Genomic DNA, 72,089 nt, shown 5'->3' with positions numbered 1-72,089 from the left:
TTGAGTGTACCACTTGAAAAGGGAATGTACACCTCGAGTGTACGACTGGAAAAGGTTATGTCCATCAGAAACTTAGTAATTTAATGGAAATAGTTTAGTAAGTGATATAAGAAGAAATGATATAATGAGCTCATCTATGCATATTAGTGTTTTACACTAACTTATTGAATTGAGTGATTGTGAATAGGAATTATTTGCTAAATTGGCAAGTTGATGGATGATCTATTTATTGTATGATTTATTGCTAAATATGAGTGGTAAGTGTAGTTTTGGTTATATGAACTTACTAAGCATGTAATGCTTACTAGGTTTATTTTTCCTTGTTTAACAGTGCTCGAAGCTCGTGAAAGTTGGATTTGGGTCGGAGCAATCATCACACTATCAACACCTTGATCTTGGTATAAATGATGAATTTATTTTGATATAATGGCATGTATAGGCTGGTTTGATCAAATGATGAATTGATAAGTTGGTTTACAATCTAGCCATTGGCATGGCTAGTAATGTGTATTTTGATGATGATATAGTATGGTATTATATGATAAAAATTATGTGCTTAATAAGTTAATTAACATCTTTCATGACAATATAAATTGTCAAAATATGTAAAGGTAAGTCTAAATGTATGTTTGGAGATAGAAATATATCAAATTGAATGATGGAAATTGGTTGGATTTGGTTGGTAAATGTATGTGAATTTTTGTGTAGGAAAATGGTTAAGATTGGGGTGAAAAATGGGGCTAGGAAATGACCTTATTTTGTCCATACGAGTAAGACACACGGGCGTATGTCTAGGCCGTGTGTCACACACAAGGCCTAAGTACGTGGGCATGTGATCCGATCGTGTGTCTCCTGCACCTTAAGTTAGCAAAACAGAATGCTCAGACTTGGCCACATGGGCTGAGGCACGGCCGTGTGTCTTGGCCGTGTGAGGGACACGATCTTGGAACATGGGCGTGTGTCTTGGCCGTGTAAAATCTGCAGTAATTTTTGGAAAATTAATTTGCCACACGGCCTAAGCACACTGGCGTGTGTCTTGGCCATGTGCCCCTAGTTTGTTAATGACATCATAAACAGAGAGTTACATGGGCAATGGACACGGGTATGTCCTGAGTCACACAGGCGTGTGCGACCACACGGCTTGACCACACGGGCATGTGTGGTACTGTTCATAAGTGAAATTTTGTGAATTTTGTGAAAAATTTTATAAGGTTTCAAATTAGTTCCTATTCGATTTTAATGCTTGTATTGAGCCTAGAGGGTCCAATTAAAGGACATTATACTAAATCTCAGAAAAAGAATAGTAAATTATATGTTTGATCTGTAAATGTTCTGTATTTATAAGTAATACTCTGTAACCCTGTTCCGATAACGGATACGGATTAGAGGTGTTACAGAATCTCCAACATCGAATTACTTCAAGCGAACCCTATAACTAATAACTCTCTGTCGTAGGCTACTCTTGTTAGAAATGCATGGAACCTCGCACCCATTGATTGCTAAGTTGTCTTAAATGTCACAATACCAATCTAAAAGATTACATCAATGTCTCTACAGGAAGGTAAGATGTGACTTTGCCGCCAGTGAGATTCCAACACGTGGCGCATCCTCTATTCAATGTATATAAATTCTCTCACCCCACTAACAACACAGACAAAAAGATGACACAAATGTCATAACCGTCTAATCTTTCCTTCATCCATCCTTCCAACCAGTCTCACCACCATTTCAGCCACTAGAATACGATGACTTTCCACCCTACCAAGTTGAATTTCCACCTTGACTTCTTCTTTCTTTCCCTCGTTGATTCTTGCCATCAACGCAACAAATTAACAAGTTTATTAGATAATTTTGGGAACTTACCTCTAATGGAAAGCTTCCATTGATTGCCCCACCACTTATGTAAAACTTAGTAAAGAAATGAACAGCTTCCAATTTAAGTAAGTGTCTTCTCATCAAAGCATCAGTCTCTATCATCAACTTTAAGTATCTCAATTATGTTTGTTCATATTCTGCCCATTGTTCTATTATGATAATATTTTGTATTTCAATCTCTATCCACAAGTCATCCACAACTAGACTTTTATTGTTGAAAAAATTTTTCGGAGCCAAAGTCGTTTAAGTTCCTCTCTAAAATTGATTTATTAAAAAAATTAACTAATGCTAATTAATTTTAAAAAATTTAAATTTATAACATCAAATTTACTATCTTACATCAACATTTAAGATATTAAAAAAGGTGGAAGAGAATATAAATTTGTCTTATTTCTAGATAGTAAATTACTTCAAGGATTTTGAAAAAAAAACAAAACCAAATTAGAGGGTTAGTGCCTCGACTAATTCTTTGTCTCGACTAAATTATTTCAAAAAGCTTCAAAAGAAACAAAAAAAATGGATCACTCAAAGCATTCTATTTCTAAAAGGAATAATAAAAGAACTTTCAAAAATAAATCGAATTCCATTTTTTGGGTTGAGAGAACCATATGAATTGGGCGAAACTAAAAAGGATTCGATAATCAGTAATAAGATGATTCACAAATAATCCCTTCAAATTTAATCTATGGCATGGACAAATTATTCATTAACAAAAAATAAATAAATAAAAGATCGACTAAGAGAACAAACACAATAAAAATCAAATACAAAAATTCTAATTATAAAAGACAAGAAAAACAAATTTCTAACTCAAGAAATAAATAGTAGTTCTAACAAAATAAGTTATTAGGATAAAATATTAAAATCAACAAAAAATGTTGGCAAATAGTAAAAAGAAGAAATATTCGATTAATTCGAAATTCTATTTTTTTTATAAAATTTTTCACTAAAAAGAGATACATGGATATTTTTCTATATATCATTAATATTCCAAGAACCAATACCCAACTTTTCTTGATTTTAGTATTAGGTAGTGTTTAGCAAGCTACTTAGTAATTGAATTTAGATGTAATTAACGTAATTGCACAAAGGTGACATATTTGGATAACCATTATAACTAGTGAGTCCCATCGAATTGGATGTAATTGGAGCACTCAATTACACTTTTCAATTCTCTATGAGAATTGAATTAATTACTTAGTTAATTACACCCAAATCTAAATTTAAAAAATATTTTATACAAATTTTAAAAATTAGATTATAAGCATGAACATGTATGAATGATTGGGATGGTTATGACAACAAATTTCTTATATTATAAATCATTAAAATTATTTTATAAAAATAATTTGTGTATTTTATAAAGTGATAAAAATATATTATTTAAATCTTATAAAATTTTTAGAGTTATGACCAAAAATTTTATTATAAAAATAATTTACATGTTATAAAAGTGTTATAATATATTTATTTATAAAAAAATTATGGCTAAAAAGTGTGAACATAACTTATTTATGTATTATGTTGTATATTTATAAAAATAATATACTTATTCATAAAAAATGTTATAATTTTTTATTATAGTTTATTTATAAAAATAACTTTTTAAAGTTACTGCGAAAAAATATATTATTTATAAGAAGTGTTATGAAAGTTTTGAACAATTTATAAAACCATAAAGGTTATATATTATAAATTTTATATTATTTTTAATTAATTTATGTAGTATAAAAAGAGATATAACTTAGCATACTTCTTCAAATTAGAGCTATCTATGAGTTGGGCCAAGGCTCAGTCCTAAAAAATTTTCATGCCTAGTCTCTTTTTTGGGCCTACTTGATCCTCCCAAAAGCCTATTTTACTATTCAAAAAATAATAAAATAATAAAATATTAATTGATATTTTATAATTAAATTTAAATTTTAAAAATATTTTTATTATTTAAATTGAATTTGGGCAGAGTCGAGATACAAAAATCATTGTTCAAGCCCGACCTTTGGATAGGTTCACTCCAAATTAAGTTTATATAAATTTTTATAATTAAAGCTATCGACTATTGGATTGTGAACCCAAATAATACAAGGTCGAAGTTATGCAAATAGAAAATGTTTTCTTGTACATATGATGGGGTATAATACCATTTGAGAGAAATATGTCAGATACAAGCACCATAAACAGCTCGTGAACTCTTTAATTTGAAATATTAAAAGCTTTGAAATGTAGTTAAGAAAATATTTGTTGTTCTAAAAAATATTTCCCATACTAACAACATCACGTTAGTATGGTATAAAAAAAAGTTGAATAGTATTACTTAAATCATAAGTGGAATCGATATGATCCATATTATAATTTTAAGTATGTAGATTTAGATCTAGATGATGATGAACTCTGTTAAGAATCGACATAGGATGGTAAGGAGCATATATTAAATATTAAAGAGGAAATATCCTAACAAATTTGCACTAGATCACACTTGGATAAAGTTGCATATGATGCTTATTTTTCCTTTTCTTTTTATTAGTAATCGTATTATCAACAACTTTTTAGACATAATAAATATGATGATTTAATTTTAATTTTTTTACTTGTTTAGAAATTATTTTATTATACTAATAATTTTATAGTAATTAATATATATTTTAAATATAAATTACGTAACTATGTAATTTCAATTTATACTACCAAACATGATATAGAAAATTACGATTTAATTACATTTTGCCAGTCAAACACGTTACAATTATAAAAGAGTGTATTAAACTTTCATTTAATTATACTATGCTATCCAAACATACCCTAATACATTAATATAATTATTATATTGAATTAAAAATTAATCTAACTTCGTGAAGAGTTAAAATTATAATCTTATTTATTGAAGAGTAACCAACAAGCATATTCTACTTATATTTAAAGGTATCATGTTTAGAACATTCATTTATATTTGCAGTTGTTCTGTTTCGTAATAATGTGCAAAATTATTAGGTGCATTTGTAACTATGCAATTAGGCTACTGATTATATAAGAGGCTGGTTGTACTTTAAACATTCACGTGCAATATTAATGCTGAAGCATTGACCATTGACCATTGACCATTGACCATTTAAGACTACATATGTTTTCGAGATTATGGACTCTTTACAATAAAGGATCACATTTGGGGTTCCTAGGTGTATGGGTGTGGTCAGACACCAGTTTCAGGGGGCGAAATACAAGACTAATACTATCAAATAAGTTGATCAGCAACCTGAAAATGCCAATATTAGGTTTTTCCAGTTACAAAAATTACAACATTATCGACGGGAACGACAATTAAAGCCAGCTAAAAATATAAAAAGCATACATAAACATGTTAAGATTTACATAAATGTATATAACACTATAAACACAATGATGGAAAAAATAAATAAATAAACCAACACAACACGCATACTGGGGCATGCATGTGGTGTTGCATGGATACCTGGTTTCCTCTACTCACCATCAATCTAGTACAGCACTGAAGATAATAGAAGCTCAACACTCTTTGTTAAACTAAAAGTAAGTCGAAGCAAGAAGCATCATGATTTATTAGCTGATAAAGCTATTCAAAGGGCAGACCAATTATCATAAACTGTGCAGTCAAGTCATTATTACTGCATAGGAATGCACCAAAAGCAAACCATCCAAGTTGGGAAAAGGTTAGCAACAGCTACAGAAACATGGACCTCTTGTAGTTTTGCAGGCAACCAAAAAAAATAATCAAATATAATCTGGAAGTAGGATGAGGAAAACTTACTTTTTTTTTTAAAAAAAGGACGCATCAAAAGATTCGAAAATTTGAAGGATCTTCAAGAGGTGGGGTGAATTGAGCGAACAATGTTTTACAAATGAGAAAGCTCCCTGACCCCTCGAGAACAGTTAATTTGGGTTCAAGGTTATTAAGAATGTTTAAAACATTAAACTTGTTCTCAAGTTTGCCATTACTAACTGAAGTCTTCCGGTTCCAACTCCAGCAGGTTTATTAAGAATGTTTGAAACATCTCCCTTTCTAATTAAAATGAAAAATATCCTAATGCCTTAAATTTATTACTTAATTTTATTACAAATACTTTCATACAAATTTTTTTCTCCATATATATTTATCACTGTAATTTTTGTGTTTTCCTTCTGTGTGTGGCCTAAACATGCATGTGAGCAAGGTTGCATACATTTGGGTGTGACTGGTACGGTCTTGAAACATGTCCCATATACGGAATAGTTTAGAGGGACCTAGGCTGAAACGTGGTTAAAAATCATAAATTATATCTCAATGTGTAATTCGATATTTTTATTGAAAAGTTAATAAATTTACCTCAATGCATTAAATGAAGGAATAAACTGTTAAAATTATATTGATAAATACGTATTTTATGTCTAATAAATAACATTTAATAAATAAAACAAAACATATATCAACATGATACAAAATACAAAGCAAACCTCACAATTTATATCTCACTAATAATGTGTATACTTAAACCAAATTAATTTTTTTATATCATAATATACATTTAATTTTGAGATATATTCTTAACATAAAATCTCAAAATTTAGTAAAATGCGTATTTGATTCCATTTCAAATACTAAAACCAATATTACAAGCAAATGTGTGGCCGAATTTGTTGTTTATTTGGAATATACCAAGTGTGTGGTTGTTTCTTTTACATTATAATTAAGGTTGATGCTACAAGTCCAAGATCTTCCTACATTTCTGTAGATAGTATTTTTTATTTTTTATTTATTTGTGTTGTTCAACAAAATCAAGCTAAAAAATGTTCACAGCATTAGTTTGTGCTCACCCTTTATTAAATTATATGCTTCAAACGCCGCGGGTTATTTGCATATTAATATCATCTTTAAAACAAAACTTTTTTATGTGCTTAATGAGTTATATTAAAAGTTGCTTAACGGGAAAACATCATTTGATTCAGAACACTCAATTTTAGTTTATAAATAACTTCAACAAAAAGAATCACTTTGATTCATAGCACTCTATAGTCAAATAAACAACAAAGGATATAAATACAATACTTGTTTTGTAAAAAGTTGTATAAAATATAAAACCAATAGTCTATAAAAAACTATTGAAGAAGTGATTGACAAATGAATGATGGAAACGAAACGAGTAAATGAGGAATCCAAGCATTAATGTTTAACTACTTCGATCCGACGGCAAAAGAAAATTGTTTATTCAAGTCCAATTTAAAGGATCGTTAAGACAACGATTGGCTGGCAAGCGGCTATTTGCGAAATGGGAAGCACCAAGCTAAATGTTTGATACAGAGGCGAGAGGACAGGGACGAGCAGTTGTGGAAACACCAACTCGAGGGAACCTTTGATTAGCTCTCATTCGAGGCTATTGCTACTTTGGAAGCACTTCATCTAGTTAAGGAGAAAGGAGCATGGCTTCCCCATATGACTGTTGAGTTCGATTGTTGTTAGCTGGTTAAATTTACTTGCTCTTTGTATACTCATTTTATTGTTGATCAGGTCTATGAACTTTGTGCTAGCCTTGGTTTCATTAATTTCCAGTATGTTGATAGGTCGGATGGGGCTGCGCATATATTAGCCCAATTAGCCCTTGATGAAAACATATATTTCTATTTCGGTTTGGACTATCCAATTGTCATTTACTAACTTGTATTGGATAATACTTTGGTTGCCTAAGATATTTTACTCTTGTGGGCTTTTTCTTTTTTCCTTTTTAAATAAAAAAATTTATAATAATATATATTTTACATGGTTTCAATTCCAATGGAGCTGTTAAAATCACATAAAAAATAACTTAACCCATGAATAATATTAAACCGGACCAAAACTATACGACATGTTTAACTTTAAACCAATTGGAATAAAGTTTTAATTATATTTATTTATCATTGGCCAAAAAACTATGTTTACTTATCTTCATTGCTTGGTTAAGAAGTTAATCACTATAGTATTATAATTAAGGGATTTTTAAAATTGTACTTAGAGTTAAAAAAACTACTACAATTTTCTTAATTTTTATTTTGTAGTACACCTTAAATTATCCTTTCAACCTTGTGAAGTATAAACAATCCACTAATAGTATATTAAATAATTTTACTATATAATTAATTACACTGGGATTAATTAGTTGGTTAAAAAAGTTGGGAATTTGATATTATAATTAATTAAATAAGCAATGATTATATATGTTTAATTAGTTTAAACAAACATTTTGTAAAAAATTGATTAGAATATAGTGGATGAGAAAATATGGGTTCATAGTTGATGACGGTTTGCTCAGAAGTTGAGAATTATAAAGATGGATGATAGGTGGAGGTGTTCCTGAAGTGGGGAGAGGATCTCTCTCCTTCTCTTAGTTTTATCTTGTCTTGAGAATGAGGAGCCCCCCATTCAAGTCATGAGGGGTGACTTATACAACCATCAATTCTTATAGGACAAGTGTGAGGCTTGTAAAGATCATATGAATATCGTGCATAGTCTATATGTCTTTAGCCATGAAGCACTTGACAAGATCTTTATGCGTTGTGGTTGACCTAGCGAGGTCTTCCAAGTGCGGTGGAGACAAAATAATAGCCCCTATTGAAGGGAAGCTTACTTGAGACAAAAAAAGTGTTGAGGAAGTTTTTGTGTTGTTGGTGAGATCTTTTTCACAAGGTGTTGTTGATATAAAGAGATTCTTTTTCATTAGTTTTTAGCCAAAAAAATTTATGCATAATCCTATTTGCAAATTTAGGAAAAGTTATTACGAATATGTCTATAATTTGATTGCTCTTACAAACCTAAAAAAGTAAAGTGAACAGGTGTTGAGCTTGGAGGGCAAGGGAACATGGAAGTATGACAGCCTTGAAAGTAAAACTTCTCTGAAAGCAAGCCAACTCAGAAGGTATAATAATCATGGAGGTAAAGTCGTCTTGTAGGCAAGTGAACTAGGAAAGTATGATAGCCTGGGAGGCTAAGTTGTTTTGTAGGTAAGTGAATCCAAAAAGTATGATATCCTTGGAGGCAAATCCATCTTGTAGGCAAGCTAGAGGAGAAAGTACCATAGCCTTGATGCAAATTTGCTGAAGAAAAAAAGGTATAGTGATGATAACCTTGAATGCAAAGTTGCTTTGTAAGCAAGTGAGCTAGGAAAGTATGATAGCCTTAAAGGCAAATCCACCTTTTGAATTTCAATCCATTTGGAATTTGTCGTTGCCTATGGATCCAACCGCTTTTGGATATTCTACAAACGTACACAATTTTGACCGTGGTTCTAACTCTTTTTCATCATTTGTGAATATGTGTGCTAGGAAACCCAATATCCTTAGATGGTTGAAGTTGGGCGTCCTACTCATTCTACAACTCTTATGGAATCCTAAGTGCAAACTCAGTTAGGAATTTTGCCTAAAATTGTAACACCTCACGCTCGACCCCTCCACCTGATCCGAGTATGAACGTCACAAATGGACCCATACTTAATTTGGCTAACTTAGTTACAATAAATAGTCTAAGGTAAAATAATTTTAAAAAATAAAATTAATAATATAAATTCATACAATCGATGCCTCAACCTCTAAATGCTTTGTCTCTAAACGATCTGTTTATTTATAATGAGACCTTTAAAGTATGACTAATGGCTAGCTAACTCAGTGTCCAGACTCTATGAATGTCATCTAGTTACACCATTATTTATTCTAAGGCGGTGCCTCCAATGGTAACCTCTTTTTTTCCTATATGCATGATTTGACCCATTGACGATCTCTAATCTCATTGTTTCCTTTGGCTTAGTCTCTCCTTGAAGTCTTCGATCAACCTCGCAAGTCCTGCTAACGTCAATCAACTCTGTAAGTTCAAATGAACTTAGTGAGTTCATTCATCCGATTATAAATAAACCCTATCGCACGAGGGTAAACAACATAGATAAATTAAATATAAATACTCCTAGCTTGCCCAAGGCGAATATTTAACATCAGGGTGGCGGACTTCACCCGATCCTTCGAGCTACGCGGCTCATTCTTCAACTTTTCTTTGGTCGGACTCTCCTTTAGACCTTGTTCTGAACACCTCGCTCTATCAGAAGGTCCAATCCTTACTTCTCATTTATCTTTCTTACTCTTTCCCCCTTTTACGAAGTGTTCGTCGACCATTCCTTATTGTTCATCGACTTCCCATTATGAACCCCTTTGGTATTGTTTTCAATTATTCGCCTAAAGATTCTTAGGACACATCTTCCTTGGCGGACTTATTCGTACTAACTCTTGGCAGACTTCTTCTCTATCTGTACTTGAGTATTTAAAGACTCGTTGACATTTTTGGTATTGTGCTGTCATACAGAACCCATCCCTATCCCAACTTGTTGGTAGTAATAATGGGATTAGTTCCAGTAATCATCCTTTTTGCACATAACTAATCTTGAGACCTCACCAATCCCCATAACGAACAACTGCCTTATCGTTTTATGGCTATACGAGCCTACCATCTCACTTACTCATTTTATCCCTATGAACTATCGTCGTCATGGTACACCCACAATAGACTTTTCTTAAAGCGAAGTAGTCTTGACAGACATTTTGTCTCCTTTTATTTTCTCATATTTAGGCCAACTCCCGTGCTGCCTACCTTTCTCCAATTCCTGTTAGGTCCTTCCCTGTGTCTTGTTGGCTTCCATATCTACCCTTACCTCATTCAACAATTTGGTAGATACCTTATGATCTGCTTGCCTTACTTATGCTATCATTTACCCCTCCATCTACGTGGTTTCTCGCGATCGGTGTACTGGCTTATACTCCTCACTTGAAGTCCTGGTGTACTTTCCACATTCGTCCCAAGGCAAACTTTGTGGGCTGTCGTAGCCTAGCTATGTTCTTATACATTTTCTATCTTGTTCCTTTATTCTGCCGGAGCTGCCTATGTTTACTATCCTGGCGGACTTACCTCGAGTTTACTATCTCAGCAGACTTACCTCGTGTTTATCGTCCTAGTAGACTTACCCTGTGGATGTCATGTCATCTTTCATTCATAGTCTTATACCGCTTCGCCATCCTAGTGCATTACCTCATGAAGCTGTGGAGTCTTTCATCCTTGGTCTTACTCATCATACCTGACGGTCATAGCGTCTTTCATCTATGGTTTTACACTGCAGATCTTATACCATTTACCTTGCTGTTATGGCGTCTTTCATCCATAGTCCTATGTCATTACTATTACATCGTAGCATGTATGACTAAAATACCCCTAGGTTAATTAGAGTTTAAGTGAGAAACTAAAATAGAGTTTAATTGAGAGAAAAAAAATCGAGAAACTTGAGTAACACGTTGCCACATTGTGACGTGGCATTCGCGTCATCGAGATGAAGGGGACGTCACTTCGTTGAGACGAAAACTCTCTTCTTGTTGTGACGTCAATTGTTCGTCGAGACAAAAAACACTTCCTTGTTGTGATATCACACATTGTTTGGTCTGAAAATGAGATGCATAACTCCACAATTAAAATTTTATTTTGCAATGTTTACTTACATTCATTGTTTAAAGAAGCGCAAAGATAAATATAATATTATAAAAATTGAATATTAACAAATTTAAAACTAAATAAATTAACTTAACAATTATAGAAAATAAATAAGCTACAATTTTTATTAATAATATTATTTAAATTGTAATAAATTAAATTAATATTTAAGAAGATTTTTTTGTATTGTCTTAATATTAAATATTTATAAAATTAAATAACATTAACATAACCAATTATAAGTTGGTTATATATTTTAAAAATACTTTGACTACATTATTTTTTGGGAAATTTATTAAACTGTTGTATGCGCTTTAGTTATGTCGTATATATATATCAGTTTCATACCATTAGAAATGACAATCTCAAACCAAAACATTCTTTTAATAGGATAAATGTCAATCTAGAAACCATTTCGCTAGTTATGGCGTCATATTTTGTTGAAAATATACATATATGTACCATTTTATATTCTTCAAATTAGAAAATGTTCCAGATAAAGTCAAATTCAATTTTCTAGGTTATAATAATCTACAAACTTACTCCCTAATTTGATATGTAATTTTTTAATGAAATTTTTCAACCCTTAACCAAGAAAAATGAAACACAATAAATATATATGAATTATCAAATTAAAAAGAAATGAAAATTTAAGAAAGAGTTAAATGATATTAAGTTTTAAAATTAATGAAGAAATCAATCACATACTCTTTAATTAAATATTAAATAAGTTTCTGAATCGTCAGAAAGTAAAAGTTGCCTCCAAATATTAAGTAATCTTCAACAAAGTACAACTCCTCTAATTTTCTCAATATTCTGGATTAATGGTTTCTTTTTGTTGATTAGTAACTGAGGCTTGAATTAATAACTTGTCTAAAATAAGATTGGTACAATCATATACCAACAAACAAATGAATATTTTCAATCAAATGAGTTGATACATAATTATGAGCAGGGGCAGTGTTAAGGGCCATAATACTCTATTTAGTCCCTTTTTAATTATTATGAAGTATTCAATTTAAGCTTTTTTATTAGCCCCTAAATTTTTAAATTTTTATTTTGCCTCCACTAATGAATTGCTAACTTCACCCCAATTATAATCATAAGAGTGAAAAAATTTATGTAAAAATATATTAAAATTTAATAAGAGTTTGGTTAAAATGATTAAATTTAAGTTTTAAAGATAATGTGTCCTAAGTTCAAATTTTACTATAGTTATATTTTAGGGTAAACTACACTTAAAGTCACTCAACTATTAATTAGTTTACATTATTGTCACTTAACTTTAAAGAGTTACAAAATAGTCACAGAATCATATGAAAGTTTTTATTTAATTCATTGGTTGTTACGTTTTTTTTCTTTTTGGCTAGCAAGCTCCAAGCAATAATTCAACAATCGATATGGTGGATTATTACCTATCAACGAGTGGAGGAACATACCTTAGATCCAAGTCAATTTGACGGTCAATGTCAGAGATTGAAGAAGAAATTTGTTTGGATTTTGGTTCGCAAATTCATGATATTCAAAATTGTTTCATGAAAAAAAATGAATTATAGAAGAAAAGGGCAATGAGAACTTTCGATTAGTATAGGTGGTGCAAACAAAGAAAGCTATACAACAACGATTTTAATAGTCTAATAACTTAAATGAAAACCTTCGAATAGTTGTGATTATTTTCTAATATTTTAAAGTTGGATGATCAAAATGTAAATTTACTAATAGTTTAGTGACATTGAGTGTTGCTTACTTAATATTTTATAAAAAAAGAACATAGAAAGACAAAAATTTTTTGTATTATATTTGTAATTTTGTAAAAAGAGCATCTTTTAATTATTTCCTGAATTGGTGTCTAATTAACTTATGTACTAATTTGATTAAAAGCTTAAATAATAGTATAGATTAGACTTGTTCATGAGCTAGGCCACCCGGCTCAGCTTGAAGACCTAGTCGAAAAGTGGGAGGGTTTAGGTAAAGATATAAGTTCAAAAAATAGGCTTGGGCAAAAAAAATAAGGCCCGTTTAGAAATCGGGTCAAGCCTCGAGTAAGTTTTTTCCAAGACCCGTCCCGGTCCGAATTTGCAAAAAAATTGTTGTTTTGCTGCTGTTTTCCTGTCATTTCACTATTATGTTGCTGCTATTTTATTGTTATTGTTTGGATATTGTATAACTCTTGTTTTATTGTTAATTTTACTACTATTTTAGAAGTATTTACTTGTTAAGTCGCACTATATTAGTGTTATTTAAGTATAAAAGCTTTTTTGAATTTATTTTCAATTTCTTAGAAAATATTTATTTTAATATTTTTAGCATTTTGATATATTATAATTTTAAAAAAATTTTAATACAAACTGACAAATTCAGATTTTAACATTTTTATTTGAGCCGAACTTAAACAAAATTTTACATCCATTTTTAGGCTTAACCGGACCCAACCTTATCAATCATGCCTAAATTTTTATTAAGGCACGACTCATAAACAACCCTAATATAAATGTAGTATATAAAGTTATATTTACAGTCAATAAAATAAAATAATTGATAAGGTACTGTTGATTTCGCATCATTACTGTTTTAACAAATTGAAGAACGTGATGTGCGTAATATCCTCCTGGAATGGCAAAATTATCCTAAAGAGAAAACTATAACTAAGATCCCAAGAAATGCCTCCGCTACTGAAATGCGTGTAAAATTACAAACAAAGCGTCTCCGTCAAGAAATCCCTCTGCTTTCATTTCTTCTTTATTTTAATTACAATACTATAATCAAACAAAAGCTTTTAAACTATATATATATATATTATTAATAACTGCTTTGATTTCATTCTCCTTTTCCCGGAAAAACATTTTCTTTTATTCTCCTTTGATTTTGATCTCAAGTTTCTAATCCCCAAAAACCCAACTCACTTATCTCTTTCTTTCGTGCAACACAATTCTTTTTCTTTGTATTGTTGCAGAATCGAAGTTATCCTTTATACTGTTTCGGAGGTTTTTAACTTTTTTAACCCCTGAAATTTCATTGTAAAGTATCTTAACTAACTCATCTTTCCTATATTTCTGTTTTACTTTGTTTCTCTGATTCATTTCTTGTTTCTTTTTGCAGGGTTCTTGAATCTTTAAAGGTTCCATTTTGATATCATACATCAGGGAACTTCATTAATTCAATTGGTCTTGGAAACAGGTTTGGAAATTTGGGTTGGCCTTTTCCTTTTTGGTTTTGCCATTGTTGGTTTACTGTTCAGGGAAATTAGCGCGGGAGCTTGTAGATATTAGAATTGAAATTGAAAAAGCAAAAGAAGAATGTTGGGTGAATTCATAATCAGATTGCTCATGTAAGTCATTTTGCAGATGTCTTCTTTCTGATACTTGTTGTTTTGCATTCAAAGTTCTTTAATTGTTAAACTATAATTAAAGAATGTTTATTTTGATTTGATCCTATATATATTCCGGTGATGTTTGTGAGTTCAGGTTGATTCTTGGATATGCATATCCAGCGTTTGAGTGCTTTAAAACGGTGGAGAAAAACAAAGTGGAGATGCAGGAACTCAGATTTTGGTGTCAATATTGGTATCAAATCCAACCCTTTACCTTGCCAATTATCTTGCATTTTCCTTTGAAGCCGTTGACTTTTCTCATGCTTCTGGACAACCTTTGGGCAATTCAAACTCGTGGAATTGGTTTTTTTTTCCTGCTTTGTTTTTCATGTCAAGCTTTGAGTGCTTGACAAATTCAACGGTAGCAAGTTAATAAGACTTAATTTGCTACTTGGCTAGAACTTGGCAAACCTCAGTTGGACTCAAAACAATGTGTCACAACAGCTTTGATTAGAAACCCTTTACCTAAGCCCAACTCAGCCCAGGGACACTTGTATTAGAAACTCATCATGTCACGAGAAACCATTCCTAATTGGCTTGCGTAATTACCTTAACGCGTTAAAAAAGAATGTGTTAAATGATTACTTCAAAAGGGTAATCTACACTGACATTAGTTTGATTAATGAAGTAGCGGATGGTAGATTTAGAACGTAACCGATGAGTCACCATCGAGTTAAATAGGGATATGGGAAACTTGGCTCTATTTATTCCATTATTATTGTCATAAACGATGCACGCATAAAGTTGAAACGAAAACTTGTGTCAGTTGTTCATTTATTCAGCTTTGTATATTAACATGAAATTTGCAGGATCCTTTTGGCCTTCCTGACAGTCTTTGAGAGGATAGGGGACATATTCATTTCATGGTGATTCAATGCTCTCTGACTTATTAATGCTCTTCCAATCTCATTTGCTTACAATCCTAATCTTAGATTTTAACTTTTTCCCCAGGTTGCCAATGTATGGGGAGTTGAAGCTTACGCTCTTAATCTATTTATGGTATCCTAAAACCAAGGTAAAGGCAGAACGTACAAACGAGCAACACATTTGATCTTTTTTTTTGGGGGGGGAAATAAAGGTTTTGACATAAATTTAGGGAAGCGATTATGTATACGATACCTGGTTGCGGCCTTACATGGCAAGACATGGAACAGAAGTAGACAAAAAGGTACAAGACGTGAGAGCTAGAGCATGGGACTTTGCGTTGTATTACTGGCAAAATTGCACTGAATTGGGGCAATCTAAATTCTGGGAAATGCTTCAATCACCCAGCTTAAAACATGGGAATCAGGTAACATTTTCCCCCATTTATTAACTTCTTTCATCCAAAATTTATAATTTCTTCAATGTAATTTCAGAAAAAGAGTAAGAAGACAATCAACCGTTCAACCGCAGAATCAGGCAACTCAGGGTACGAGATTCCAGACTCCCCAAGTCATTCCGGGCTCTACCAAGCTCTTCTAAAGCTTCGTCGTACCAAACCACAAAATTAACCAACGGAATATGTATGAAAAGATCCCCAAAAGTGCATACAGGAAAAAGAAAAGTCTGAAATAAAATTCATTCATTTGTTTTCCTTTGTAATAAACTATGGTTCTACTTTATATAAGAATGTTCGCCCAGTTTCAAAACTGTTGTATATCTCTTGGCTGGTGAAATGGATTCCAACGATTGGAGGTTCCGATCAACCAAAGATTTTGACATATATTTACATTATTCATTATTCTATTTTATTTTTTCTAATGTTTTATGAAATATATAGTTTATTATTGGTTGTCTTATAAAGTATATCACTTTTTCCAATTTTGATATCTAATTTTTTTGGTGCTTATAAGGAACATATTAGTTGAATGACATTAATGGTATAAAACAACATGCTATTTCTTTGTTAATATCTGTTAAAAAATATTTTACATTTTCCTTTTCCTTTTTAAACAAAAATAATTTTCTTTCTTTTCCTCCTCTCTCTCTTCTCGTGTTTTCTTCTTCTTTTCTCCCAAAATAAAACCCCACGCTACGTCGTTTCCCCTACCTCCAAACACCTTCTCGAACCAAATAGTGGGGGAGTTGTCGGACTTCACAAAGGCATCACCTCTTCCAACATAAGCATCAATTTTGGCCTTCAAGCCTCCACTTTTTAAGGGCTTTTTTTTTCTTAATAAAGGGTTCTAAAAAGCTTTTGATTTTACATAATTTGGGTTTTCATGTTGAATTTCGAAAACTTAATTCTAAAATAAAGGTTGCTCGTTAGCGAGGAGTTGATGAGTTTAGAGAGATTGGAAATGAGACATTGTCAATGATGGTGAGGATGTAGAGATAGGTTTAGGGTTAAAAAAAAAAAAACTAAAAACTAAAAGTGAATTGTATTAATATTATTAAAAAAAAAAACAAAGTAATAGGAACTGGAGATAGGAGGATAAAAGAAAGAAGTATGTATTATTTCTTCATCGATCAAATATTTATAATATTTCTCCTAACTTTATATTTATAAGCATAACAAATATGATCCGACATCTTTATAATAAAATATATTTATACTACTCTCCTTTTGATAGATAATGTGCAACCTTACTAAGATGAAAATCATGTAGAAAATAGATTATCAGTGAAGGAAAAATAGTATTTATATATTTAATATGCATAACATATTGTTCTTAAAATCTTATAAAAAATTAATGTAAAAACCCTTAATTAAGAGAGAAAGAGTATAAATGCATATTTGTTCCACTTCATGACAACATGACATATCAAATTTTACGTATTTCAATCTTGAATAGTACCTTTTCAAATGATCACTTGAATGGATTTATTAAGTACTTATATCACTATTTTTTTTTAAAATCATGAGTGATGAGATACATGTTGATCGATCTTCTTTAATATATATCACCCTTTCAACTAAGCTATGCATATAACATTATCTTCATACATTGTCACAGACCTTTTTTTATTTTTTTTATTTATCTAAAGATAGGTCACACATTTAATAGAATGTGTGTTATTACCAAGATGCATCAATACTTTTATAGCACTACGATATAGTACTTCTAGACCAACTAAGATATGGTGCTTCTGGATCAAGGATTTATTTATTCTTCTTTTAAAGACGATAAATTATTTTTATTCATATCTAGCAGTCTTATAACCATAAGGATACTCAATAGATGTGCTTTATCCATATTGAATCTCTTTAAGTCCTTTTAAATATATGTCAATTTATATACAAAAATTTCATATGTTTGATTTGTGAGTGGAGGTAAAACTTTATTTTTCTAAGATCTTTTATTTCAAATTCTTTCTTTAAATAATTTAATTAGTCAAATTTACCACACATGTTCAAATTATATAAATATTATTAATGCAAACATATAAAACAATTTCTCAAGAATTGTCATATGATTCTAGTATTCAAAATCCATCAAGGACTTTAATATAAATTGTTGAGGCAGTTTTTGAGCAGTACCAAGGACAAGTGCCAATTGGTGGTTGACATTTCCAACTAAAAAACTTGCCATGTTTAAGTTGGTAAATTTTGACGTAAAAAATCTTTGAGCTTTGATTCTAGCTAATACTTTGGATGATAGTCAATCCATCTTTGATGTCCAAACTACGTATAACATATCTTGGAGGTTGGATTAGATTTGGATCAACACAATCAATGTCTCAAGTTTGGTGGATCAGATTGAATCGAGCAAAACTTAAAAATATATCTTAGAGATTCAAGACTTATCCCAAGTTGACTGAAGATATTGTTTATGCTTCTTTTCTTACTTGTTTCATGGGAAAATTTGTTTTGTAATTGATATAGTATATTAGCAAGTTCAGATTTTTATAGTCATATCTTAATTTATTTTATGTAATACACATTTTATTTATTTTGTTTTTAACATATTAATTTATTAAATATAGTTTTAATTGAGAATTTATCTTAAATATTGTAGAGTTATACTCACTCATGATTTTAACATCTTATCGTTTCAGTTGCATCTAATTATAGCGAGCTTTAAGTAGAAATATCGTTTCCTGATGATCATGACTTTAGTTTCGTTAGATATCTTATTACCTTGTATATTTATATTTCCAAACGATAATTAGTTAAACACCTGCTTAATTCTACACTCCTTATACAATATCCGTGACAATTATTTGAAAATAGAGTAAATTGTTTATGTATCTTCTTAACACATTTTCGCACTGCGAGCACTTGTCTATTGCAAATATGATGTGCACGATACATTTCTTACAAGTTCATTTCGCCTGTTAGGGAACTGTATTGAGAGGACTTTTGGTTATAGATAAGGAGCGAGGGAGTAATCTGGCACTTTACTATTAACAACCTTGCAATTGGGTTTAAAGAGTGTGTTGGGCATCCAAATGGGTCTTAAGAGTTTAATTTTATGAATTAGCTTGCTTTATATATGGTGAAGCATGTTTTCTTATTATAATTGCTTCTTGCTACCTTGTTTTGTGGGCTTGCACTTCCTGCAGGCCTTACAGTATGTGCAAGAAAATTCAGATGATGTTTCGGCCAGCCCGCAGACAAATCCTTGAACCCATACCCTAAACTCACCCTAAATTACATCACAGAACTCAGGTACCTAAGTAGAAAGCTCAGAGGGGATTTGGGTAACCGAGTTTACCCCTTCTTTTCTTTTTTTGGCTAAATCAGAATAAGTTTTATTAATAAAATGAATGAATGTTAAAATTATATATAAACTTTGATCTATGTATTTCTATATAAGAATTTTGATTTTGTGTAATTTTATATGTGAAATTTTAATTTGATCCAATTCTCATAAATTATGAACACAATTATTGATATAAAATCATATTATGTTTATTTAATATAAAAATAGATTGATAATATATATTTTTTAAATGTGTACGATTGAACCCATAGTCAAAGTTTCATGTATATATTTGAACCACAAACAAATTTTATAGGTATAATTACACCAAATCAAAATTCATATATTAAATTACACATTAAATTATAATACAAAAATTTTTCAAGAAAAACACCAATATAATTTTAATAACTAAGTTGCATTTACGTAAATAGTATTTTTTTCACCCACATTTAACCGATCATCTAAATGAGATATAAATTAATTAATTAATTAATTAATGAGAACCCTAGATAAGGGTTGACTATATCTTTGGCTGACCTCAAAGAATCTTGATGTGGGATTTCACAGATCTAATCATGTTAAGTTATCAAAGGAGCATCAGTTAGATGAACAACCAATCATGTGTCTCAAGTGATGGGTTCATCACAAACATTTCTCCCACAAATTATAAAGGTGGACATTATGAATTTAATTTTATGAGAAGGGAACACTTGTTTTGTTATTGGTTGGTTGTTAAGGCTTCTAAATTAATTTCATTTCATTATCCAAATGATCCAAAGGTGATTTCATTTAACAAATTTTGCAATCATGTTAGCACTTTATTACAACATTAAATATGAAATATCATAGTTACTCAATGAATTCGATGACGACAGGAACAGGATATGGAATTTTGAAGCTTTTTTCAACGCTTTTCAACATATATATCCCCAAAGGAGAAAGGGCTTAGCAACGTGCATCAACCATCACCTAGAAAAATCAATATTTACTTTTTGCCGCTACCCTATATTATGATTGGAGTAATATGGTGAATGGGAGAATTAATTCGAAAAGGTTTAGTTAAAATTATCAAAATCTAAACACTTTTATCTACTAAATTTGTTTTGTAGCTGTAGCGACGTAAAATTTTCGCTTTTGGTCGTTAATTGAGGTAATTTATTGAAAATTTGAAAACCGACTTTCGATTTTATTAAAAAGGGTAGTCGCCATCGATCATTTTTTCCTAGGTGTGATCGGACACCTAATAAATCCTAATATGGTGAATGGGAGAATTAATTCGAAAAGGTTCAGTCAAAATTATCAAAATCTAAACACTTTTATCTACTAAATTTGTTTTGTAGCTGTAGCGACGTAAAATTTTCGCTTTTGAGGCGATTTATTGAAAATTTGAAAACCGACTTTCGATTTTATTAAAAAGGGGAGTCGCCACTGATCCTTTTTTCCTAGGTGTGATCGGACACCTAATAAATCCTCTTTTTTTTTTTTTTAAAAAAAAAAGAAAATTTATTTTTTAAACAAAAAGAAGGCCGAGTTTAGGTCTACGTCAAAAGCCGGAGAAAAAATAAGGTTCAGGAGTCGGTTACGCACGAGGAAGGTAGTAGCACCCTCGCGACGCCCAAAATTGGTATCTCGTTAAACATGTATTGTCTTAATTTTCGAAAATGCGAGTTCAATATAACATTTAATCATGATCCGATCAAAACATGAGAATTTTTATAATAATTTTTTTGGTTTCTTTTGAGAAGGATGTTCCGTTTTTAACATGAGCCGATTAATATTCACCCAACATAGTGATGAAATCGACGACTTAATGTTAAATCGGTACGTTGCCTTATTTGTTGAAATTAATTAAAAAGTATGAGTAAAACATTATTATAATAAGAATTAAGTAAATAATGCAAACAATGATGCAATTAATAATAAAAATATTAAAAACTGAGAATATTAAAACAACAATAACAATATTTACAAGAAAAATAAAAATAATGTACTACTAATATAATAAGAAAAATAATGTATTTATAATAATAATAAAAATAACAATATATACATAAAATATATATATACATATATATATATGTATATACATGTTAATAATGATGAAAAGAATAATAATTATACTAATAATAGTGGTAATGGTGATGATCAAGGAGTAATAAAGTAAGTATAAGTATGTACAAAAGATATATGTATACATAATAATATTAAAATAAAATAATAAGCAACAATAGTGAAAATAATAAGTATGAATATAATGATATATATAAAAATAATATTATATATAAAAGCATATTATATACACGTATACTAAAATATATACTAATATTAATAATAAATATAATAGGGTAAAAATAGATATAATAATAACATGTACATAATACGGTATTAAAAATATATATATAATATAGTTATATTAAAAATATATACATGAGATAATATAAAATAATAATATAGTATTCAAATATATACATGATATATATAAAAGTACAATATTAAAAAGATAAATATACGTAATATATAAAAAATGTATACATAATATGATATTAAAATATCTACATAACATTTACATATTAGAAATAATAATGTTAAAATTACCTATTAATAATATTATATAAATATATACCTATATATATTAAAGATATATACATATAATGATATCAAAAGTATGTACGTAATATAGAGTTAAAAATACATACATAATGTAGTTATTAAAATATATACATAATATAATAAAATATATGAATAATAGGATATAAAAAAATATACATAATATATAAAAAATATAATATTTTAAAAATAATATACATAAAATAAGAGTATTTAAAATAATAAATAAAAAATAATGAAGAAATGAGTAAAAATAATATACATAATAATATAGTAAGGAATTAATCTATTTATAATAAGTACTTAAAACATCTATATGTATATACGTATAATAATGATAAAAAATAATAATAGTGAAAATAATAAATATAATAATAAATATAATAATAGAAAAGATAATACTATATAAAAAGTATATATATACATATATAATAAAATATATACTAATATTAATAATAAATATAATATTATAATACTAATAATAACAATATGAAATTAAACTAAAAATAATACCATGTATAAATATATATATGCATACATGTATAATGAAAACATACACTAATATATAAAAAAATATTGATAATATTAATAATATTAGAAATAATACTAATAATATTTAATAAAGAAACAAAAATAAATAAGAAAGGACTAAAATTGAACTAATAACAAAGTTTTGGGGCAAATTTAAAAGGAAATAAAGGGGAAAGGACTAAATTGCATGCGCAAACAAATAATAGGGACTAGATCAGGCAATAAACCATTCTGCCTAAAACTCACAGCAGCAAAGGGACCAAAATGAAACAAAAACAAAATTTCTGGGCAAAATTAAAAATACAAAAAATTGAATTATAAAGCTATAAAAAAGCGGAAGGGCTAAAAGTGCAATTAGCCATTCCGTCAAAAACACGCGGATCCTAAGCGGGTATGGGTCGGGTCGGACCGGGTCGCATCAAAATGACGTCGTTTTGGGGGTTAATGGCCAACCCCAAAACGACGTCATTTTGGGGCTATAAAAGGCCCTTTTTCTTCAAAAAAAATTCATTTCAACACTTGAAAGGAAAAAAAAAGGAGAGAGAAGGAGAGGGTGGGTGATTTCCCACAAGGCAAATCACCGTCCGGTCATGGGGCCATCACCAACAAGAATACCCAGTACAACAGACACTTGGGTGAAAAATCGAAAAAAGGTATTTTTTTTATTTTTTTGTATTTTTTTTAGTTTAATAATATGTATATTTTATATGTATATTAATAGAAAAATAAAAAAAAAATATGTATGTATATGTATGCGAAAAATAAAAAAAATGAAATAAAAATAAAAAAGTACCCTTTAGCCCGTTGTTTTTTCCTTCTTCGAATGCTTGCTACTATTTTGTATTTTTTGAGACTGTTTTTTTGTTGTTTGAGTATATGATTTTTTTATTTCATGAATTTGCCGAATCCCGTTTACAATCTTCGATTTGGCTTTTATAGCCATATTACAAATTGTTTTCTTCTTTCTCTCTATCTTTTCTTGTTTTAATGCTTTGCAGGTGCTGAGGCGATGCTTGGGCGGTGGATTTGACCCGAGTTGGTGGCCGGTGCATAGGAGGTGTCAAGGGCAAGTGGGGAGATTCAGTGGCTAGCAGCTTTGGGGGGGCTAGGGTTTCTTGTTGTTTGTTTTGTTTTTTCTGATGTTGGGCTAGGTCTAGGTTTAGTTGGGTGTTGGGCTGGTGGTATTTGGGCTAGGTTTAGTTATTGTATTTGGGCTGGGCAAATTTTAGGCTTCTACAGTAGCCAATGAAAATGTTAAGTTTAATGGTGTTGATTTAAGTTCGAATATATTTTAATTATCAAATCAATCATGTAATGTACTTATTTATTCTAATTATAGTTAATTGAATGTGTAACTTCTTCAAAAAATACATAATAAGTTGTTTATATTATATTGTTTTCATTTATATTAAATGTGTTTGTCTCTTCTTTTTTTTTTTTGTTTGAAATTAAGGTATACACCACCGATCAACACATGTTCTCTCTAAAAAAAGTAAACAATTGGCAACAAAATGAACTCTATTTTCATGAGTGAGAATTACACTCTCAATCACATGATTAAAGAATGTTGTGGACAATCATCACGTCACACTTCATGATTTATGTTTATCTTACTTTTGTATTTTATCCATAACTATTTAATATAAGTAGGTATAACTTTTGCATATTGTATTATCATTCAACTTAAGCAAAAGCATAAGCTGTTGCAAAATATTTATCTTTAATTAACCGATATAATATATATATATACTTAAAACTCAAATGCTTAACATTTTGGCCTTTAGGATATCTTTAACATTAGATGAAACTTTTATCATCTTATTCAAGAATGTAAATATTTGAAAATTATAAGATAAGACATTGAGTTTTGAATTCTAAGACGTTAAATATAAATTTTAAAGATAATTGTAGAAATTAATCAAATATCCCTTTATTTGCATACATCAAAATGGGGGTGTAAGTTATCTGTATAATTTCCATATAATAATGACAGAAAATAAGATTGAGAAGATCATGTCCTTTTTGACCACTCATGCCCCAAGTCTTGCATGTAAAAAGGAACAACACTGCATTGTCCCCATATGCCATTGCCCAAAAATGTCTAATTTCCAACCAAGAACATGCATGTGACATATTCTTGTCTAGTCATTAAAATGGAATATCCGAGTTAACATGATTTATGGAACAACAATTGACATCTTTGTTTCATACGGTTTCAATCCTTAAATCTCTTCCTTTTTTTTTTTTTTAGTGAAATACACTTCAATTAATTGATGTATACAACCATGTTCACATGTTTCCATATATTGTCAAATTTTGACTGCATCTATAAAGAGTACTGAAGTTTATTTATTTTTAAAGTGTACTTTCAACTTTATATTTTTAGTTTTTTTATTTACAAATTTGATGAACATTTTATGTATTTTTTCAAATTTTATATTTTTATTAACTTTCTCAAAATCCCACTAGTTGTATATTTACACGTGGCTATGTTCTTCTTTTTCTTTTCTTCTATGTTAATTTTAATAAAGTAAATAATTAATTTGGCTTCAACATTGTCCTCATTATTTTAAATTCTGAATACTATTAAATTACTTCTTATCCTATAATTTATTAATATAAATAACTAAAATTGTCTGTGACCGTCCTTCTTTAATCATTTTATAATAATACAAGAATCAATTTTAAAAGAGATTAAATTACTTTTGATTTTATAGTATAGAAGTATCCTGGGTATTTAATTGGCTAAATAAGACATATATGTCGGGCTTTTCTAATTGGCCTTTTCCATCATAACGGTTGTCGATTGAGACCTCTACGTAAACTTCAACCTATGATCGTACAAAATAAAATAACTCCCGAACCTGACTTCAACAGGATAGGTTTCGAAGGCAATAATCCCATACCGCATCACCAACGACTCAAGAATACCTCGAACCAGAAATTTTATTAGCGACAAAATTCGTTAACATTGAAACGGGGAAAAAACGGAGGGAGAGAAATATTGTAAAGTGGATGGATGGAGGCCGGGAGAGATGATGTTTTACAGATGGAGTACGGAGGGGGATCCCGCTTTTATAGGCGCGGAGGAAGGGTAGGACTGCAAAGGAAAAAATCTCTGTGGTCAAAAACATGTCGTAAGACTAGTGTTTTCATTGAATATCTTCAAAACGTGCTTCAAATCTGGAAAAAAATTCCCTAAGGTCAAGTACTTTTTTTTTTTGCAGACTTTATGAAAATGTTAGTGAAAACTCATGCAACTAAATGAGCTTCTCTGCTGACATGGCAAGAAAGTGCATCTAGCTGAATAGAGGTGCCCTAAAATATGTACATGCGGGAGGGGTAGAAGCCAATTAAATAATAAAAAAATAGACATATATGTCTTAATTTAACCATGTGGTGCTTATGAAAAAAATACGGGATTAGTGACATGAACAGAAATAAGTGTAGTGAACTGACCGGGATGTGGTGTAGACATTGGTGGCGCTTGTTGGGTGACGAACCCGACGGACACCTCTTTCGGACCTATGCTATTGCGCTGCTCGTCATTACCTCTTCTGACAAATTTGTTTACTCCTCACCTCCACCGATAGTAAATATGGCTTGTCTGTAATGACCCGAATTTTTACAATTATCAAAAAAGTACATTTTCGGTATCCGTTTCGAAAAATAGATTTGTAAATATTTATTAAAAATATTTACGAAGTTAAGAGAGTGATTAATTAAAGTTTAATGAAGGAAATTAGCTTAAATAAAGGATAATTAGATAAAAGGATTAAATTGAATGAAGTGTGAAGGTTTAATTATAGGATAAAGAAATTGAAAGGACTAAATAAGTAAATAGGCCAAAGGAGTGCCAAGTGTATGGCAAAAATAAAATACATGTGTAATAAGTATTATACATATATTTGTAATACATGTATATATTTACTTATTATTTAAGTAAATAATTAATGTATTTATTATTATTAAATTGATATTATATGATGAATAGATTAAATAAAGACAAGTGTATGGTAATGATTTGGTACAAATGTATTAATAAAAAATACATATATTTGTAATATATGTATTTGATATTAAATGGATATTTATTATTTAGTGAAAGATATTTATTAAATAAATAATTATATTATAATATATTTATATGATAAATAAATGTAAAATAACAAGTGTATGGTGGGGATAAAATACAAATGTAATAATATATGTGTGCCCAAGTGTAAAATAAATATTTGATATTAAGTAGATATTTAATAAAGTCATTATTATTATTATTGTTATTATATATTATATATATATATAAAGTAAAACAAAAGAAAAAGAAAGAAGAAAGGAAACAGAGAATGAGACGAAACAGGGGAAAGAAAGGAAGGAAAGAAAAATAAAAGGAAAATTGGGGTTTTTGAAGCCTTAAGCTTTACTAGGTAAGTCAATTTGATCCCCTTTTTTGCAATTTTGATGTTTATGAAATTCTAGAGAAGAGTATTATATGAATTATATCAAAAGTTAGGGAGTTAATAAATTTTTATGTGTTGATTAAGTTGAACAAAAAGATGAATTAAGGGCTAAATTGATAGAAATTCAAGTTAGAAATGAAATAAGGATTGAATTGTAAAGTGATTCATAAGTTTTATGCTTTAAGGACTAAATTGAAAGAATTTAGAAATTATGGTTTTATGATGAAAAATAGATAATTATGTCTAAGTTTGGTTAAAAATTGAGTAGAAATAAAGTATGAATTAAGATAGAAAACTAAGTGAATTTAGTTAGGATTAAATTGAAATTAAAGTAGAAAATCAACATTTTGCATTAAGACTGTTTGGGACAGCAGTAGTAGTTTAAGTTTGAAAAATCACCAAAAATTGTATCAATTGAATTAAGAATGAATAAAATATGTAATTAAAGCTTATTGAGTCTAATTTCTTATAGAAGAAACGGTTTAAGCAATTGAATTGTAAATTATAAGATATAATGAGTTTTGTGAGACAAGGTCAGAATGAATTCGGTTTCCCCTGTTCTGACTTTGGAAAATCACCAAAAATTGAAGAAAAATAATTAGAGACTTAAAGTTATATGTTTAGAATTCATAATGAGTCTATTTTCAGGAGAAATCAACGGGAATATTATCCGAGTTCTGTATTGTAAGATAATTAATTTTTAGTAAAGAAGGGTCGGAACTGTCAGACAGCAGAATAGGGTTAAATTTAAAGAATAAACTGTACCTAATGAATAAATTAAAAATTCTGAAAATTTTTATGGTAATAATATATATGAGTCTAGTTTCAGGAAAAATTAACGGATCTTAATTTGGAGTTCCGTATCTCGAGTTATAAATAATTTAGTGACTATGACACAGATGGACAGCTTGAATATTCATAAAAGTAAATAATAAAAATTATAGATAATGTTACTTACAAGTGTGTTATATACACTAAGGATGTGGAATGGAGAGGAGGAAGAGGAAAAATATGTATGAATATTCATCTAACATGGCTAATTTGCATGTTTTAGGCTCAGTGACTAAATTGAATAAAAGTAAAACTTTATGGGTAATTTTGTAAAAATGTCAGAAATGACCAAATTGCATGAAATGGATTATTTTATTATTTAAATTACAAAATTAAATGAAATTATTAATTTAGTTCAAGATCGGGGGAAAACATGTTTTAGGAATTAAATTGAAAAGTGTTGAAATTATGGAAAATTCTGATATTTTATAGAATTCATGGATTTTTATCAATATGGATGAGAATAATATCTACAAATAAGGATTAAATTGCAAGAATTTTATTTTCTTGACCCCAAGGATGAAATCATCATTAATTAAAAGTTTAGGGGCAAAATGGTAATTTTTCCTAGAGCATTAATTAAATGCATTAGAATATGAAATGAATGAAAATGATGATCAAATTTATTTATAAAGATCCGGACGACTCAAATATGAGACTTGATCGTGGAAAATAAAAGATATCGGATTAATGAAATTATAAACACAAACAAGCAATGAGGTAAGTTTGTGTAACTTGAATTGTATTTTAAATACTTGAAATATATGGTTATGTGATGAAAATATGATTTGAATGTTCAATTCATGATAATTGATGAAATATTCCTAATACTCAATATAAATTGAAAATAAAGCCTGGTTTAATGAAAGGAAAATTCGATAGATCTCTGAAAAGGAATTGACGGTAAAAAGGATCTACCCCGGATGGGTGATCCTATTTTGATACAGCCCTCTCGAAGAATACGTGTAAAATGGATTTAGCCCGGACGGGTAATCCGAATTAGGGTCTGAATTTAGCTCGATGGTAATTCAGATCCAAGCTCATTAGAGTAATTGTCATTGCAGGGGATTTAGCCTGGACTGGTAATCCCGACAATACTCTATGAGTTTATATTACAGGTGATTTAGCCTGGACTGGTAATCCCACTGTAAGGATGAGGTTCGCAGGAGTATGCTCTCTGATATGAAATGTGTAAGCCCATGGTTGAAAGATACCATGGCAACCTGATATGAAATGTGTAAGACCATGGTTGAAAGATACCATGGTAACCTGATATAAAATGTATAAGACCATGGTTGAAAGATACCATGGCAACGTGATATGAAATGAATAAGACCATGGTCGAAAGATACCATGGCAACGTGACATGAAATGTAGCACCCCAAACCCGGCCCAGAAGTTATGGCCGGATCCGGCATGCCACATCAAAAACGTTAAAAAAAAAAATTTCCATTCTAAGTCCAGAAAATCGTACTTGATGTTCAAAAGATTAATTCATTAAGGGTTAAAGTGAATGGAAGTCATGCACCGTAGGAAACCGGAAAAGAGGTGGTGAGTCCATCGGATCGCTATACCAAGCTCCCTTCGGATCCAATCCTAGACATGCATACCGCCATTGCCACACCTTAACGTCATGGATATTTCTAGGAAACCGATTTGATTAAGTCATTTTAGGAAAAGTGATTAATCTTGGAAAATACTTTCATTGCGGAAGCTTTGCTTGTTGTCGTGTTATTTTGAAATCAATTGTTGTTTTTGAAAACGCGCCTAAAGCTATCCAATTTCAACAGTTAAAACAAGTATTACCTATCTTAGTAATACATATTAAAACCATCAAAAATAAATAAGCGGCCTTATTACATTTAAAAGCCCAAAACCTCAAACGTAATTAAAAGGATGTCCAGTTCACGGAAGAAAATCAAACTTTCGAACGGGTGGCCACTTGAATTCCCTCACGACTCCAAGCCCACTATGGTTGGGGATTTCTGCGTGGATGAAAATAAAAGGGTAAGTTTGGGAAACTCAGTGTAAGGAAAACCCATTCAAAGCCCAAGTCACTCAAGCCTATTGGGCCTAAACCCATTCAGGTAACAGTGGTACTGGACTAGAACCCTTTTCAGATTACAATAAACTGGGCCTTAGCCCCTTATTCAAATAACAGTATGGCCCATAGGCCCATTTCAAAATACATGCAACATCAATAACATATGCAAGCCCATTTGGGGAGACTACTCAACCCACCAACCACTACACTCCACCCGTACCAGCCATACACTCCATGTGGGGAATAGCTCAACCCACCCAGCCCAACACTCCACAATTGCAGCATTGCTGCTCAATTAACAGTAAATTGAGGCAAAGCCTCTAGTACGTGGACAAGCCACTTTCAGTACTTCCTCCGTCAATATCCCAATCCCATGCATCAGATAATAAAAACATGGCATGCAGTAAATAACAATAGACAAACATGCATTTAGGTCAATTTAACCCTAGGGGTATTTCGGTAATTTATCTACTAGGGGTAAAACTGTAAATTTTCCACTTTTAAAGGTATTTCAGTAATTTATCTATTTTAGGGTTTTTCATGCAAATTCCTACTTTTCACGTACTAACAGAATCACGTACCGAGGGTTCTTACCGAATTAGGCCCGTTGGCCCATCATTCCAATTTTGGCCCATTAAGCCCAAAAATATCGAGGGCACAGAAATCATGCACTTTGCAGTTCAAACATTGTAGCTTACCAAAAACATTAATCGATTTACCTCACGAGCATTCGCACACTCGCAAATCTACAAAATACCAGTTTTCGGCATTTCGGCTTTTCGGCTTTTACCGATCCAGACTAAGAAAGAGGGTGTTAGTTACACACCTGTTTGCGACGATATGCTGACGAGATCCACACACGAACTGCCTACAATTGGATTACTAACACGTTAATCTAACTATTCAAATACAAACTACGTATTAACCACTTACGATATTCGGCCAACCACACCTACAGATCATAGTAAGCTTATAAGAAAACAATAAGTAACTCATTAACAAATTTTTGTCAATGTTTACCACATAATCATAATTTCACTGCAAGCTGTCTTCCTGAACAACAGTCACTAAATCATTTATAACTGGAGCTACGAAACTCCAAATCAAGTTCCGTTAATTTTTCTTGAAAATAGACTCATATATCTTCTATCCATAAAATTTTCAGAATTTTTGGTTTGGCCAATCAATACCAGATTTTTCTCAAAGTTTCGCATGTTTCACTGTTTGACTAATCTGACCACTCTTCATTACGAATCAAATTTCTCATTGTATAGAATTAAAAATATATTCTCGTTTATTTCATTTGAAACTAGACTCAACAAGCTTTAATTACATAATTTATTCAGCTTCTAATTCATCTCCCACAATTTATGGTGATTTTCCAAAGTTACGTTACTGCTGCTGTCCCAAGCAGATTTATTACCAAATCACTCTTTCACACATACCTTGCATGTTATTTAAACATGTATATCACCAATCAATCATCACATATCTATGATTTTACTTAAGTATAATCTCCATTTCATCATTTTAAAGCACAACATGTTAGCTGATTTTTCCCTTTAACATCTAAGGCACATGCATGCTTATTTGTTTGGCTCAACTTCACCTATCTTCCATTTTTCATCAAAAGAACATGAAACAACAACCATTTCCTTCATTTTAATTCATGACTAAATGCTCACAACACAACTAAAAATCAAAATATACTTCAAGAATTAAGGTAGAATCAAGAAGAACTCATGAACCTCAAAATAAAAGCAAGGTACCAAGAACTTACCTTCAATTTTCCTCCTCCTAATGACCGAATACTCAAGAGTTTTCTCCTCTCCTTTCTCTTCTCTAACTTTCAGCTATGATGAACAAAGATGGACAAAACTTTGTTCTTTTCACCCCTTTTTCTTTTAATAAAACTTCATATTTCATCTATTTAATTCTTTAATACAAAAGACATGAAATTCTTATCATGAAACATTTACCTAACCAATTATCATGAAACATTTACCTAACCTATTATCATGGAACATTTACCTAACCTATTATCATGGAACATTTACCTAACCTATTATCATGGAACATTTACCTAACCTATTATCAATTTGTATCAATTTGTACCATAAATTATGGATATCAAGTGTACATTTTGTCTACAACAACATGATGGCTGGCCACTTCATGTAAAATGGGAGGTTTGTCATGCAAATCCTCCTATTTTGCACTCCTATTTATTTGGCCACTTCAATTTAGCCTATAGCATTTTCAAACATTTTCACATAGGTCCTATTTTCATAATTTCACTCCATTTTTCTTATGGAACAAAAATTAACTAAAATTACTGGGTTCTATCTTAAGCTTGGGCTTTCTAGAGGCCCACTAACATAATTAAACCTATGCCAACATTCACAGGATTTCTGAAAATTGGGGCGTTACATGAAAAGAATAAGACCATGGTTGAAAGATACCATGGCAACATGACAGAAAATGAATGAGTAAGACCATAGTTGAAAGACACTATGGCATCATGTCAAAGATAAATAAGACCGTGGATGGGAGACGCTATGACATCTATTGAACAATTGATATTCAGGTAATACTTATCAGATGACGAATGGTTATATGAAATGGTTGTGTGAAATGTTTACAAGAACTGGTCATATGGAAATATATGTACAAAATAGTTGTATGAAATAATTATGAAGATAAATAAACGAAATAAGTATAAGTACATGGAATATAATTTATGTCAAGTTCGATATAAACTATTACCGGAATAAATATACATAAAATATATGGAAATGATGGAGCATGAAATATTGATATAATGAAATGAATGATATATGCTTATGAAGAAACGACAAGAGCATGATATGTTTCATGACATGTATATATATGATTATCTTTGATATGTTGATACAAGGAAATTATGTAAGTTGAGAGTATTATTAAACTCAAGTGCGATATGTAGAGAAAATAAGTACATCAATGTTGAATTTAGATGAAATGTGTGCAAGTATACTAACAATGATGTTGTTTGACGCTTAGACAAGTGCCAAACTATTGATTGAACGGTAACATGTTTAATTATAAGGAGCATTGAAATAGTAAGTACTTAGATGAAAATAAAATTTAAGATTTTGCGAAATTTTTTTAATCTCGATTTAATTCCGGTTGGTTTCAATGTATGTTTGGGGCTTCGAGGGCCCAATAGAGAGACGTTATGATTATTTCTAAAATATGAATAATAAATGTCTCAGAATTATCTGAAAATGTTCAGTAAACTCCGATAATGCCTCGTACCCTATTCCGGCAATGGATACGGGTAGGGAGTGTTACATTGTCGGTGACTCTAAACTAGGGCATGTACTCATAACAGGTCGTCGTGTTCGATGAGAAAAATGGGTTTGCGAATGAGTAAGAATTTCATCCTAAGATCCTAAATGTCGATGTACTCGTGGTAATCTTGCCAATTCTTGTTAGTCTTTCCGCGCAGATCTAGCTTTTGCATTGCTTTCATGTCTCATAGTGGCGACAAAATTTGTTGCCTCTACCCGAACTGTCACATCACTCGATTTGATTCGTGCATTTTCACTGTCACATACACTATCAACGAAACATTTGTGTCCCACATACTGCAAATGGGTAAAAATTTCAACAGGACTCATTTTATGATATCTAGCTCGACGTATGACATCTATTCAAACTACAGTGCACGATTGTAAACTATGTTATGTATAGAATTTTATTTCACAAATCATTGCATAATTATTATAGGTTTGAAAAAAATAAGTAACTAACCTCAACTTCCAAGCGTTGATTTAACAACAACCAAATATCTTCGAGCTACTCGGGTAGTCCCACGTAACTTGACCCATGGTTTCACCTATTCAAGCGATATGTTAATTCAAACATATAATAAATAAACAACATTTACTATACAAACTACATATTTATTAACAAATGATTTTTATCTTGTCACCAATGGGAACATATATGGGTCATTCACTTGGAGACGTAGAAATGGTAGCCGCCACCAGACCCATGACTGCAGCAGGAGCAAGCAACCACTGATTGACATCTTATTCGGTTTCGTCGTTCGACACAACTCCCGATACAACGTGGCCAACACTGTTGATCCCCAACTCAATCGTATGATTTCTTTGAAGTCGACTAGGTGTAGTAGCCACCTTATGCGTACCAAATTTTGAGATTTATTAGGCATTAGAATGCCCCCGATTAACCTCAAGATGAATGATCGGGTGTTTTGTTCTTTAATGACATTGGGTGCGTCCTTAGGAAGATCTTTGAAATTGGTTTCCAACAATTTCATATTTATTCGATGACTGTAAAACTTATTCGACACTTTCCCCAAAAATGTCTTGCAAAGGTCCTCTTTACTACGAACGACCGTTGACCTTGTGACGGCTGAATCATCCACTGATAAACCGAGTTTTAAAGCTACGTCATTGAGTGTGATTGTACACTCGCCGCATAGAAGATGATAAGTATGTGTCTTAGGCTTCCATCTTTTCACCAACATGTTGATTAGTGTAGGATCGAGTTTGTAGCCCCCAAGCATACGAGACACATGCAAGAATTTCGTGTCTTGCAAGTAACCATGAATTTCGGCACTTGGGCTCTTTGACAGGTTATGTATGAACCCCTCCAAAACACGATCATCCGCCTATTTATATCAACAAAAAAATAATTTAAAATATTTAAAAAATAAAAAAGACTACAAATTTAACTTAAATAAAAATAATGAAAGGTGAAAATGTGTTTATCGTCGAAATGAATTAAAGAAATGTCATTTGTGAAAATTTAATCGAAACAAATAATATACGAAATAAGTAAACAAACGTATCAGAAAATTTAAAATAAAACTTGAGTAAAATTGAGAGAATTGAGAGTTTTAAAAAAATTAGATTTAAATAAATAAAAAATAACGGTCGGGATCCTTAAAAATTTTAACGTTACGAACATTAAAAGAACAGCCTAAAAAACCAATTAAATAAAAAGAAAACCACATATATGCCTTATTTAACCGTGTCTATTCCTAAATTAAGTCATAGTGTCGAAATTTTTAAAAAAAAAAAAATGGGAATTGGAAAATTACAGAATAGTGCGACTATAGACTTTTTTTATAACAAGTGGGCCCAATTTCACATCTTGCTTTTATGACAGCTATCCAATAAAACATGCAAACTTTTTATTTATTCCCGAATTATTGAACTGTCCTTCCTTTTCATGTACGAGGGAGTCTGTCTTGTATTCCTTATCACAATAATGACTCTTTTATTTGAGAATTACGCACACACTCTTCATCAGATACGCCTCTTTTATACAAATGCCCCCTCCCCATTAATTATGAACTCATCACAATAATCAATGACACCAAAAGTAATTCATCATTATGTCATCCTTTTTCTTTCTCTCTGGTTTTTGGTGTGTCAAAATCTACATATTTATCTGGCTTTTAACAAGTAACCACCATTAGTCTCATGGAAGTTGATGGTGTCCCCTTCGACCTCATCCACCAATTGTGGGTGGTGATCTGATCTTGATGCTGTTGGATGTCATGTAAACCTTTGTTTGGAGAAGACGTGGGTAGTAGGTGATGATGGGTTTTACCCGGCCATGGACGACTTGAAAGAAATGTTTCAACTGGTTGCTTCGTTGATGGGGGACTTGGCAGGACATTCTCGTGTTATGAATAAGCAATCGAGGTTACAAGAGAGAGTCTCCTCTCGCACCCATGGAAAAAACAAATCTGACGTGGTTAAGAGCGACAGTTATTTGAGCTAGCTATGTTTGTTCCTATTCTGTCTGTTTCGAGCTTAGTATCGCTGGTCTTCACTTGTATAATTAACCTTTGCCTTGTACCATGATATCAAACCCGATCTGCTGGTATTTTTTTTTTTTCTTAGGAAAAGAAAATTATGTCCAAAAAAACCTTCATCCAAAGATAGAAATTAATTGTAAAATGTTATTAAACTCTGTGAACAAAAACACCCTTGCATGTCTATTTGACACCCATAAAACTGAGATTAGGCTGCTTTCTTTTTGGTAATATTATTATTTATTCACTATGTTTTAGTATATAAATTAACAATAAAATTATTTTAATTGATGATTTTTAAGTCACTCACATGGCTTGTTTTGAAATTTTAAAAAATTTATTATTTCTTACAAGAATTTTTACTAATTTTTTAATTTCAAATTTAAATTTTTATTAATTATTCTTTATTTTATATCTAACTATTCATTAACGTTAAAACAATATAATTAGTGGGCCTCTTAAGCCCTTTCTCTTCCTTCTCCACCGAGGACAGCGGCATGGCGATCAATTCTTTCACTATCTCAGATCACTAAATCAAACTTGATAAATATAACTCTACTTCAACGTGTGTTTTCTAAATCATCATTAGATCAACCCTTCCATTATTGCCATAACCATGAAAATGACTTATGATACGTTTTGATCCAATCTGATGTTAGCATGTAAATAAATGGGCAGTAAGGGTAAAAGTGATGAAATTGTAGTAGTTTATGGAAATATAAGGGTGTCAATTTGCTTTTTTCCAGTCAAGGAATAAAAGATTAAATACAAAGAATATTCCACTCACATTACATCTTAATGACTAATATTATTTAATTTCATATATGGGAGCCAACTTAACCAAATACTACTCATTTGTTTTGTATGGCAACATCCATCCTTTGCTTAGATTGACTAATACTGAGAACCTTAAAAGAATTTATAGCTATGAACAATACTAGAATTAGATAAAGATCTGAATGTGACGATTTCTTCACAAGCTTTCACAACTAGCTAGAGGGAAAGTGACACTACATCTTTTCTCCATGGACCTGCATATCAGACTTTTTTGAAACACTTGAGTTGGCTGGCAAAATTCCAAAAATTCCATCAAAATGTTCAATTACTGTCCTTTGGTTGGACAGTATTGATCTGACCGTATATACTTAGTAGGTAGAACCCCAAAACGAGAAAAATGTAGCCGATGTCGATGGATCATGTGGCAACTCTGGATCCCGGCACGAAATTAAGTTTATCAACTTCATCCCATACTAGCTTTGATGCTATTTCGTCGCACTCCGGAACATATTCCTGTTTAGTAAAGAAAACTACCTTAGTCAAGTCAATTTTCATCAATCATTGCTTGAACAAGGAATGGTTTATGAAAGGGGAATTAAGGTACATATAATTCAAACATCCTATTCATGCTCATAAAACCGTTTGTATTTGCTCTTAATTGAACATATTTAGGCCAGCTTTACCTCTAGTTGTCTGACCAATTGCTTAGCAGTTGGGGCAGACAAGATAATGCGACGGGCAGTTGGCGAAATGAAGCCTTCATCAACGGCCTTATCAATGAAAGACAACAAAGAATTGTAATATCCATCCACATTCAATAGACCCACCTGCAAAAAGGGATAAATCTCTTTTTAAATTATTGGAGTAAAATATAATATCCAAATGGATTTGTATCAACTTATAATATTAAATTATTGGGTTCTCAAGTGACCTAAGACGCAACAACAGATTGACCAACATTTTTGTATTGTTTTTTGTTTCAAGTTTTGAATAGTGGGTAAGAACCCCTTTCTCCCATTGGAAAGGAGATCTTGCAATCAATTCCCAAAATCTTATGCTATCTTTCCATGTGATGAATTCAATTGAAGCGCCACATGCATTGATTCTTAAGTTTTTCTTTCTAATCCATCACAATTTTTATCAGAAAATAAAACTAAATATCACGTCAACTTTTACCAAAAATACCTAACAAAACATTTACTACTCAAGGAACACGACAAATCAAACTCCTACCATCTTGCTTGCTGATATGATACAAATATAAATTAACGTAAAACCAGTCAATCAAAGCTGAGTTCTACAAAATACAAAAACATGCATGACATCGAGAGAAAATAGGACTGGCTCACACTAATATATCTTAATCAAAGAGTTATTATTATTAGAGACTAAACTCTTATCTGTCTTCCACCAAATCATTAAATTCAATGATTGAGATAACTAAACAAACCGATTTGTATTTCGTACAGGCTTACGATGGATCCCAAGTTGCGCCCATGTAATAACTTCCAGAAGTTCTTCAAGGGTGCCATAGCCACCTGAAATTTAATTATAGGAAAGATTACATATTTTCATGTAACCATAAACTGCGGTTCTAATTGCATTTCTAATAAACTATACATATGTTATGATGTCGAAATCGATGGATTAACCAATAACAAGTAATACCAGGAAGCGCAATGAAGGCGTCAGCCTGTCGTGCCATTTCGGCTTTCCTTTGGTGCATATCAGATACAGCTCTTACTTCTCCAACACTCTCACCAGTAATCTGCAGCAAACTTGTGTAAATGAATGAATGCTTTCATTGGAACTTATTAGCAGATACTCGGATGTAATTGCAAACAACTCGGAACAAGTTGAAGATTAGATCCAAGGCTAAAAAAACATACCACTGTGGGCATCAAAGTTCTTGGAATAACACTGCAAGCAAAATCCAACAACCATGGATGAGTATCATTCCAGAGACTAAAATATAGTAAATCTTACAACAAAAATTAATGTTTTTACAAGCGACACCAAAGTCGATTTTTTAATGTAAGAAATGCATTTTAGTTATGTTAAAAGAGGCGGCTCTCCACTCCAGTCTAGTGACTGCAAATTAAAAAAGTTACAAAGACTGTAGAGTGTACAACTTTAAAACGAAATATAAGTGAAAGTTGGTGTACAACTGTAAGGATCAAAAGAGATTCACTTTTCCCAAACCGCCAAAGCTTATGAAAAAGGCAGCCTTTGTAAGAACTTTAAGTAAAGGCACTTTTAGATTCTTGCAGGATGTACGAGATAAACCATGTTCCTTTCTGCACAAATCCATTTTGGCCACTTAAAACTTTTTTATTTTTTCAATTAACAAAGAGGATAAATCAATTCTTTTCTCTCTGCTCTGGACTGGACCAGCATTTGATCCCATGATGTCTGCCTTTGTTAAGAAACCCACTGCCGTAGAGAATTTAGAGAAAAATTTGCATGGTTCAAGGGGAAAAAGACTCTTAAAATATCAACACTGAAACCCCATTTCGAAGCCCGCAAAAAAAAAAAAAAAACACAAATTTCATTACCAATGATGTTTAGTAAGAGAGATAGAGAAAACAAACCCTAGAACATGGCGCCCACCATCATGAACTGCCTGAGAAACAAGACCCATCAATCCCACGCTTCCACCTCCATAAACCAAATCAATCCTTCTCTCCACCTTCATAATCCAAAACAACAACAATTTTCACTTAATAAATTGAAAAACAACCCCCCATAAACACGTGTCACGATGACATAAACGTTAATTTTTTTATTTATTTGTCCATACAAGAATTAAGGATGGGAACTAGGAAGCATTAAGACATTGAAAAAACAAATATAAAAGGTTGAGTGGAAAGAGGGAATGATATATTTTCATGGAACCCCATAAACAAAAATCATGGAGGTTTTCTTGTAGAAATGCCAAAGAGAAGAACACGCTCAAGGAGTCATTATATCAAAGCAAGCACGTTTGTTTCCCTTGGGAAAAGCAGCAGACTATGATTATTTATTATTAATATTATTTTTTTCTTATGCTTATTAATGTTGCTGTATTCTTTTCATCTTCATATGGTTCTTAAGAAAGTGAAATGAAAGAGAAGGATCATGCAAGAAGGCTGCTCAACTGACAGGCAGGTTACAGCGAGCAATGCCTATTTCTCTCTCTCTCTCTCTCTCATGCCAAACATAAACCCTAAACCTCCTCTCCTTGGACAGCTAATCCCCCATCTACAATCATAAGCGCACGTCGAAGGCTTGATTGTTTCAACTACTAACACTCAAAGAAAGAGAATAGCAAACAATTGATATAAGAAATTTTCATTTTTGGCATTCAAAAAAAATATTCTAGCTTAAGATATTTACGGTTTTCCACTAATGAAGAAGAAACCGGTATGTTAAAAGCAAAACTTCCATTGAATCAGATTTTGTAGTAAACAAAGAAATAATTCCATGTTGGAATTAATATCTAAGTTTGAGATGGAAAAATATTGGAATATGGTTTTAAAAAAAATGGTCCCAAATCGAAGTTGTGTTAAATTTTCAGGAAATGTACTTCCTCAGAAGCTGTTGAACTTTAGAAACGAAACTAAAAAAGAAGAAGAAGATAAGATTAAATATCCCAGAGGCAGAAAGAAGAGGAAACAAAGTAAGAAATTTTTGATAGTTTTATAAATTACCAGTTCCTTGCCTAACTCCACAGCAGCTTCTTGGTAGCTAGCTTTCTTCCCTGAACTGCTTCCACAAAACACACAAATCCTTTTAAACCTGGACTTTGACTCTTCCATCTTCCCTTCTTTCGCTTAACTCTCTTCTTTTTTCTAACAATGTGAAGGATGTCCTTTGAAGAAGGTTGGGAAATGAGAACAAGGTGAGTATTTGTTTATATAGACAAGGGAGGAAAATGGAAATATGTTCCCAAAAATGCCGCATTCGATTATATATTTTCAGTTTCTTCTAGAAAATAATATAAAAAATAAATAAAAAGTATTTTCAGTCATCACGTATAAACACCATTTAATCAATTTCTGTTTACTTTAGGGGTTTCTTTTTTAATTATTTGGAAGGTAGAAATTATTATTTTTATTATGGAGAGCGACAGGGATCATTATTGTATTAATACAACAAAATAAACTCAAAGTGGGAACTTAATTAGAAATTTGACATTATTATATCTCAGTTTCACACTGTTACCCAACTAGTTTTCAAAGAATGCCATTTTTGTGGCTTGGTTTGGTTCATCAACCAACAATTTTATATGGAATAATGGATGATTTATATCACATTAACATACAATCATTCATTAGTTCCATAATAACACAAAACTTATTTTATATTTAACTTTTCAATTTAATTCTCATTCAAACAATACTAAATACTACAAGTTTAGAATTAAATAAAGGCAAATTTGTTGTAAATTAAGAATATAGGTTGAAATTTTAATTATTTAAAAAATAGATCCATTTTTCGGAGATGTAGTAAAAACTCATATTAGGAAATACGTTTTTTTTTTTAAATGTTAATTTCTTTAGCTAGATGGTTGACTACTATTATTTTCATCCTTAAGTCCCAAGTTAGATTACTATCTCAAGTATATATATATATATATTTCATGTTGTTGTTTCAAGCTTTTATTTTTTATTTTTAATTAATATACATATTGTTTTCAAGTTTTTATTTTAATTCATCTTTTAATTAATAATTTTTTATTTATATAAATAAAATAATAAATATCTAATTATAAAATAAAATATATTTTTATATTTATCATTATGTTAAATATATTTTATTTTTAAAAACACCAACTAATTTTTTATATATTTTTCTTTATGTATAATTTTATATGTCAAATATTTATTTTCTCCACTTATATTGTGGGTATGGTATTTTTAATATTATAAAATTAAATAATTATTTTAAATATCATTATTATTTTTATATATAAATTATTTCAAATATCATTATATTTTTACCTACATTGTGGGTATGATAAATTATAATATTATAAAATCAATTAATTATTCCAAATATCATTATTTTTAATAAATATAATTTTTATATGTGAAATATTTATTTTTCAATCCATATTATGGATATGGTAAATTTTAGTATTATATATTTTTGTATGTGTATTTGAAATAATTATTATTTTTATAATATTAGAATTTACCATTCCCCAATGGGGAAAATAAATATAAAAATATAAATTAATTGATGTCTTTTAAAAAATAAAATATATTTAACATAATAATAAATAAAAATATATATTTATTATATAATTGCAAATTTATTAATTTATTTATATAAATAAAAGAATTATTAATTATGAAATATTTTTAACATAATGGTATACATAAAATATATTTTTTTATTATTTTAGAATTACATGTTTGTTATTTTATTTATATAAGTAAAAGAGTTATTAATTAAAAAGATGAATTATAAATAAAATAAAATAACTTGAAAACATATTTATTAATTAAAATATTAATTAAATATTAAAATTAACAAAAGAAATTTAAAACAATATGAAATAAAAAAATAGCTTAAGATAGAAATCAAACTTGAGACTTTTAAGTATGAAAATAATAATATCTGACCATCCAAAGGAACTAATATATTAAAAGAAAGCATTTATTGCAAAATGTGTTTTCTAATGCTACCTCTACGAAAAGTCAGTCTATTTCTCTAAATAATCAAATTTTGACCTATATCTTTATTTTTTTTTCTGAAATCGGCAAATACTCTTAATTTTTCCTTACTAAGATTTTTTTTATCTTTTTATATATCACTTGAAGTCTTAAAAAGAAAATTGCACTAAATTGAGTTCTCAATGACTAAAAACAAGTACGACATTTTATTAATGAAACTGTCATCGATCATTTGATCATTAATTGAGGATGACGTGACTGACAAAAGGGATAGAAAGTTACCATGTAAGATTCCACATGGATAAGTAAGTTAATATGGTATGTGATACCATATTATATATTTTAAAATTAAAAAATTCTTTAAAAATTATTAAAATCATTAAAAAGTGTAAATTTAAAATAATTTTGGATAAAAATAAAGGTCAGACTTCATTTGAATGTGAACACCAAGTCGTTCAGATTCATTCTGTAATTTAGAAATTTATAAAAATTATTAAAAATTAAAATATTCAATTTCATAAATAGGTATTCATGGGCAGAATGAAACCCAATTCCAAAATATTTTGCTAAGCCCAAGCCCGATCTAGGCCGCCCAAATGACCCATTTCACCATTCAAAAGTAATAAAAATATTTTTTATTTAACTTAATTATAAAATATATAAATATTAAAATAAGATAATTTTTATATCTTTTATTATTTAAACAATAAATTAGATAATGTCATGCGTTAACTTCTCGTTACTTCTGCCAGATATGTTGGCACTCGTTAATGGTCAAATTGGTATACTTTTTTAATTTTTCTCCAAGAGTTTAATTAATCTTTTTTATTCTTTACTAAGATTTTTAAATTTTTTTAACTAACTATGAGGTATGATGTGGTGGTTACTCACCTCATCCCTAATAACGTGGTTAGGGGTTTGATTTCCGCTCATAAAAATAGAACATATTAGTTACCTCTTTGAAAAGTATTTTCGACTAAGAGACTAGTTATTACTACCGATGATGGATACCTTAATTCAGATATAATAAAGCATGAAATGAGAGCAAATCATACAATAAAATTAGAATATAAAATAAATAAGTTGCTGAATAATTTTAATGTTTTTGTTTCTACAATAATGTATGTGTTGTTTAATTACAAAAGCATGCAGATCACATGTAAAAAGTTCCTTAATATTTCAACTAATTAAATATTCCACATTAAATTGACAACTGTAGTTAAGTTTTAATTCACATGTTAATTAAATATTGTAGTGATTTATGAAGAAGGTGTTATTCATGCCAAGTATGAGGGAGAATAACTAATTTATAATAAATCCCTGCTTCTTGTATGAAAAATTATGAAGTTGTTTTGGTGGGTTGTAGCGGTGTTGACGGTCAAAAAATTCATTAAATCTCGTGGGCGGGTAGTATAGTGATATGCAAGCTTCATTTTCTTCCCTCAAAAGTCTTCAAACTCTTTTACCTTTTAAAGGGTGGATTTCTTGAAATTAAATTATTTTAATAATAATTTACTTGGAAGTTGTACACTTGATTTGATGAATAGAAAACTTAAAGTCCATATCACCTCAATGAGTTGCACACCTTTTGAAAGTCCAACTTATCAAATTTTAACTCAATTTTCCTCTCCACAATTATATTTCTCAACTAAAACAATTAAAGATAGTTCTTTTAAAATGAAAAATATTTAATGAAATCCTTTAAAATTAAAGTTAATATATTTTTTATTAAAATAATAAGTGCCTTAATTAAAGTTTTTAAGGATCTTTGATTAGTGATTCTAATAATATTTTTATTGACACGATTCCCTTACCTATTCGGGAGGATATGAAAGTTTGGGAATTGGTGTCTGTAGATGGAAGGATTGCTAGCAGCTTCTGATGCTAACAGAGTTTTTAAACTTCCTATTTTAATGCCGGATTGTTACACTGAAAAGAAATTATCAATAGTTATAGAAGAACAAAGAAATCAATGATGTTGTGAACTACCTCATTATATTATTCGTCGACCAGAACTTTAAATAAGCAAAGAAAAACAACAATGTGCTAAAAATAAAAGCACAAATAGTTAAAAATGAAATTAATTAATACCACTAACAATACAATCCCTAAAAACAAAGTCTGAAAATCCCACAAATGACACGTAAACTCAACAAATCCTCCCTTAAACCAAATATTTTATAAATATTGGTTTAAAAGGAATATCAAAGTAAATATTCTAAAGCGCAAATTCCAAGCAACATCCTCAACTTCTGAAATGTAGCTCTCTTTAGAGATTCGGTAAAGATATAAGCAATTTGGTCTTCACTTCTGCAGAAAACTAGATCAACGACTCCATTATTTGTGAGATCTCTCAGATAATGAAATTTTACATCTATATGCTTGCTTCTTCCATGTAACATTGGATTTTTAGAAAGTTTAGTTGTTGAATTATTATCACAAAAGATCGTTGTTGCTCCTTGCTATAAAAAAATGTAGTTCTTCAATAATATTTCTCAACCAAATAGCTTGGGAGGCACAAGCTGTAGCAACTACAAACTCAGCTTTTGTAGTGGACAAAGTGACTATTGGTTGCTTCTTTGAAGACCATGAAACAACCCCTGTACCCAACATAAAAGCATAACCAGAAGTACTCTTTCTATAATCAAAATTGCCAGCATAATCACTGTCAGTGAAGCCAAACAAATTTGTCTTTTCACCCTTTTTGTAGAACAATCCGAAATTAGCCATGCCTTTCAAATACCAAAGTATTTTTTTTGCAGCTAAGAGATGCATCTCCTTTGGGCACTCCATAAGCCTGCTAATTAAACGGAACCATGGGGAGTACTGCCTAGTCATTTCTACGAATTTAAAGCCCCAATTAGTATTCTTTTTATGTTATCCAGAAGTCTCTTTTTATATAATTTACATCAAGCTTCCCACTATTTGCTTATAAGAGGTGTTGTTAATCTCTTTTCCTTCAAGATTTCGAACAAGCTTTAAACCAACTTAAGTCAGTGTGCAAACAAGATTGTAGTTCTTCATCCCAAACCTGTCCAAAATCTCTTGCACATACTTTTTCTGAAAAATGAAAATTCCAACTGTAGATTGTATCACTTTAATACCCAAAAAATAATGTAACATTCCAAGGTCAGTCATATCAAATTCAACCATCATGGAATTTTTAAAATCATCAAACAGGGCAACATCACTCCCAGTAAATATAGTATTATCAACATAGAGGCAAACAATAATAATCTTACCTCCTTCACCAACCTTGGTAAAAAGTGTATGCTCGTATGGACATTTCTAGAAACTTTCTTTTAAAAAATAAATTTCGATGTGACTATACCAAGCCCTCGGAGCTTGTTTCAATCCGTACAACGCCTTTTTTAATTTGTACACCTTGTTCTCGTTTCCAAGTTTCACATATCTAGGAGGTTAATTATGTAACGCCCCCACGCCCGAGACCATTGCCGGAGTCGAGCTTGAGGGGTTACCGAACAATATTTATCAAATTAAGAACTTCAAATCATTTATTTCTTCATTCACAGCTTTTTAACTACCCGCGTCACAGTTACAAGAAAAATCATATCTCGAATCACTTTCACCTTTTCTTCGGTTTCTTTTATTAAATCAACTCCATAAATCTGACTTTCCTTGAGTTCAGTCCAATACAATGGCGTCTGACATTTACGACCATATAATGCTTCATAAGGTGCCATCTTCAAACTTGTCTGATAACTATTATTATAAGCAAATTCTACCAATGGTAAGTACCTTTCCCAACTATCTTGAAATTCCAATACGCAACATCTAAGCATGTCTTCAAGAATCTGAATTACTCTCTCTGATTGTCCATCAGTTTGTGGATGAAAGGCAGTGCTGAAATTTAACTTTGTACCTAATGCTTCTTGCAACTTTTTCCAAAATCGTGAGGTAAACCTCGGATCTCTATCCGAAATGATTGACAAAGGTATCCCATAAAGTCTAACAATCTCTCAGATATACAATTCAGCTAACTTATTAAGAGAATAATCTATACGTACCGGAATAAAATGAGCCGATTTAGTCAGTCTGTCAACTATTGCCCAGATGGCATTTTTCTTCCCTGGAGTTAACGGCAACCCTGATATAAAATCCATAGTAATCCGATCCCATTTCCATTCAGAACCATAATAGGTGAAGTAATCCAGAAGGTACTTGGTGTTCAAATTTTCACTTGTTGACAAACTAAGCACTTTGATACAAACTCGAAATATCTCTTTTCATTCCACTCCACCAAGACATTTTCTTCAAGTCATTATACATCTTCGTACTGCCCGGATGAACCGCTAAACAACTATTATGTGCTTCATGCAAAATCTTTTGAAACAACTTATCATTTTTCTGTACACAAATCCGATTTTTAAACATCAAACAACCATCAGAACCGATTTTGAAATTTGGTCCCGTATCAGCTTCACACTGTTTTCTTTTGGCTAGCAAATCTTGATCATTTTTTTGAGCTTCAGAAATCTCTTGTAAAAACATCGGTCTTGCTCTTAACTCTGCTAAAATCGAACCATCATCTGAAATTTTCAACTGAGTCTTCATAACTCTCAAAGCAAACAACAACTTTCTGCTTAAAGCATCGGCAACCACATTCGCTTTTCCCGGATGATAATCGATAACAAGCTCGTAATCTTTCAATAACTCTAACCATCTTCGCTGTCTCAAATTCAAGTCTTTTTGTGACATCAAGTATTTAAGACTTTTGTGATCGGTATATACTCGCACTTTTCACCATACAAATAATGTCGCCAAATCTTCAAAGCAAATACCACCGTAGCCAATTCCAAATCGTGAGTAGGATAATTCTTCTCATGAGGTTTTAACTGTCTCGAAGCATAAGCCATCACTTTTCCTTTTTGCATGAGTACACACCCCAAACCATTTAGAGAAGCATCACTATACACCACAAATTCTTTACCCGATTCGGGTTGTATCAACACCGGTGCTTCATTAATAATTTTTCAATTCTTCAAACTCGTTGACATTCTTCCGTCCATTCAAATTTAACATCCTTTGAGTAGTCTAGTCATAGGAGCAGCAATTATAGAAAATCCATTTACGAACCGCCGATAATACCCAGCTAGCCCCAAGAAACTTCTAACTTCGCCACGTTTTTCGGTGGTTTCCAATCAACAATGGCTGAAATTTTACTAGGATCAACCCGTATACCATCACTTGAAACAATATGACCCAAAAATCTAACTTCCCGGAGCCAAAGTTCACTTTTACTAAACTTAGCATACAGCTGCTTATCTCTCAAAGTTTGCAAAACTATCCTCAAATGCTCAAGATGCTCGTCTCATCTTTTGAATAAATTAAAATATCATCTATAAACACCACAACAAATCTGTCGGTATGGCCGAAATATGCGATTCATTAAGTCCATAAACACAAGAGAGCATTTGTCAACCCGAACGGCATAACTAAAATTCATAATGACCGTACCTTGTTCTAAAAGCAGTTTTAGGCACATCTGGCTCTTTTACTCGCAGCTGATAATACCCAGATCTCAAGTCAATCTTTGAAAACCATGTCGCTCATTTTAGCTGATCTTACAAATCATCAATTCTCGGCAACGGATACTTGTTTTTGATTGTCACCTTGTTTAACCGCCGATAATCAACACATAATCTCATAGAACCATCCTTCTTTTCACAAATAACACGGAGCACCCCAAGGTAAAAACTCGATCTCACAAAGCCTTTATCACCAACTCTTGCAATCTGCGACTTTAATTCTTTCAACTCGTTCGTGCCATTCTATATGGAGCAATCGAGATCGGAGTGTTCCGTATCAAATCTATACCAAATTCTACTTCCTCGATCGGAGGCAAACCCAGTAATTCTTCCGAAATACGTCCGCAAATTCACACACAACCCAAGACTGATTCAACTTTCTTTTCAACTTCTTTTGTATTAATTACATACGCCAAATAAGCTTCATAACCCTTTCTCAAATATCTCGAGCCGACATCAAGAAATCATACTAGATAATGCCTCGATTTGTCCGGCTCAACCCGCAAATTTCACCACTTTCACACTTTAATTCTATAACCTTTTCTTTGCAATTTATTATAGCATCATGCAATGTCAACCAATCCATACCCAAAATAACATCAAATTCATCAAACGGCAACAACATCAAGTCGGCCGAAAAGTAATGACCCCGAATCATTAAAGGGCATTTCTTACTTACTTTATCAACTATCACGCATTTGTCTAGTGGTTCGACACTCTAATCATAAGTTCTGTGTTTCGGATTCTACCTTTTTCTTTTCCTTCAGTAGTTCTTCAGCCTTACAAGCTCGATCAACCAGTACTACCATTTCTTTTAGTTCAAGGATCCTGACAAATTAACAAACACTTGTTCTTTCAAATCACCATGTAAAAACGCTGATTTCACATCTAATTGGAAAATAGGCCATGAATTTTGGGCAGCAAGAGAAATCACCAACCTAATTGTATCATGCCGAGCAAAAGGAGCACAAACTTCTTTATAGTCAATGTCGAACTCTTGCTTGTAGCCTTTAGCAACTAAGTGTGCTTTGTACTTGTCAACTTCGCCATTCTCTTTCAGCTTCGTCTGTACACCCACTTCATACCAATGGATTTTTGTCCTTATGGAAGATCTGTCAATTCCTATGTGTTGTTTCTTTCAATAGAAACGATTTCATCATCAATGGCGTTTCGCCATTTTGAATCTTTGACAGCATCTTCAAATACCGTAGGATCACAGTCTGAAAATAGAGAAAAATGAGTGAGAATATCTTCACTTTGATCAAATCCTTGTACCTCATAATCTTCCATCCATACAGGTCGCCGTTGAATTCGTTGAGGTCAATCATCTCCTATGACAGAGGCTGTAAATCTTTGAATGTCTGCTGATTGTTGCACATTTTGTAAAGGTTGTGCATTCTCCAAAGGCTGCTGCTCTTATTCTCCATTTTCACCATCAAAATCTGCCAGGATTTGACCTTGGTTATTGTTTTCATCACCAAACCAAAATTGTTCTTCATCAAAGAACACGTCACGACTAATGACAATTTTTTTCGTGATAGGATTGTACAATTTGTACGCTTTTGACTGTTCACTAACACAAAAAAACACCCTTTTTCAGCTTTGTCATCAAGTTTAGTCCTCTTTTGATTGGGAATGTGCGCATATGCAATGCAACCAAATATTCTGAAATGCTCAACACTCGGACGTTTTCCACTCCATGTTTCTTCAGGCGTCATATTTTGAACAATTATGGTAGGACTTTTGTTCAACACATGAATACTCCAATTGATAACTTCGGGCCAAAAACTTTTTGGAATAACGCACTTGTAAAACCCCCTAACCCCAAACCGTCGCCGGAATGAGATTATGAAGCATTATCGGACATATCAGACAACTTACGAATAATTTACAATTAATATAACTTTCATAGTATAATATAATAATTAAGTCCCTATATTGGACTCTCGAAGTTCAAACACGTATTAAAAGTAAAACGGGACTTGTTCGAGTGTTCCGGAATTTTTTATTATTTTTTTTATAAAAATTTCGGCAGCATTTCTGCTTATTTTTACCTAAAACCCCCTGCAAATTCAAACCAAAACAACCAACACCAATGTTTCACATTCATATAACTAATATTTATATCATTAACATAATTTTTTTTAACTTAATGTATACATATAATTTATATGTAACTACCTAGTACATGCCACTTAACCAAAGGAAGAAATACATCACCAAAATCTTTTTGTTGGAGTCGGGTTTGTTTTGGATGCTAGACCGGATCTGAAACTCTAATAACCTGCGCACGGAAACAACCGTACGCTGAGTATTTCATACTTAGTGGTATTACTATAAATCAAGACTATTTAACATTAATAAATTACAAACATCAACCATAAATTTTATAATTATTTAAACTAATTTATATATAATTATTTTACTTCATAAATCTTAAATTCATAATTCATTTTTCTCATACCAACTCAATTTATATTTTAGTTCATACATTCTTTATTCATATTTTAGTTCATACATTCTTTCTCATACTTTTCAATAGTGCCAAAACAAATAATCTTATTTTCAAAATTTCATTTCAATTATTTACCCTATTAACAAGGCTCGGACTCTGACAGATACGCGGATTCCACCCAAACACACCAGAATGTCCAACCCAAACACACCCAGAATATTATAAATCCTCCATAACACACCAGTAAGGCATTAAGTGCCTCTTCGGATAAACCGAAGTATATAATAATAGAAACATCTTCTCGGCCGAACTACAATCTTTTCATCACATCACAAATCCAATGGCATGCCATTTGTATCAAATCTAGTCCGACAAGTTAATAGGGTATTATTTTACTTTTTCTAATTTCAATTTCATTTACACAAAATTTTCAATACTCAATCAATTCAAATATCTATTATTTTAATTCATATACAAATTAATTTTCACACATACTTATATTTAAATTTAAATATAATACTTACTTTATCTTAATTATTCCATAACTATAAATTCAATATACATTTAATAAATAGTTTGAGTTATAGTAATACAAATCCGAAACACGAGTTTACTCCTCAACGATCTTTTCTTTTCCTTTGGATGTTGATGCCTTGTTTTCCTTGTTAGCTACTTAAAAAAAATAATAACAATTTACATTATTAATTATAGCATTAATTTAATAATTAATTAAATTTTATTTAATTTATTCCCTAATTCTCATTTAATCCTAATTAACTCTTTTATTTGTTTAACTTAATTTATACTTCATTTCTACTCAATTTCCTTCCATGTTCACCTAACAATCTAATGTTCATTATAAAACCCCAATTTAAATTTTATTTCAATTTAATTTCCTAAAACATAAAACTTATAGCTTCTTTTACAATTTAATCCCTTTTTCAATTTCTAACTTAAAATTCATTCAATTAAATCCCTAATTCTTCTTTTTCTTCAACATGAACTTTGTTTAAAAGCTTTTAAACTTTCAAACTATCAAATTAATTTCATCAAAACCTTGTTTTAAGACTTCTAAAACATCAAATTTAAGAGAAAAGGACTAAATTTAGCTTACCAAACAAATTTAAAGCTTCAAACTCCCAATTTTTCCCTTTTCTTTTCTTTCCCTTTTCTTCCCCTGTTTTTCGAATGCTCTCTGTTTCTTACTCTTTTTGTTTCTTTTTATTTCATTCTTTTATTCTTTTATTTACTTTATTTTTTTTAATTAACATATATTATAATATATTTATTTTAAATATCTATTAAGCATTTAATTATATACACACAAGTGTACACCATCAATACCATACATTTGTCACCATTTATTTTTTTTTCACACAATTATTTAATAATTTAATTATTTAATTAACAAATATCTTTTACTTTAATATTAAGTAACTTAATTATTTTATTACAAGTGTACATGTATCTATTTATTACAAATGTACCAATATTTTTATTACAATTGTCATTATTCAATTTGTTTGTCAAACAAAATTTTCATAAATTAATAAATTAATTATTTAATTAACAAATATCTTTTTACTTAAATTATATGTAATTTAGTATTTAAATTACAAATGTACCAATATAATTTTTACACATGTATATTTTATTACCATATATTTAACAACTATTTAATTTATTTAAAATATAATATTCATTAAATAATCATAATAATTATAAAACCATAATAATAATTTTAATATATATAATACATACATTCAAGAAAAATCTTGATTTTTCTTCCATTTGCCGCCTCAATTTATGTAAATGGCTTAATTGCCATTTTGATCCTTTTTATTTTCTATTACTTTAGAATTAAACTTTTACCCCTTTTTCAATTTAGTTCTTTTTGCTAATTATTCTAAATTAAGATAATTTCACCTAATTAAATCCTAATTAGACATACCACTAGGCTCATAAATATTTTTAATAATTATTTTCGAACTTATTTCACTAAGACGGAGGCCCTATAACTCACTTTTCCGGTGCCCGTGAATTTTGGGTCATTACATTTCTCCCCCCTTAATAAATTTCGTCCTCGAAATTTACTGAGAAGAGATGAGGATATTGCACTCTCATAGTTTCCTCTGGTTCCCAAGTCGCTTCTTCAACATTATGATTTCTCCATAGGACTTTCACTAAAGGAACCTTTTTATTTCTTAATTCTTTCACTTCCCGTGCTAAAATTTGAACCGGCTCTTCTTCATATGATAGATCAGGTCGAACTTCAATATCTTCTGTAGAAATTATATGAGAAGGATCTGATCTATATTTCCGTAGCATCGAAACATGAAAAACATCATGAATCCTTTGTAATTCAGAAGGTAAAGCCAATCGATATGCAACTGGTCCAATTTTTTCCACTATTTCATACGGCCCAATAAAACGTGGGGTCAATTTACCTTTCCGACCAAATCTCAAAACTTTTTTCCAAGGAGAAACCTTAAGAAATACTTTGTCTCCAACTGAATACTCAATGTCTCGACGTTTCAACTCGGCATAAGACTTTTGTCTGTCAAAAGCTACCTTTAATCTATCTTTGATCTTTTTGACTGTTTCTTTTGTTTCTTGAATTAATTCCGGCCCAATTACTTTTCTTTCATTCAACACCGTCCAACACACTGGTGATCTACATTTTCGACCATATAACGCTTCATACGGAGTCATCTGAATACTAGATTGGAAACTATTATTATAAACAAACTCAGCTAGTGGCAAATATCGCTCCCAACCTGCTTCAAAATCAATAATACAAGCTCGAAGCATATCTTCTATTACCTGAATTACCCGTTCGGACTGTCCGTCAGTTTGGGGATGAAAAGCTAACTGAAACTAAGTCTAGTACCCAACGACTCATGTAACTGTCTCCAAAATTTTGATGTGAACCGGGATCTCGATCTGAAATTATTGATATCGGAATGCCATGTAATCTAACAATTTCTCAAATATACACGTCTGCAAGCTTCTGCAACGACCAATCAGTCCTGACTGCTATAAGATGTACTGACTTGGTAAGTCTATCAACTATCACCCGAATAGCATTCTTTTTGCTTGCTGACAACGGTAATCCCGTAATAAAATCCATCGTGATGCGATCCCATTTCCATTCAGGAATATTAATAGGCTGAAGCAATCTAGTAGGAACCTGATGTTCTGCCTTTACCCGCTGACAAGTCAAACATTTACTTACAAATTCTACTATGTCTCTTTTCATCCCTGGCCACCAGTATAATTCTCTTAAATCTCGATACATTTTCGTGCCTCCGGGGTGCATAGCAAATGAACTATCATGAGCTTCCTGTAGAATCAACTTTTTAAGCTCAAAAGTATTTGAAATACAAATCCGATTTTGAAACCTCAAGCATCCACAATCATCAATACTAAAATTTTCTGCTGTGCCATTCTATACCATCTCTCTTTTCTTCAATAATTTGTCATCTTCCAACTGAGCTGATCTAATCTGATCAAACATTACCGGTTTTACTCTCAATTCGGCCAAAAGACTCCCATCATCATGCCACAAGATTATTTTCTTTTCACTTCATCCTATACATGCCACATAAACCATAAGGTACTTTGTAAAATCTACCGGAGAAAATCTGGATAGTGTGGCCCGATATGTTGATCTGATCCTTCGAACTCTTGTTAAACTACACAGAACATTAAACACACATGAGTAAGCTTATGAAAGCTTAGTAAGTTCATAGGCTTTAAAATAAATCTTACCGAATAAATATTAACAAAACATTAAACAAAGCTTTTCATTAATATTCCCTGTCAATCACAATCTCAAATGTTGAATTTATTTGATTGAGCTCAATATCACAACTGATTATATTCTTTCACTTTCATTCATATAACACTTACCAACACTTTTCAAATTATAGAACGTCTTATTGATTTGAGTACATCGTTTGTTCAATGCCATAGTCCAATTATGGTCTTTCACTAATATTGTCATGGCGCTGCCATATTCTTTCACTCATGATGCCATAACCCGGTTATGGTCTTATACATGTACACTTACTGCCATGGTTCAACCATGGTCTTACGTACACTATGCTATAATTCAATTATGGACTTTTCACTAAAATGCCATAGCCCAGCTATGTTCTTACATTCCACACTTTGCTATGGTTATACCATGATTTTACCCGTCAATTCATCACTTGTCACTTCATTTGTTACTAAACGATTGTACTCAATTCAGCGTTTTACTCAATTTGAACATTCTATTCACTATTCATATTCTTTCAACAATCATAATTCAATGACAACATATAAAATAATACCTTATATCATTTCTAAATTAACAAATAATCATAAAGTTCAACCTTATGAACTTACCTGGACCAATTTGTAGAAGTTGTAGGGACTCAGGGACTAATCGGTAATTTTCTCTTTTTCACATTTATCTTCTGATTCTTGATCTATAATGTAAAATTTTTCATTCATTAGCATATAAATTAATTCTAATTCACTTCACAATTTATGCCCTTCAATTTTCAAAATTACACTTTTACCTTAAAATTTTACAATTTTTACAATTTAGTCCCTAATCAATTAACCCATCAATTAATTTTATTTGTCCCTAATCAATTAACCCATCAATTAATTTTATTTGTCTCAGTTAACAATTTATTCTATCATTATAAGCTACTATATACCCTTTAGTATTCAAAATTTTAACATCAAACCCTAATTCTAAACTTTTTCACAATTAGGTCCTAAAATTCAATTTCTATTAAAATCACTTAATAAATTCATCATATAATGCATTCAAAGCTTTAAATATATGATAATTTATCATAAACATACAGAAATCATCCATGGAAACTTTCAATATCACCCATAGAATAAAAAACTAATGAATTCAATAGGTGGACCTTATTGTAAAAGTCACAAAAACATAAAAATTACAAAGAAAAAGTAAGAATTGAACTCACATGGTGCAAAAATATGAAAAAACATCTTAGGAGGTCTGCTATGGCATTTTTAGATGAAGAAAAATGATGAAATCTCTAGAGTTTTCAATTAAATCCTTTTTAACTAATAAATTTTAGGTTTTTTTCCAATTTTTCCCCTTGTTCACATTATTTTCTTACTTATTTCATTCCCCAAACAGTCCAGCCCATTTAATTTAGGTCTAATTGCCTTTTAAATCCTTCCTTATTAAACATTTAAACTATTTAATCACTTTAACAAGTTTTGCACCTTTTATAATTTAGTCCTTTTTAATTAATTAACTATCAAAAAGTTAGAATTTTCTAACGAAACTTTAATACTAACTCAATAACACTCCATAATTATTTTTATGGCTCGATTTATGAATTTGAGGTCTCGATACCTCATTTTCGACCCATTTGACCTAATAAATTCTTTTAATTCACAAAATTCACTAATTCAAGTATATTTCTAATGTCACACTTGACTTATAAATATTAATTTACTAAAATTTTCAAACTTACTCGTCGGATTTAGTGATCTCGAATCACTGTTTTTGACACCACTAAAAATTAGGCTGTTGTAGTTGTCATGTTTACTTAATCAATTAAGCCCAATTTTTCATCTTGAATGCGACAAACTCCATCTTTGATAAAAATCACATATCCTTTCTCTTGAAGCTGACCAATACTGAGCAGATTAGTTTTCAAATTAGGAACAAAGAAAACATTAGAAATAACCTGAGTAGTATTCTCCTTGGTGTGGATTTTCACATTGTATTTACCCAAGACAAAAACTTTAGAATTGTCTCTAAATGAAACAGTGCTTCAGAATGCTTCATCTAATTCAAAAAACATCATCTTATCTCCACACATATGATTGTTGCAGCCTGTGTCTAAATACCACAGATTCTGGTGAATTTCTTCCTTCACATGACATGCCATCAAGAGAGAAATTTCTTCTTCCTTTTATTTTTCCGCAAAATTTGATTTCACACCACAATTTCTATTAAGATTAGTTCTACACTCTGATTTGTAATGACCATACCTGTGACATCTGTAATATTCAATATTTGACTTGTCTACAGACTTTTGCTTGTAACCATATGAATAGTTATTGTCACGGCCTTTTGTTTTTCCTTTAGAATGAGTAGAATAATCCTCATCTACGTTGTGGTGCTCCTTCTTGTCCTTCCATATCAGTTTTCCACCCCCAGGACGTTTTGGATTGATTGTCACCTTCAACGCCTGTTCTTCTTTATCTTGCTGAACAATCTTTTGTTCATGAACCAGCAAAAAACTTTGTAGCTCATCAAGTGTAAGGGAACCGACATCTCTTGATTCTTCTATCGAACAAACAATAAAGTTAAATTTTACTGTCATCGATCTAAGAATCTTCTCAATAATGACAATATCCTCTATTCTTTCTCCATAGATTCTCATCTTGTTGGCGATTACCATCGTTCTTGATAAAAAAATCAGTAACCAACTCCCTGGACTTCATTCTTAAGTTTTCAAATTCAGTCCGAAAACCTTGCAACTGTACAAACTTTGACCTTGCATTCCCTTGATGCTTTCTCTTCATTGAGTTCTATATATGTTTGGATGTATCTTTGAAAAGAATCGTTTCCAAAGTGGCTCGATCAATGGCTTGAAAGAGATAGTTCTTGGCTTTGAGATCCTTCAACTTTAATGCTTCTAATTCTGCTTTCTGTGTATCTATCATTGCAACACCTTGTTCCGGTTCTATCACTCCAGATTCAACAACATGCCAATACTCTTTAGACCTTAAGAATTTTCCATTATCATGCTCCAATAGTCATAGTAACCATCAAAACGAGGAATAGCAGGCTGGACGAAGTTTTCTGCTGCCATCATATATGCTTATGACCTGGCTTTGATACCACTGTTATAATGAAAAGAAATTATCAATAATGATAGAAGAACAGAAAAATCAATGATGCTGTGAACTACCTCACTATATTATCAACCAGAGCTTTTGAAACTAACTAATATCAATAACAATACAATCCCTAAAAACAAGGTCTGTAAACCCCACAAATAACATGTAAACTCAACATGGATATCTATGTGTGGCATTATAACTCGAATGTCAGCTTATGTTATTACTCACTTTTTATATGCTTGTTATAACAATCATCTTGTAGAGGAAGTGACGGGGTATGATATCCGTCGGGTTCCGCAGGTGAGGAAAGATCTCCTTCCTTACGTGTAAGATTTTAATGCCGCCAAAAACAGAAAATAGAGCAAGCTACCTCTGTTGAAGGACCAAAGGTGCAAATGAAAATTGGCCCCCATGAGCCAACTTCAGTGTAGAGCATGGTATATTGTGATTGCTGTCAAATGAAAATTATAGATTCCATCCATGTGTTTCTCTGATTAATTTTTTTTCTTTAGAAAAAATTTAATTGATTTTGAAATTTGTAATTTTGAGGAATTTAGAAACTCATTTTACATTAATATTGTTCTTTAATAAATTATTTTAGTATTAAAAGATTAATTAAAGCTCAACTTTTAATTCTTATCATTATAAAGATTTAGGATAAATTATGCTTCTAATCCTTGGACTTTTTGTACATTTAGAACTTAATCTTTTACTTTTTCACATTTTAAAATTCAAGTTCAACAATGTTAAACTTATTCTATTATATTCATTAGTGTGATATTTTGAAATTAAAAAATGACATTGTATTTAACTTAAACTTAACAAAATAATTTTAACGATGTTGGCAATTAGACTTGGAGCAGATTAATTATTTATTGTTGGAGTAACATTAATCTTTAATAAAAATGTTATGTTCTTGACATAAGAAATGTGCGGACTACTACATTTACCTATTAACTAAGTTCTAATGTTTCATGTGATTTTAAACTTCGATCTCATTAAAAATCTTGATACAATCTTCAAAAATGGACTACTAAAAGTCCTCAAATATAAGCAATTAAAAGTTCCAAACAGTTTTAAATTAAATATGCCAACCAAATAAGGCAAGTTGCAGTGGCCTATTAGATGATCCTTAAGTTACAATTGACATTCTTGCTAACCTTTGTAATTGACACTAACAAAAATAAATTTATATATTATAATTATAATAAGTCAAGAAAAATAATTGCATCATGAATCATAATTTATAAATCATAAGTATAATAAATAAGATAATTATAATTTTAAAGTATGACATCTATTGTTTTACTATTAAGAAATTAGATATCTTGCTTTTAATTAGACTTAAATTTATTTAGGAAAAAAGACAAAACTGATTATAATGATAAAAAGAAATGGTAATTTCTTTTCAAAATTTCATATTATGCCCATAATTTTAAATAATCTAAAAATATGTGATCTTAAGATTACTGCTTATAATCTAACATCTTAATACTATTTGAGAATGAAAAATTACATAAATCCAAGTAAAATAATTGTAATTTGGAATGTGAATTTATAGATGTAATATGAGATAGCGTGAATAAAATGTAAACTCAAATTTTTTTTTTTTTCCTTTCTGGTTTTAGTTTGAGATAAAAAAGATATTGATAAAATTGGAGCTTTAAACTTAATATTTTAGAAGTAATGGCACGAAGCAGCTAAACCATACATCAAGCAAGCCTGCGTGTTCATTAATTGATGAAGGCTCTTTGATAATTATTACTAGAACCTAGTATGTTGTTTAATTTACATTTGTTAGTGGAATAATATGTTTAAAAAATATATATATAGTGATAACTTTGAAGCGGTTAAAGCCATTTAAGAGAGATCTATAGAAGGATTCAATTTAATTTTTTGACTAGAAAGTTCATTATTTGTTGGTGTAACTTGATTATTGGAGTATTTTGTATATTTTTAGATTTGGCTAAATTGACATAATTTGTGGGTTTTTGAAACATTCCTGATTAGAGGAACCGGGCTAACTTATGTAAATGTATTTTCTTTCTTTTTCACCAAATATATTAACATATTAAAGAAATTTATCTATTTTTGTCTTAATTTATTGATATCCCTAATATTATATATAAAAAAAATATTTACTCTGATACTATATAACACCTGATTAGTGGGAAACGGGGGATCTCAACTAAATTTAAGGAGGCTCATTAATTTGTATGGTGTTTCAAGTTGGAAATGGCAAACGGTTGACCAAATCTTTTTGAGTAGATGCTCCGTCAATCTATTTGCTTTCTGTACATTGTATTGAGGCAGGATTGAGTTCCTCTAAAATTGTGCATGAATATAATTTAATTCTCTCTTCCAAAAGCAGAAATTAAACATGATCTGCATAAAAAAAAAAAAAAAAAGATTTTGTTTGGATACGGTAAGAATATCTTAGGTTTGCTTTACTATCTTCCCAAAATCATCATCTATTAATTTATTTATTTGAAGAAAATTATGGAGTTAAAAAAGTTAATGAAAATTCCCGAGATTTGGTGTTATCTGGACATGATCTTGAAGAAACTGTCAAAGCTTAAGTTGTGATTAAATTAAAATAGTTTTCTTCCTTAGATTCCTTAGGCAACACAAGTTCTCATTTTTCCAGGATTTGATTTGGCGAACATGGTGTCTAGGGCCAAAGCAATTGGGCTGTCATTTCTCATTACAACTCAATATTGATCCATTGATGAATATTATTGTTTCCATTTCATTAGGAATGGCTAAATGATGGTCTTACTATGCTTTCTTTTTCTCAGGTCTAAACCATATACTTTTGAACATAAATGGTTTAATTGATTTTGGACCTGAAATTGGCAATGGTTTTTATTCTGGGTCTTAACTTCTTTTTTTGTTCATCTTAGTCTTTAAATTTGTAATTGTTCTTACATGGGTTTCCCACTTTGGGTTGAACTTTCTTTTCGTACAAGTTAGTCCATTCCTATATATGATAATATAATATTAAATAAATTAAATTAAATTAAATTAATTGAAAATATTATTCTTTTAAGTGATAAGTAACTCTTATCTACTTATTATTTTTCATAGTTTTTTGTAGAAAATTTTTATCAGATTAATTTTATTTTGGATTATCAAACATGTGAAAAAAAGTAAATCATTCAAAATATTATTTTTTAATTGATTTATTTTTTTCAACTATTTATCCAACAATGCCTAACTTGGACCCATAAAAAATTCAAGTTTCAATTCAAAAGCAATTGCCAAGTTCATGAACTAATTCAGACAATAAAGTTCAAGCCCCGACCTGGAAACACTTGTCTAGTTCAAACCACAAATTAAGGATGAGTAAAACTCGATTTGATTAAAAAATCCAAATTTGCTTTGAATTTCGAATTAATTGAATTTAATTATTCTAATTATTTGGTTTTTTTAAATCAACTCGAATAAACGATTCAATTTTTAGCGTTTAAGTTAGTTGAATTTGAATAACTCAAATGACAAATTGATGTCAATACCCTTGAGTTTGTGATAGTTTTGTAAATATGTAAATTGATCCCTCTCAAAAAATTATAAAATATTCAAAATGTTTATAAAATATGTTTCCCAAAATTTTAAATGTATATAGATTATAAATTCTATAAAATTATTGAAAATACTAAAAATTATATAATAATGCTAAATTATATTGTTTTTAAATTCCAAAATCATAAACTTGTGTCCTAAGGAAATTATAAATCAAGTTTAATATTCTAATTTTTATCTTATTTTGTTTTTAAAATAGTTCTTAAATATATATATATATATATATATATATATATATATATATTTATGCTTTTAACTTCAAATTTAGTCATATTATCAATATATAAGATTTCAATATGTTTAGTTAAAAAATTATTTGACTTGAATAAATTTATTCGACTTAATTTAAATTTCATTTCACTCAATTCAATTAAAAAGTTTTCAAGTTAAGTTAAGATGATAAAACAGAATTCTTCAATTCAACTGACTCAAAATTTTCACGTGATTTGATTGAATGCTAACCCCTACACCAAATAATACATTAACCCAAATAAAACCTATTTGTTTTTATCATTTCCTTGGTTTGAGTAGGAGAAAAGGAAATATTATTCCATGAACTTTTAAGAAAAATGTCTAAATAACCCCCAAACCATTTTTAAAAAAAATCAATTAAGCCCCTCATAACCTTGTGCATTCAATTGAACATTCAAATTGGTAAAATTCATCGAAAAAACCCTTTGATCGCCATTGACCGTTTACTCATTGATGTGGCTATTAACGACCCTAAGGTAGTAGCGATAGTTGCTGATATGGCATTGCTATGAGAACCGCCACATTAGAAAAAAATAAAAATTTTTAATTTTTACTAGAATGAACTGGGACATATGGTTGTTCAAGTTCATTTGGACCAAAACAACTATTTGTCCAAGTTCATTTCAAACTTAATTTTTTTAAATAATAATTTTTTTAAAAAAATTATAAAATTTAAAAGATATTATTAAAAGTTATCAGTTCTACTTATTTTAAAAAAAAAAATAACTTGATTCGATCTAATGCTTATCCTTTCCCCGATTTTAACCCTGGTCTAAGATTTATTAGTACAATCCAGGCACCAAGTTAAGCCATTTTCCAGAAAGGCTGTTGGGCAAAAGCCTTCAAATATGAGCTTCTCAACCGCTTTGGGGCTATTAGATATGTTTAGGGTCCAATAGTTAATTTAAGAAGATTTATCTTTCACTTCACTGCCATGAGTTTTGGACATTGGTACGGATGAAGAAGTTGATGAATCAATAATGATTTATTGAAAAAAGGAAAGAGGACATGTGTACCGAGACATTTGTAGGCACAATATGACATAAAAGGTTGGGGTTGGGGGTTTCCTCTTTCACACTGTGACAAAATCATGAGTGTGACACCCCATTCACATGCATTCCCTTTTATCTTCCTATCTTCATCGCCTAGTCTACCCCCACCACCACATGCAACTCATGTCTCTCTATCAATTTTTATGACATCATCATTACGTAAAATAGTTTTGGCCGTGAAAAAGTAAAATTGTCTCAAGGGTTTGTCGATGATTTTAAGGGTACATGTTTTTCACTGTGGAAATGGAAAATACCTTGGGTTGCCTCAAACCAATCGTTTGCATAACATTTAATGAAAATGAGATGCCAGAATGTTAGCCCAAGTATTATAAAATCTCAGTTGAGTTGTGGAAATGGATTTGTTGTAAAGAGAAAGGCATGTTTGATTTTGGTATGATTTAAGGGTGTGAATTCCTACTTTTTAACCTTTGAAATTATTCATACCAAAAAGTTCACTCAATACTAACGGTCCCATGAAAGCTGCTGTGTCAACGGTTTCAACGGCTAATGAATTCTTTTCCTTTTTTTTTTTTTTTACTTCACCACTAATTTAAATTTTTAATAAATTTATCTTATAGATGGACAAAACTACACTGATGCCTTTTCAACAGTTGAATGTAGAATTTATGAGGAATCGAATTAGCATCATTTTATGTTGATATATTATATAGGTAATTAATTATATTAATTCAATAACAAAATAAATTTATGTATTTATTTTTCAAATGTGTAAAATAAAATTAAAATCAAAATTTTATATATACATATGAATTACAATTTAAATTTTATTTGTACAATATTAAATTACACATTAAATAAAAAATCATATATAATGTAATTATTACGAATGAAAAAGGAGAACTAGTGTTACTTGGATATCAAACAATAACAAATATTGTAAATAGTTTTTATTTAATAAATGGAAGGTATATACTGTAAATCAATCAAAGGATATGAGATCATTAAAAATTACATCAAATATGATCGCACTTTAAAATAGTTTGTCATGTTTGTTGGGGGACGGTGCTTTTGTGGTGCATTCCTTCTTTAATTCAATTTAAGAGACATTTTTAATTGACTTGTAGGTAGTTGGATTCTTAACCAAAGATATATTGATATTCCCAAGCTAAGGCACTCATTTATTTTAATTTTTTTTTTAAAATGCATGTCCAACTATAATTATTATTAACTTAATACAAAAAAATAGCATATTAAAATTAGAATATATTTAAATTTAAATAATGTGAAATTTAAACCTAGAGAAACCCAAACAAATAAAAATATTGAAATAATTATAATTTTTAGAGAAAAGAAATCTCGTCAGACTAAAAAACAAAAAGTTAGTAGTGATTGATTTGAGCTTTCATTTTTATTTTCTCTATATCAATCTGCTTCTGAAACAATTTAAGCTTGGAAACATGGGTGTACTGTAGAAGCCTGCCCTCCATAAGGTGTCACGTAAATTATTTTCTTTGATATAATAATTTTTTCATCCTCAATTTTTATAAAAAAATATATTATTTTAATTATTTATTCTTTTATTTTTTAAATTTGTATTTTTTGTCAAATTACTCTAAAATGGATTAAAAGTTAATATTTTTAACTTTGCTAATGTGGCATAATGTGGATTGTTACGTTGATGACATGTTAATATTTAATTAATTTTAAAGTTAAAAATATATAATTATTTTAATAATTTAATATTTTTAAAAATTAATTAAATATTATCCATGTGATAATTCATATATGTCACATTAATAAAATTAATAAATATTAATTTTCATTCATTCTGAATTATTTGACAAAAACTGCAAGTTTAAAAATTAAAATAGATAAAAAATTTAAATGAATAGTTCATTTAGAGGGCCAAAAATTTTATTACAGAAAAGATTGTACGAAACTGTGATTCCACGTCGTCTTTATCTCTTTTCAATAGAAGAATAACAAATCAAATTTTTAACATTTTTAGTTGAATTTGAATTTTTTCAAGAGAAAAAATTTGATCTGTCATTCTACTATTGAAAAATGATAGGGATGACATGTAATCACGGTTTCATACAATCCTTTCTCAATATATTTTAGTTTTGGAGCCGTAAATGAAGGGTAATAGGGAAAAGAAAGAAAAGAGAGAAATGAGGAGATAGGGAAAGAATGATAGAGAAAAGCCTTCTTTCTTTTTCTTTTTCTTTTTTGTATTTTAAATATTATATATGGAAATTTTATTTGATTTTTAAATTATATATTTAAAGTAATTAATACGCATATATACTAAATAATTACTTAAATTACGGACCAATTTTGGTATTTTTAAATGGTATATTTAAAGAAGAATTATTATTATTAGAAAAAATTCATCACCTGATACTACCCATATTTAAAATTTTTAATCAATATATCCACTTCCAAATTAATTTGAGATAAACTACAATTTGCTAGTGAAAAGTTTATATATATTATTGTTCCAAGATCATTTTTAAATCTGTTTAATATCAATAACCAACCAAGTAATGCACCTAAATTATTATCATAAAATTAAATTTTATAATTAAAACTTTAATATATTAATAATTATTTAAAAGAAATTATAAAACAAATTACCATCTACTATCTAGTCTTCGTTAATTTCTTTCTTTCTTTTTTCTTCAATTTTAATCAACTAGCCAAATAATATAACCCTTTCTTCTTTTATGTCTATCATTTTCTCCTCTTCTATATTACTCTATCCAACATATCTTAAGAATTCTTAATGGTGTTACTGATCACATGACTAAATGTGCTGATACAAGTAGTTCTTTGATACGTTTATTTAGATCCCTACCAACTTCAGTTATGAACTTATTGAAAAGAGATCGCAATATATCTATTTTCTCTTGATCATGATTTTATCTACTATAATCGCTTAATGATATCCTTTTCTATTAAAAAAAAAGTTTAACATATTCAATTGTTTTTTTTTCCTCTCCACAATGTTAAATTGTTCCATTTATTTGAAAAATATACTAAATTGCTCTTGCCATTATAGTATCAAGACCATTGAGTTATTATTTCATTTGTTCCATTTATTTTAATGTAATTTTATAATTCCCTAATAATACTATTTTTAATTTTAATATAAAATTGGCTAAACCGGTGGGAAAACAGTTGAAATACATTTAATATTCTTTATTACATGTATTTAAAATACATAACTTTGTTACACTTTATTGTAATTACATACATATGCATATGTTGTATTATTATTATTTTCAAAACATATGTTTTATCTTTAGATTACTTAGTACCATTTATGTATTGATAAAAATATTTTTCCCACGTGAGACGCGTGTGATGGCTATATTAATATTTATAAAATTAATTAATAGATTGTTAATTAAATAAATATAATGAAGATAAAATTAATTGATGAGACTTTTGAAATATAAGCCTATAAGTATTTTTTTTAATAGTGACAATATAATTTATATTGGATTGAATTCTGCATTAGCCTCTATTCTCTGTGTAAGTTGTGAATTTAGTCCTTATATTTTAAATTAATTTATTTTAGTCCATGTACTTTTTTGAAATTTAAAAATTAAGTCTTTACTCAAATGTTAGCAGTTAAATCAAGTAGTTAAATTATGCCATTAGTCTTGTAATATACGTAAATTTGTAGATTTAGTCTATTCTCTCCAATTAAATCATTCTTAATCCTTAATACTTTTTCAAATTTCTATCTCGATGTAGAAGACAACCATTAAATCTATTAAATTGCCTTTGTTTAAGTGGTATGTGAAAATAATAAATTGATATGACATTACAAATATGGTAATATATGTTAAGATCACCAATTACAGGGACAAAAAATGATTATGGACTAAATCCACAACTTGCTCATGTTAGATGAAGTAATAGCAGAATTTAACCTTTATAGTATTGTCGGGGTGATTGAAGTGGCATAAAGGATAATTCAGTGTTTTACAATGTCAAAATAGCGTCACCGTAATCGAACATGATACCTTGGTCCAGTTGTGCTGTCTACCGTTGGTATAGTATTTCTACCCTTTCTCTATAAAGAAACAACGGGACAAACATCACCCCCACCGCTATGCCTATTCCCCCACTCAAATTCATTTCACTTTTAAATATATTACTTACACTTCCCCTTTACAAATAGATAATCCAAAAGCAGAGCAAAAACAGAGATAACCATTTCTTTTCTTTTGTTGTTGTTGTTGTCATGGCTTCTCTGCCTTTCATCTTCTTCTTATCTTTCTTTATAATCTCCACAACATTGACGTCAGCCGGCGCCGCCGCCGCCACCATCAAACTCTCCCTCTCTCCCTTCCCTCACCCTTCTTCCTCCCATCCTTACCAAATTCTCAACAACTTAGTCACTTCTTCTGTTGCAAGAGCCCACCACCTCAAACATCCCAAAGCCAAGGCCGATAATACTACCTCTTCTCTTCTCAGGGCTCCCCTATTTTCTCACAGTTATGGGGGCTACACTATCTCCCTCAAATTTGGAACTCCGCCTCAAACCCTTCCTTTCATCATGGACACCGGGAGCAGCCTCTCCTGGTTCCCTTGCACCTCTCGTTACCTTTGTTCCCAATGCGCATTCCCCAATGTTGACCCTGCAAAAATCCCCACTTTTGCCCCTAAACTTTCATCTTCCAGTAAGCTCGTAGGTTGCAGAAACCCCAAGTGTAGTTGGCTTTTTGGCCCCGACGTTGAGTCTCGTTGCCAAGACTGTGAACCCACTTCCGAAAACTGCACTCAAACCTGCCCTCCTTACATAATTCAATACGGTTTAGGTTCCACTGCTGGGCTTCTATTAGTAGAAAACCTTGCTTTCCCCCAGAAAACCTTCCAAGATTTCCTTGTCGGATGCTCCATCCTCTCCAACCGACAGCCCGCTGGAATAGCCGGGTTCGGTCGGAGCGCTGAGTCTATACCCTCCCAATTAGGCCTCAAGAAATTCTCTTACTGTCTCGTTTCTCGCCGGTTCGATGACACTGGCGTCAGCAGCAACATGTTGTTGGAAACCGGGTCGGGTTCCGGTGATGCCAAGACCCCAGGCCTTAGCTACACACCGTTTTACAGGAACCAAGTGGCTTCAAACCCAGTTTTCAAAGAGTTCTACTACGTAACTCTACGTAAAATTCTGGTGGGCGATAAGCACGTCAAAGTTCCGTACAGTTATTTGGTCCCAGGATCGGACGGTAACGGTGGCACCATCGTGGACTCGGGATCAACATTCACTTTTATGGAGAGACCAGTGTTCGAGGTAGTCTCGAAAGAGTTCGAGAAACAAATGGGAAATTATAGAAGAGTGCGTGAAATAGAAAACAGATCGGGTTTAGCCCCATGCTTCAACACTTCGGGCTATACTTCAATAGAAATCCCCGAATTGAGTTTCCAGTTCAAAGGAGGAGCCAAAATGGCATTGCCTTTGGTTAACTATTTCTCATTTGACGGTGATGATAAGGTTGTGTGTTTGATGATCGTTTCAGACAATGTGGTCGGCCAAGGCTCACACAGCGGTCCTGCAATAATACTAGGGAGCTTTCAGCAGCAGAATTATTACATCGAATTTGATATCGCAAACAATAGGTTTGGATGGGCTGAACGAAGCTGTGCGTGAGCTGCACTTTGTTATTTTGTGTTTTGGCCATGAATATGAAAGTCATCTTTTTCTTTTGCTTCTATTTTTAATGGAATGGTGACAAAAGGGTTATTAGCTTCTTTTTTCTGTCATTTTTAATCAAAAAGTTTGATTATATTGAAAATTTTAATGCATCAATATACTATTATAACAATAATAGTGGCATCTGAGTTAGCAGCTTCCTAGTGATTTTCTTCCAAATTAAGTATTCTTTTCTTTCAAAGGTCTCATCATCTTCCTTTTGGGCATCTTTCCCTTTTTCTCTTTATTTCATAAAATGGGGGCAACAGCACCTTCTTTATTACCTTCCTTTTAGGTGATTTCCTTCATGTTCAACTTTTCCGTGAAATATCATTATTTGGGTAAAGTTGCTTCCCAAAATTTACCCCGATTTTGAAACAAATATCCATTCCCAGCTGAGCTGATTTATAGTTTAATTCATTGAACTGTTTATTAAACCCATTCTCTTCTTGTACAACTGTTTCACTTTAAAAGTAATTCAGTTGGAATCTTTTATGTATGTATGTGTCAAAAGAGAATTTTTATTTTTCTTTTTGTAAGTGGAGAGAGCAGGGATTGAACTCTATTTCAACCAAAGATTTGAACCTTTCACTATTATTTGAGTTTTAAAAGAATAGTTGCTAGGGTAAGACGACCATGAAAAATAGCAACACAACAACCAAATCATCTGAAATTCTTACAAAAAGTTATCTTAACACGTTGATGTCCACCTATCTACAAAACAAGCGAAGCTGTGGGGTTCAAACTTGGAAGCGATACATAGAATAGGTAGATTGTCTACAAAATGAAAATTAAATTACATGAAAACCAGCAGTAGTAGTAGGACCACTTTGGTTGATAGTCTAGTGTTTCAAATGGGGTTTACAGCCATCCAATTCTCATCTTCTCCACCTATCCAATTTTAGTTTACAACAACACATATTATACCCTTTTCCCTTTTTCAAATACTCTTGAGTGTCTCTATTATAATTGCCTCAACAAACATGAATTCATGAACGACTTTTCTTCGTTGATTATCAACGGAAAACAAATATATATACTCAACAGATGAACTCCAAATTCATGTTAACAATGACTCTGAATAGGAATGATATAACTTAAAAAGTTATAAATAAAAAAATAAAAAAAAGATTTGGTGTGTGAATCACATGGATCATCAAACTTTAAGGTAGTTTGTGGCTTTTTTGGGGGCTTCTTCCGGAGTATGGTCGGCCTATACTTTACTACAATGGGGGAGTTTTGCTAGTGGGGGGCTTCTTACATAATTGTTTTATCTTTCATTAGACACTTGCACATTTTCTAAGGCTTCCTTTGGATGACCAGTTAGCTCCATTTTAATATGTTTGAACCACTTTTTTAGTTCAATCTTATTGGTGAAGTATTTGGATAATACCTCCAGTTGTCTAGTGGATTGATCCTCACTGTGCTGCACCTCCAATTGTTCACTGATGGTTTTTGCTGCAGTACGTTCAACACAATCCTTTTTTCTAATTTTACCCATGGCCCTTTTAATGTCTAAAGTTGAGAAGCCCAAGCAACTTATCTCTAGATTAGGTTGGATAAATACATATATTATATAATAAATTAATAAATATTATAATTTATAGGATAATAAGTAAATAACAATTAAGGGTTTTAATGTTATAACTATCATTTAAATAAATACAAATATGATAATTTATAGGATAATAAATAAAATATCAAAAGATACATTTCAATATTTTATTAAATGAATTTATAAATTCACATATTTTAATAATTTTATAAAAATAAAATAATTTTAAAAACTTTTGATATATATTAATTCTAATCTGATGTCCTTAAAAGTTATTTTCTATTCTCATTTCACCGCTACAGCTACGTTTGAATCCAAACACACAATCTACCGTTATTTCTAATCTCACCGCTATAGTATCCAATTTTACTGCTACAATATCTAATCTCACCGCTATCATTGTTTTTAACCTCACCAGAGATAAACATACCGCGCATCCAAACTAAGCCTAAGTCAATTTTGCACATGTTGTTTAATAAAAGTGAAATTTCATAAATCTAAATTTGGTTTCTACAGTATGACTAATCTTTATCTTACTCCTAAATATTGATTTCCTTGCGTTTTTTCCACCAACCCAAAGAAAAAAGAAAAAATTGAACTTTTGTTGATTGAAGGACTATAATGATATATAAAAACAAATTATTCTTAAGTATTTATTTAATCTTAATTTCGAATTTGATGATTATATAACTTTCAACCCTTCTTTTTTAGAAACATATAAATTAAAACTCTGATTAGGAAAGGGTATGCGTTTTGTTTTCCAGTTTTAGTCAATTTTACCCTTTCGTAATCATGGAATTGGAAAAAGAAAAAAAGAAAAAACAAGGTAACCAGTAAAAACACTTTAGGAAAAATGTGTTGATGAAGACGTCGTGAATTATCCCTAAATTCTTGTCGGTAGTAAAAGGCAATACAACATATATGCCCATGGCGATTCATCCGCATTTACCATACAAACGCTGAAACTAGGCGATGGGAATTTGTAAAACCATATAAATGCTGACACTTTATGCCCAGCCTCTAGGTAGATTCTTCCATTTTGTTTTAAGAATTCCTTATATTAGAAATTAAATTATATTTTATTCTTATAATTTTAAAAATAAATATAAAATTAATTTTTTTTGTTAAAAATTTTATTTATTTTTAATAGTAAAATTAGATTATATGTCAAGGGCTGATTTTTAACAAAAGGACCAGTTTTCTTTTTTATCTAATGTACAATCACTATATGGACCAATCCAATCAATATAAAATTTGATATAAAAAAAAAACCTAAATTCAAAAAAGTCCAAACTCAACAAAATCTAAATCCTAAAATTTTTTAATATTAAATAATCCGAGCTTTATTAAAAAAAAAAATTTGAAATTTAAAATAAGTGGAAGAATCCAAACCCAGCCTCTAATCTTTTCCCTCGCTGAATAGGTGATATTAGATTGGATGTAACACTTTTATCATTCAAATCCTTCTAACTTAAAAGTTGTATTCCTTCCTTTGCACGTAAATAAAAAAGCAGAAAGAAGCGTTAGGCCTAGCAAACATGTGGAAGTTAAGGTCTATTTCTCTTTTGCTACATAGGGTTTGATCCTATTGAAATTAATTTGTTTTTAACTAATTTTCAATTTTAGTTGGCATTAAATTGGATTTATTTTAACTTTTCAAAATTTTAATTACATAAAAAGTTGTCCCTCTCATCAGCCTTAATTCAATTAATTAATTAGTAATTGAATAATTAATTACATAAAATTGTCTCTCTCGTGTTTTAAATTGTAATCTTTAACTCCTTCAAAATTTTAATTACATCTAACTTAGTTGATGTTATTTTCTAACTCAAACTATTTTTAAAAATATGAACACTCAGATGCAATTTAATTATATTTCATTTATTTACAAATTAAAATTTAATTAAAATCAATGCAATTTGGTTTTTAATATCTAAGACAACTATGTTATTAATATACTAAAACTTGCATCAATTTAAAAATATAAAACATATTTAAATATATTATTAAAAATATAGTAATTAAAAATCAAATCAATTAAAATTTTAATAATTTTATTGTTTATAAAAGTTGTAAAATAATGAGAAACATTATTAAAAATCCTTTAAAGAAATTAAATTAAACCAATTAATAAATTAAAAACACTTTGCTATACATAATACATACATTAAAAAAATGGAGGGTGATTTTTTGGCGTAGTTTTGATAAGTATATTATAATAAAAGTATGATTTTTTTATTTTCTATTTTCTTTTATTCAAAACTTTCTTAAAATTTGCAAAGAGATTTTAAAAGCCCAAGTACAAATTTAATCAAAAAGCCCAAAGCCGACCCTTAATTCTCTTTGTTCAGTTAACCTCACTTACCCATTTTCTTTTATCATTTAACGTCCCTATAAATGTATTTCTTTATAAACTAAACATAAATTTATTACTATATTTTAACTCTATTTTGAATTTTTTGCTTTATTTTTATTTTATTTAAATTTTTCTATTCAATTTTACTTTAAAAATTTTAAAAAATATTAAAATTAAATAAAAATGGTCATTTTAAAATTTTTTTTCTTTTATGATATATTTATTTTTATTTTTCAAATTACTTTATTTCATTGAATAGGAATTCTAATTTAATTTATTATTTTTAATATTCATAATTTAAATTGTTTTAATTATTAAAATAAAATATTTGAAATATTTTTGTTATTAGATTTTATGTTTTAAATCATCAAAACGATATTGAACAGTAAGATTTAATTAAAAATTTTAATAAAATTCAAAGCTTAGTAGTAAAATTAATTCACATAAGAGTTTAATCATTTTTTTATACAATATAAGAGTTTGGAATAGAGTAATGCGATTCGAACCGTGCTAAATAGACAAAAGTCTTAATCATCACTAATATAAATGTTAATAAATTCTTAACTTAACTGGAATTAATATTGTTGAAAACTTTTGAGATCAAAGAT

At 30.3% G+C, this 72,089-nt stretch overlaps 4 protein-coding genes across 5 annotated transcripts; 2 read left to right on the top strand and 2 right to left on the bottom strand.

Moving 5' to 3' along the window:
• Positions 1-14,050: 14,050 nt before the first annotated feature.
• LOC108456302 (HVA22-like protein j) lies at positions 14,051-16,437 on the top strand. 2 transcript variants are annotated; one of them, XM_017754901.2, is made up of 7 exons: positions 14,051-14,358; positions 14,474-14,702; positions 14,839-14,937; positions 15,554-15,610; positions 15,696-15,759; positions 15,841-16,035; positions 16,103-16,437. In XM_017754901.2, exons 2-7 carry the CDS (start codon positions 14,671-14,673, stop codon positions 16,235-16,237), a joined length of 582 nt encoding a protein of 193 aa, XP_017610390.1. In that variant the 5' UTR covers positions 14,051-14,358; positions 14,474-14,670; the 3' UTR covers positions 16,238-16,437. The 2 variants fall into 2 exon arrangements, with proteins under 2 accessions (XP_017610390.1, XP_017610389.1); XM_017754900.2 differs by having other exon boundaries at positions 14,051-14,391.
• Positions 16,438-36,391: 19,954 nt separating this feature from the next.
• On the bottom strand, positions 36,392-40,380 carry LOC108456169 (cytokinin riboside 5'-monophosphate phosphoribohydrolase LOG7-like). Its single transcript, XM_017754769.2, has 7 exons — positions 40,151-40,380; positions 39,053-39,150; positions 38,351-38,381; positions 38,130-38,229; positions 37,929-37,999; positions 37,145-37,288; positions 36,392-36,974 (listed from the first exon to the last, which is right to left on the bottom strand). Exons 1-7 carry the CDS (start codon positions 40,256-40,258, stop codon positions 36,879-36,881), a joined length of 648 nt encoding a protein of 215 aa, XP_017610258.1. The 5' UTR covers positions 40,259-40,380; the 3' UTR covers positions 36,392-36,878.
• Positions 40,381-44,557: 4,177 nt separating this feature from the next.
• Positions 44,558-44,959, bottom strand: LOC128280476 (secreted RxLR effector protein 161-like). The gene has a single exon (XM_053018629.1). The coding sequence runs from the start codon at positions 44,957-44,959 to the stop codon at positions 44,558-44,560; it is 402 nt and encodes a 133-aa protein (XP_052874589.1).
• Positions 44,960-65,791: 20,832 nt separating this feature from the next.
• LOC108457274 (probable aspartyl protease At4g16563) lies at positions 65,792-67,706 on the top strand. Its single transcript, XM_017756248.2, has one exon. It carries the CDS (start codon positions 66,122-66,124, stop codon positions 67,526-67,528), a length of 1,407 nt encoding a protein of 468 aa, XP_017611737.1. The 5' UTR covers positions 65,792-66,121; the 3' UTR covers positions 67,529-67,706.
• Positions 67,707-72,089: the final 4,383 nt, after the last annotated feature.

The sequence above is a fragment of the Gossypium arboreum genome, chromosome 9 (assembly GCF_025698485.1).
Source record: "Gossypium arboreum isolate Shixiya-1 chromosome 9, ASM2569848v2, whole genome shotgun sequence".
In the NCBI taxonomy this organism is placed as follows: Eukaryota; Viridiplantae; Streptophyta; class Magnoliopsida; order Malvales; family Malvaceae; genus Gossypium; species Gossypium arboreum.
The sequence above is the reverse complement of the archived record's forward strand: the minus strand, read 5'-3'. Positions and strand labels throughout refer to the sequence as shown.

Coding starts and splice junctions, on each gene's coding strand:
- LOC128280476 (XM_053018629.1), bottom strand. CDS start 44,959: ATGACTAGGCAGTACTCCCCATGGTTCCGTTTAATTAGCAGGCTTATG.
- LOC108456169 (XM_017754769.2), bottom strand. CDS start 40,258: ATGGAAGAGTCAAAGTCCAGGTTTAAAAGGATTTGTGTGTTTTGTGGA. Junction 39,151..40,150: donor TGGAGTTAGGCAAGGAACTG/GTAATTTATAAA, acceptor TGGATTATGAAG/GTGGAGAGAAGGATTGATTT. Junction 37,289..37,928: donor TTGGGATCCATCGTAAGCCT/GTACGAAATACA, acceptor CCCTTTTTGCAG/GTGGGTCTATTGAATGTGGA.
- LOC108456302 (XM_017754901.2), top strand. CDS start 14,671: ATGTTGGGTGAATTCATAATCAGATTGCTCAT. Junction 14,938..15,553: donor AGATTTTGGTGTCAATATTG/GTATCAAATCCA, acceptor TGAAATTTGCAG/GATCCTTTTGGCCTTCCTGA. Junction 16,036..16,102: donor GCTTAAAACATGGGAATCAG/GTAACATTTTCC, acceptor ATGTAATTTCAG/AAAAAGAGTAAGAAGACAAT.
- LOC108457274 (XM_017756248.2), top strand. CDS start 66,122: ATGGCTTCTCTGCCTTTCATCTTCTTCTTATCTTTCTTTATAATCTCC.